Here is a 56,762-nt window from a genome sequence, read left to right on the forward strand (position 1 = left end):
TGAGAGGATCTGAGTCTTATTTTTGTTTTGTTGATTTTGTTTTGCTTTGTTTTGTTTGGTATAAAATAAGTAGTAGTCATTCAGATCCACACTCCATACCAGTTGGTGGCGGTAATGCACCATTTCGTTGTGTGCCAACCGCCAATAAAATTGCATAAAGAAGAAGAAGAAGAAGAAGAAGAAGAAGAAGAAAAAAACAGGAAGTTGCGCCTTACGTGGTCTTGCGTTGTGACGCAGTACGTAAATAAGTTGATCAAGCTCCTGCTGCTTAGTCGGAAGGTTGTTTGTCATCATTTAGCTCCCTCAGTATATTATTGACCACGCTACATACAAAGTCTTGGAGATAAAAAAAAAAACAGAATTGACAGTGTATATGACACGCAAGGATATGACATCTGACTTTGTAACGTAACTACAAAGTAATCCTCGTGTGGATAACAAACCGAGGCGTTAGTTAGCCAGCTAACAGAGGTTAGCGCCACAAATTTCCACACCGAGTGACGTCCAGTCTCACTTTCTCTTCCATTTCGTCTTCATCTGTGGTCGGCCTTTAGATTCTGTCACCAAGTTCAGTTCGTGGTCTCGCCAGGAGAGGATGAACTGGCTCTTCCCCCTGTCCAAAGGCTCTGGACCGATCCCTCCGCTAAACAGCCTACAGCAACAAAGACAGCGGCAGATCGAGTCACTCAAAGCCGCTCACCCCAGGTAACGTGAACGGCAACCGGTAAACCAGACCCTGGTGCTGCAGATTATCTTTTTAACATTAATGGGTTTTCAAACTCGGAGTATGGATAATGTTTCCTGGCAACCTTACTGAACATGTTGATTGAGTGCACACACTGCTCATGTTTACTTAGCATAGCTAGCCACCTGACTCACAATTGAGTCAAAAGAAGTAAAGTTACGTTAGGCTAACAACTAGCTTGTAGGCTTTTTAGCACATATTTATCCCCGTGATTCTGTAAGTATGTCGAAATGCCACACGAGTCACACGATTTTATGTGAATCCACAACTAGCTAGATGTGATTTGCCAGGGCGCTGTGTTAGCTGTCTAGCTAATCAAGTCAGCCAGTGTCTATTTTTAGGGACGATGACACAAGTTGTAGCTGGCCTCCCAGGTCCTGTGATCATTCCAGTGTTTGCCACGCCAACTTGTCACGCACGTCGTTTTAGGAGGAGGAGCTAGCTAATTAGATATGGAGATTAAAGTATTAGCGTAGTATTAAAGTACTTTACTTTATTGGAATTGCAGAGGCCCAGTGTCTAATGTGCTGTGGTGAACACTTTTCATGGCATGGCAGTGATGTTAAGGAGTAAGTGGATGGGAAAAGAAAATTCATACTTTTTGAAGATTGTGTAAAGGAGTGGATGTGAGGCATGGGCTTCTTGACATCCAGCATGATTTATTGTAAGGCCTGTTGTGCAAGGTACAGATTGTTTCAATACCTGATGTTCATTTTGGGACCAGTGTCAACATTGCTAGCAATTGATTTTCTTTGCAATTGAAACAAACTCTTTGAAGTGATGACTGCAGTAAACAGTATAGCAGTACAGTTATTGTATACAGTAATAGTAGCGGAATACATTACATATATATCATTATGTAGTATATGTAACATTCAACATATACATTACCTATATATATACTGGAATCGATGAACCTGTTGTTCAGCTATCAACTGCCTAGAAATCTGTTCTGTTTCATAACACTATACAGCATGTTTAATCACTAACCCACAAAAAGGGACAGTTCATTTGCTGTTCCTCTTTATGTTGTTTGAAGTTAAGTTTTTTGGTGAAAATATGCATTAAAGTCCTCTCTTTATCAATTTTCTCTCTTTTTTCAAACTAGCTGAATTTTCATAAACATTGATAGATGACATATAATATGTTTTCTAAATGTGCTGGCTATACTACGTATGCAAGATTTCAGATCATGACAATCCTGTGCTACTGTTTTCCAACAGCCTCGCAGAGATCCAGAAGGATGTGGAATACAGAATACCATTCACAGTCAACAACTCCACCATTAATGTTAACATGTGAGTACATCTTTGTACATACAGTCACAGTAGCAGAGTATCAAAAGCAGGCAGTGGGCTGGCTTCATTGTCACTCTGTTACCTCAGCCACTTACGTGGTTGGAAAACTAATTAACCACATGACACGCTTGTCAGTGAATTTGTTCTTTTTTTATAGCTTACATAATCATACATGTAGTTGAAATTACAAAAACATGGAATGGTAAATTCACGAGGTTGAACTACTATTGTTTTACTCATTTTTATTTATTTTTAACAAATATATAGACATGCAATAATCACATCTAATGCGCAAAAGAGCATAAGGATTTGAAAGTGTTGTGCTAACTACTCACAAATCACAATGGCAGCGCAGAATGTTAAAAGAGGAGGCGACCGTGGCACTCCACTGATGAAACTAAACCTAAAGAAATACTAGCATTACACAAGAAACCAGAGAAAGGCAGTAACAAATGCAAGAGAAGGCACTTGGCAACTAAAACAACTTATTCTTTAGTCCCCACAGCATAAACTGGTGAAATGTATTTGCTCACAAGAGGTGTTAGTGAACACCTTTACCATATTCCCTCCAATGGTGTTACGGCCTCCAATTGTAACACTTGTGAAGCCTCAGAGAAAATAGGGCTCTGGGTTATTTAGGGACAAACAAATAAATCTTGCAATACCACAATTACATTATTCATGTAAATTGCAATATGTCAGATTATGTTATATATCCTGTTCCTGGGATTCCTGAAAGCTGAATGTACTTTTTCTTCTCTTTCCTCTAGTCTGCTGCCTCCTCAGTTCCCCCAGGAGAACCCGGTGGTTAGTGTCTACCCCCCTGTTGGTCATCATTTAGTCGATGGCAATAATGGTACCATGATCACTAGCCCCCTCATCACTAATGTAAGTAGTTGTCCAAGTCTTTTGATTTTGGTTGATGTAAGCTAGGGGGTTACCAATTTGGTTCCTTGAAGGGGTTCAAGGAAATCAAGGGGTGTTTTCCCATGATCTGTGAACATTCAATAAAAGCAACCATCTGCCAGTTGGCTAGCCGGGTAGATGGCTGTGTTGCATGCTAATGTGCACACTAAAACTGATGTCTGTTTCTTTTGTCATGTTGAGAAATTGTCAATAGTACTGCTGACAGTGACATGATCTGTCTTGTTGTGAGTTTACCGCATCGTTAACAATAACCTTATTTCCTGGTGTCCTTACTTGTTGATAGAAACCCAGTAGATAAAACACAGCACAGGGACAGTAGCACTGTGGAAGCTGTAGGACAGGCTGAAAGGAAAGACCATTACTCAAAGCTGGATCCAAAATGATTAAATCTCACATCTGACTCAAATGGAAACTGAAAGTCAGAGTAAGGTGGTTTCACCAGACAAAAGTAGGTCTTTTTTAGGTCTGTCTAATTTCCCCGCACCTGACTAATACTTTTGTACAGTACTGTAGACAGTATACTCAAAAAAACTTGATCGTAACAGAGATACTAGTGTGCATGGAAACATATTCATAAAATATGCCAGCCTTAGTTCAAAACATATGTGGGGGGGGTTTCACAGTAATCAAACAAATGCCTTCTCCTGATTTTTCCCAAAAGCCTGGTTTCTTGTGTGCATGCAAATATAGTGTTGCTCAGCTGTATTAACACCCACTTGTCAGTATCGTTTTCTTTTTTCTTTCCATGCCCCTTTCTTCTCCATTAAGATTAAAATTCACTTATTTAATTAAACTTTTGTTATCTGATGCTTAATTCTATAAGTCAAATTATTCTCTCTTTCCTTTAAGTATTTGTCTTGTTGTGTATGTTGTAGTTTGGGATGCACTCAGATCTGGGGAAGGTAATTCAGAGTCTGCTAGATGAGTTCTGGAAGAGTCCTCCTGCCTTGATGTCAGCTGGCACTACTGGATTTCCATAGTGAGTGTCCTCTTACTTTCATGGACACTAGTCTTGCAGTACTTTGTCATTACAACAGAAAATGAAGGTGTTCTACAACCTGCATCTAATTTAATGAAATAATCTTGTGTGTTTAACAGCAGTATGTACAAGCCATCAGGCATCGCTCCTTACCCCACTCAGGCTTTCCACTATGGTCCTCGCCATGTGGGCTCCAGTCACACAGCGCCTGCTGGTCCAGGCCCAGGGGTCGATAGTGCCCATGGGCCCCCCCGAGCTCCAGCCCCATATGGACTGATTTCTGACCTACCGCTGCCTGTTCCTACTGGAGACTCACAGGTACACAGAAAATGATTATAACACACAGAGGACCTTGATATGAGCTGTTTTTGTTTTTAAGAAGTGAAATAAATATGAAGTGTTACCCTGTAAATGCTTTTCATGAGACTAGCTTTTACTCTAACAGGGCTCAAGGTTAAACCTTTTTGCAACTGGCCCCACTGGGCCAGTGGGTTTGAAACCTACTGGCCTGAAGGCAAATTTTTACTGTCCCTCCTTCCAAAAGTTATTTATCAGTTTCACAACAAAACCAAAGACTTATAAAAACTGTTAACATGTTTAATCGGTTATTAAATACATCCTGAATTTTAAAAAAATTAACTAAAATGTTATCACAGTTAAAATTATAAAAAATTAAAAAGGTTAACAAAACAATTTACTTTTAAAACAAAACACACTAACAGACTCAAACATGACGTGCTGTCTCACCTGCTTACAGCCATTTAATAAAAAACTTTATGCAGCACAGCGGATACAAGTCGCCTCTACCCTGATTGACAGGTTGCCATGGTAGCGACATGTGAGTCACAAGGTAGTCCCGCCCAAAAGCATACGCTGCTATCTGGTCTATTTTCCCCCTAAACAGGACCATAATTTACTAAATGAACATCATGTTGTGTTGAAGACGACTTGAAACTAGCAACTTAGAACATAATCTCGTTAGGAAAGTGTTTACTGAGGTAATAAATCAGCTGAGAAGTAGGGTAATTTTACCATTATTTCAAATGGAACCAGACTCTTTTTTTGCAACCAGCGGACTCGCCCCCTGCTGGCCATTAGAGAGAATGCAGGTTTGAGTTCCATTTCACTTTTCAGACCCAGAGTTTGCCGCTTGATTAGATAAATAACATTTGACAACCACTCGTCACGTCACTAAAACTCTTGATTGGCCAACGGTGGTGCCATGAGCTGCAAAACAACTGCAGGATGGTGAGTTTCTAATGCAATTTTTTTGTTTTTGTTTTTTAACACTAATGTTTTTGGTGAGTTGCTAGTTCAACAGTCCCAATGTTACTTTTTTCTGGCCCCGGGCCATTGGACCATCGTTGTTGTGGAGCCCTGCTTTAAAATATCTTTCCCTGCAGCTGATTGGCCAGGTTTAGACAAATGTAGTTTTGACATAGAGATACATTCATTGAAGACTGTGACTCACGTATATTAACGCTGTCTGTTTCAGGCTGGACTGAACGGTCACATGTACAGGATGCCTGAGATTCCTGAGTCTTTTCCTGAACTCTGTGACATGAAGTAAAGTATTCCAAAATGTTGTCGACCTAAAATCTCATAATGTGTTTTTGGGTCAAACATTCTTTGTTCTCCTGCTCTCTGATCACCTTCTGCTCTACCCCATCCTAGTCTGACCCAGTTGTCAAACATGTCTGAAAACGAGGATGTGCTACTGGAGTTCTTTGTGAGTTTGCCTCAACTCAAACAGGTCACCAGTGATAAAGAAGAGCTGGTCACCAATATAGTGGACATTGCTAGTAAGTTCCTCTGAACCAAAAGTCATGATGGTCACTCATGAAAGAGAAGTTTAAATTTAGTTGAGCTTTATAAGTTTATATGTTTGTCATTTACAGAGAAAAACCTTCAGATGGAGCCACAGCTGGAAGACAAAAGACAAGAAATGCTCCACAAGGTTAGATGTTACATCCCATGTATTGTTCTCTCTCTCTCTCACTCACTCACTCACTCACTCACTCACTCACTCAAACAGACACACACAACAAGCACATTCATGCTATTGTCTAGCAGCTTTTGATGTGTGTTTTTGTCTGTTGACAGTATGAACAGCTGACTCAGATGAAGTTGGCCTTTGAGACAAGGATGCAGAGACAGCATGAACTCAGTGAGGTAGGAGGCTACACTCATCACACTTTGATAATAGGTTTTAAGTGCTGATGTACTTTTTTGGATTAAAGCTGCTGATAGACTGTTTTTAGTCCTGGTTTTTAGAACAGTTTTACCATTTTGATGACTCGAAACTGAACATTTTGGGTTGTTCCTTGAATTGTAGGAGCCCAAACAAATCTAGCTGTGTTTTGAGGATCCTTTTCTCTTGTGAGATGTGATTATGCTCCCCTCCACTGAAAATGTTTCTCTGTTTCTTACTTTTGTCTCTTATCCCCCCTCTAGAGTTGTAGTCTTAGTACTCTACAGGCTCGGTTAAAAGTTGCAGCCCACCAGGCTGAAGAGGAGTCGGAGGAGATAGCCGAAAACTTCCTGGAGGGACGCACAGACATTGACGAATTCCTGACCAGCTTCATGGAGAAGAGAACTGTGAGAAAGCCAGAAGTGCAGTATTTGTATAAAGACTGTGATATACTGTCTTGGCTGGATGTGCACTATATAACATCTTAAGATGAAAGGTGCATTGACTGGTTTTGTGGTGTTCCACAGCTTTGCCACAGCCGAAGGGCCAAAGAGGAAAAGCTCCAGTCCATCAACACACATGGACTGTATCCTACCAGCCACTAGAACACAAGGTACAAGACACATAAACAGATGACAAGTGTAAATACACAAGACTGTAACACTCGGACAATTCTTTGTGTCTATAGCCACATTTTTACCAATAGTACCCGGGACCTTTTAGTCCCCAGATCTCTTTTCAAGGAACTAAAAGGTTCCTTCAGCCCATTGTTGTGTGCGTTTCCAACATGCTTTAAAGACCTGTGAAGATTAGGCAAATTAACCAGCTGACATATACGCTGTACAAAGCGATGGACTGGCATCATAATTTAGTAACCACTATCCATGAGCAAAATATAAGTGAACATCAGATTTGATTGGAGTATTATGAAAAACTATAGGCTTTGCTTGACCATTAAAAACAGCTTTTCTTGTGTGGGAGTATAAGGGAGAGACACACAATAAAGATTGTTACAAACTGGTTAAAGCCATCAAGTTCTTAAAATAACTCAGCGCAGAGAAAGAAACGCAAGCAGTTTGGAAGGTTATTAAAATATTTCCAGCCGACAAGAGCTGCAGGTCAGCTGGCAGCTGACAGTCTGTGTCCGCCGAGCTTTATTACCTCCTGTAATCAGCTGTTCTGTTTGTTTTGGAGAAGAGGAGACCGATTTTGGCTCCGTGTAGAAACCTTGTGACTGAAAAACAGCTGACATGCTCGATTTAAATCCAGTAGCCTCTACTCGCCCATTCAGAAATTCACTGCAAGGCAACCCCCCAAAGTAACGATACATTCTGAAAGTACTACCTCCCAAGCAGGGACTATTTGAGGGGTAAAATAAAGACCCTAGAACTAAATTTAGACCCTCCGGTGGAAATGTAAGGTGCCTAGTTCTGGGGTATAGTTCCTTTGGTCGAAACGCGGCTTTTATGGAGGGAAGCTGGTGGTTCTCAGCTGACAGCTTTATAACAGGCTGTCCTCGTGTTTTTTTTTTGTTTACAGCTAAACCTCCCTCCATTTTTATCAGGGAAAAAAATTCATATAATCGTCTGTTCATTCTGCTTCTTACCTCTTATCTTACATTTGGTTCGCAGGTTTGGTGTTTTCTCAGCCAACTGCTGCCAACTAAAAGGATAAAGACATTTAAGGCGATGAAAGCACACTGAGTCAACAATGGGCACTTTGGAGAAATAGGAAGACAGTGATTTCAGTGATGGGCTAAAAAAAAGAATCCCACTGTGCCTATATCTGGGCTAGAAAAAACAGCTGTTGAAGTTGGATTGTGGGAGAGGAAGACGGAGAAGCTATTGAGTCGCCACAAGAGGCCACAACTAGAAGAATGAGTGACACATGTCTAACTTTTCCAACCACTTTACTAAGGATTGATCATATTGTGGATATTTTCTATTGCACATGCTGTTTATTCAGTTTTGACTTGGCAGTAACGACATTTCTTTCCAGAATTTATTTCACAACACCTGCACCTGATCAGAGTGGTTGGTGATGTGAACATATTTGGAAGAAAGTACAAAATGTTTAGGACAGTTTGCCCAATCTTACACTTTCCCCACACAGTGAGCAAGTAAATGTCACTATGAAATAGTAGTTAAAATGCTAACGTTGGTGTCTGTGCTTTCAGATTGTTGTCAAGTCTTTACTTTGTAATCCCAGAAAGGTCCCAATTTTACTGGACAGACAGAGGAATAACATTTGCACTGCAAATCTCCTGTTTACATTGGAAAGACTGATCTAGACATTTACTTGAAACTCAGCACTGGCAGTGTCACTTCAGCAAGACAAGATAATCTCAAACATAAAAGAAGCGAGAACATGGCAGTGTTGTCAGGTGAGATTTAGCTTGGGCTGTTCAAATTTAAACTCACAGTTGTCAGTATTTTTTCTTTCATTAAGTTGGTGGGTCTTGAACGCAGCGTCAATATCAGTGTGTTTGCACAAACATTAATTCGATTAAACTTGCCATGGTAATACTCTGGCTCTCGTATTGTTGGATACACCATAACACAGTTATCAGCTGTATGTCAAAGTCAGAGTCAACATCCAAATAATAAACCTGGTTTCTGCTCTCATTTTATTTTTTTCATTGCTGTATTAGGTTGTATTAGGTTTGGGGGGGGGGGGGGGGCGCTACCACAATCTATTTGACTTTAACAAACAAGTTATGTAAGCTGAGGTTATCGGGGAAACAGAGCACCGTAAACCACATAAACGGTTTAATCACAATATTACCACAATTCTATGCTTTTATTATTAATTGAGTTATTTGTGTACATGTAAACATGCTGATGAGGACCGTTATGATAACCCAGCTATTTTCTGACCCCATTTGAACTTTATATGTTTGATATGAAAAGCCTCAGAAGATTTGGGATAATGTTGAGGAACATTAGGTTAAATGCTGCAGTAAAACTCTGACATTGGATACTGTATTTAATGTTAATAGGCTATATTGTAATCAAAGGCTCAAGACACCTTGTATTATATGTTCTTATTTAATTTGTTAGAGTAATAAAGCATTTAGAATGAATCTCGTTTGCTGTTCTTGATGTTTGACAATCACCATTCTGACCATTTAATATTATAGCACAGAGACTGTAACACTGGATGCTTGATTATAACTATAATTCATTAAGTTCAGTATAAATACTGATAATGTCTTTACAAGCCAAATACCATGAACACTTTTATACTAGGTCCTCACCTGTGGAACAGCCTGCCACAGGAGCTGAGTGCATCACAATCTGTTAACACCCTCAAAATAAATTTAAAGATTTAGCCTTTAGCCCTTAATCCATGATATTTTAATCTACCCTCATCCACTGTGCTACACTGGCCTCTCTGTTCTACCATGTTTATTGTTTACTACATTATCATTTTACCATTTATTGTCTCTGTCTTATTGTGTTGTGCAACTTGTATTGCAATTTTGCACAAACGGTGCAATATAAATAAAGTTTGATTTGATTTTCACACTATTGCACATCAGCTTCAACCTTCACACTTAAGTTTCTCATTGTATCCCACAATATACCCCTGCTGAAAAATATCTGCAATGTGTCTTATGGTGACATTTAGCTGTAATTTAACAAAGATGAACGGTGATATCAAAAAAGTAATCACTACCTTAGAGGATGTAATTGTTTTAATATGGAAAAGCAGTTGCTGTCTTGTGTGTCCCTCTACCAAAGGGACATGTTCACACACCTTTAGAAGTCAAAGCACAGGTGCATTCCAGTTAATGGTGTTAACAGACATTGTCCAGCTTGAACACACAATGTCATCATATTCCCTTAACATGTAAAGCATATCTACTGCTGAGGATAGAGCTGAGAAAAAAACATGAACGTACATAAACTGTATTCACTGAACTGAAAATGTAACAGTTTTTAAAACAGACAAGAAGGTTTTACAGCGTTAATGTACCATTGTTACAACTTGTTCGAAAGTGTAACACTGGCACAAATGCAATAAGAGGAAACCAATTAGTAATAATTGACAGAATGAAGTTGGATTCATATTTTAATGACAAAGAGCAGCCCCTGACGTTGTCCTTAATCCATGACATTTTCTTTAAAAGACAAATACTCTTTTATACAGTCTATGGACATACTGTGGCCTGTAATTAAATTCAAATCCGCTTTATTGGCATTAATGTATAACAACAATATTGCTAAAGCTATAAATAAATAAATAAATTTAATAATATTCTCAGTTTCTCTGCCAACTTAAGTCTGGTTAAAAGGCTGAACATACAGTATAAACAGATTAAATAAACCACCACAACTACTGTCTCTGCTCCAATAAATCTGCTCAACACACACCTCTGTATAAGGCTGAACACAGACGATTTGCTGAAGCACACATGCACACAGGGCTGATAGGAAAATAATCATACTCAGCAGGTTTTATTGTTGTATGGAAAATTAAGCAAACACAAAAGAAGCCACTAAGCCTATACTCAGCAACAAAAGTCACAGCATTTCTGCAAGCCACTGAGTAAAACATGATTACGGATTACAAAGATGTTACTGGTCAAAGTTGCCGTTAATATATGTTTTGGGGTAATTCTTTATCAAGAGCCCCACCATTCACAACATGATTCCTCATTTCATCCCTCCATTTTTTTGGTGCAAATAGAAAAACAGCGTCTTACAAAATGATGGGATAAAAAAATGGGTTAATTATGATGTAATATTTCGAAACTGGAAGCTTCAAAAGTTTAATTTTATTGTTGAAAGTTTGAAGTCAAATAAATAAGATTTTTTAAGATTGAAAGCCAGTTTTGAAGGCTTGCATAATGTTTTGATAGGCTGAAAAAGAATTTGAAATTCATTTTGCATTTGAGCAGCAGTCTTTGTTTTTTTCAAGTGTTTCTCTGTTCTCCTGGTGTAAAAGTAAAGTTATTCTAATGTCTTTTTTAAATTTTCCATTTGAGTTTACATATGCAAATGGGTGGTAGATTTACTTCTCTCACCAGCCAAAAAAAACACAATGATAATCTATTGAGTGGCTGGTACACTTTGAGCAATCACCAGCTATTTGGCTGGTGGACAAAAAAAGTAACCTTTGCACCCTGCTGACAGAGAAAAAAGGATCACAAATTAGCACTGAAAAATGCTAAACAGATGCAGGGTCTTGATAGAGTAATGTGCTGTTTGACTTCGTTTATAAAAATGGCAAAGGAAGGTTTATGAATGTTGCTCAGTCTTGGCAGCTCATGGTTCGTGTTATGTGACATGGTGCCCACGATCGTTCCTCCGGAGCAGCAGGTGGCAGTAATTCACCAAACATGCCAGTTACCGGAAATGTGCCGCAAACTGAGGAGGAGGAGGAGGAGGAGGTGAAACAACCACAGGAGGCGCGCATTGCCGGAGAGGATCTGGTGAACCTGTTCTAATATTTATCAAAGAAGCTCGTCTTTACTAAGTCTTCAGACAACCGAGATCAACCGGTCACCGACAGAGTCTAACGTTACCCGTTGCAGCAGGTTAGCAAACAGTTAGCGGTTAGCTGACGTTGGGGTCGTTCAAACGTTAATTTTAAAGTAAGTTAGGTTTCCAACACAACGTTAACTAAAAGGTAAAAAAAGACAATTATCGCTGTAACGTTAATTGATTAAGTAGATTGATTAAGTCGATACGAAGTTACAGTCCATCGCTGATTTGCACCTTCAACACCGTTAACACATCAGTTAGCCACTAATGTATTGGTCCATCTTCATAATATCATGGACATGGAAAAACTGTTTGTTACATTAACGCTCACTTGATGGGGTCACTTCTCCTTCTGTAGGAGTTTGTTGTAAGCAATAAGAAGACTGCATAAGTATAAGTAAGAAGACTGAATAAGCGTCTGTGTTCTGCGTGTCCAGGTCAGTCCAGACTCCAGAGACATGACACGACAGATGGGGGACAGCCACAGGAGGTTCCTGCAGACCATGATGGCCAATGGCATCGTTGATGAGCAAGGGGCCAAGACACACTATCAGTATTGTTGTGAAACTTACAACAGTGAGTCATTTATATACATGCAGTCAGTCAGTGAAGTTGTTAATCCAGAGTAAGTCAAGAGTTTATCTCAGTGTCAGGAGACAGGATTCATAGCAGGTCAAGGCCTTGTGCAAATTCTTCATTGACAAGAAGAGCTTTAATGCTGGTGATATGTACACTTTAGGGATAATAATTTGTCCTTCAATTATTCCTGAAAATGTTAAATGAAAGCAGAAATTGAAACCTCCATAATAAAGATCTTTAAATGCTGAGTTGGAGCGCACAATAAAACAAATAGCATGCAGGAGATTTAGACAATTTCTTCTTTACTTACAATCTTACTGCCCATACTTCCTGTGTCATTTAACCCAATGAAATGAAAAAGACATATATTTTATTTTCCTATAAGAGAAATAACCTCTCTACCAAAATAACTTTATTTACACCTTGAACCAAAGTTGCCAGGTTGTTGGGTTTACTGGTCTTTATTGGGACAGGTATGCTTTGAAAGTCCTTCCAATATAACTGTCACCACCTTATTTTAGGAGGCAGAAGTGCAAATATTCACACACAAGTCCTAACAAACTGCCTTCCTTCCTTTGCCTTTTTTTTTTGTTTTTTTTCTGTTTTTTTTGCAGCACAGCACGCCCCTGACAAACTGGATGATTTCATTGAAACCATCAACTCAAAGCTACAGCCCATGTTCATGCAGATTAGAAAAGGGATGTCTGAAGACAATGGTCAGCAGTACTATGCCTTGGTTAGTGGGTATAAGTCCTTTACTTTCCTAACTAGTGGCTTTTTAAAGAAGTTTGATTGAGTCAAGGTAGTGAGTGCCACAGGACAAAAACCTGTGTGGTGACTATACACAGATCTCTGGGTATGAAACACATCTAGTTTCCTTTTGCCTGCAAGTTCCTGCAGAGTAGCTTCTCCTGTGTGCGTGGATCTGGAGGGGTGAACGGTCACTGGTGTGATTCATGTGGTGTCAGAATAATCAGAATCTTTTTTTACATTTTTAGTGCAAAAAGAGAAATAACGTGTACATGGGACATAAAGAAGTAAACAGAACTTTGATTTGTGCAAAATCACATATTGCATATACATATTTTGCTAACATGTAATCTGTAATATGATTATAACGTATGCTGTCCATGTTGGGTGAACTAGACGTCTGCGTATGCTCTGATAATCCAACACATATGTGTAGTAGTGTCCATGTTGATTCCACATTTCGAGTTAAGATCACATGAACATAGTCAGAAGAACAACTTCACAACTCGGGAAATGGGACCATCTGGGCAACACATGAATGCACTGTGAACTGCTGATTGCAATTTGCAACCCTCACCACTAGATGCCACTAAAACGTGCACACTGAACCTTTAATTTACCCTAAAGTAACAATGAATATCTGTTGTTATAAGATGATTATTTATGTACAAGCAGCCGCTGTATTTGGCTGCGAGACCTGTTTGGGAATCACGTGATGTTATGATCAGATATTGTTAACGGTAGTTCACTTAATCGAGGCCACTGAATCAAATGACAAGAAAACAAATTTATATGTATCAGTTTGATTAGTTTAATAGTTGCAAATTGATTAACCAATTTATAAACCTATAATGTCAGAAGATAGTTGTCTGCATTAAAAGTGTGTTGAGCCACCAGGAGACACTGTTAACCACAGTTTCACTTTAATCCTGTCCAGGTAAACATGGCCGAGACAGACGTCACCAGGATGTCTTCAGATTACGCTGACAATGAGCTGGAGCTGTTTGGGAAAACAGTGAGTTTATTTCACAGAAGGAAGCATCATTTTGTAGAGACTTTTCATTCAGTGCCTTTTAAACAACAGCTGTCAATTCGTTCTTCTTTTTTTTAGGTGAGGCAATAACAGAAATCTGCTGACTCCGGTCTTGCCCAGTAGTAGTACTGCTGTTTACACTAAGTGAGCGGAAACATAGAAACCCCTGTAAATTGTAATGCAATAAGTAAAAGTAGTGTGCAGACAGGGCTGAGTGGCAGCAGGTGCTAGGAAAATCTTTGGTCAAAGCACCGGGGAGAGTAGAACTTAAACTATTTTCTATTATTTTATTTTAGTTCTAAAAACCCATATTTATGGCAATGAGACACGTGTCAGCAACAATCAGTGTTGAGCCTCTCGCCTGTTTTTCCCCACTAGAAAGTGTGTCAACTAACTCAAGCTGTTCTGATTCAGATGGACCTGATTGTGGGCTCTGAGAATGGCAAGGCATCCTCTACTGACATCCTGAACAGCGCCGACACCCTGACCACTAAAAAGCTGAAGAAGAGCGAGACAGAACACCTCCTGAACAGACTCGTGCATGACAAGTGGCTGAATGAGGTAAAACACAGTATCTCAATCAAAATCTCAAAGTCAACTTTCACTTGGCTCGATTTTTTTTCCTAAGCTGCAAGAGCTTTTTGGGTTGGCAGAAAGGTACACTTTTGAGAGCGACTGAAGCACTTTCATGAAGCAAGTTCAAATTAATCAGGTTATTTTCGCTACACTAAGCTAATCAGCTGCTGACTGTAGCTTCATTTTTAACGTACAGATACAAGAGTCAATGTTGTCATCTAACTCAGCAAGATAATTATTAACAAAAAAAAGGCAATTTCCAAAATGTCCAACTATTCCTTGAGCACTGATGATGACGATTATCAAATCACAGAAAAGTAATAGTTAAAACAGTTTAACACTAATAATCATATTGCATTTGTAATGTAGCAGATTAAATCACATTCACTACAAAGTCTACCAGCCAGACGATATGTGACCGGTCTCTTTGCTGTTGTACCTAACTACTTCTTCCTCCTTCTTTGTCGCTCTATTTTGTGTGTAATTTTTTGTGTGATTTCTGTTTATTGATTTAGAAACGGGGTGAATACACTTTGTCAACCAGATGTATCATAGAGATGGAGCCATACATCCGCACAATGTATCAGGACCAGGTCAAAGTGTGCCACATCTGTCACAACATCGCTTTCCAGGTAAATGTTTCCTCTGTTTCGCTGTTGTGCATAAACTTTGCCACCCTTACACCCATGTGACAGCCTGGGAACCAGATGAATCTGCAGAGGTCACGTTTCATTTTCTATGGCGTGAGGTCTGGTCCCCTTCCCATTCAGACAGATTTCCACCCAAAGTGGATCCGTTGGGGCTAATCACAACCGTTTATCTAATACGGGTTTGATACCATAACTGACAGAGGAGCATCACTGGTCTATTCTGCTGGTCCGTCTAGCGCAGTGCACCAAGCTCACGAAACTCAGATCAAACTACCAAACTAGGCAGTGCTGATTAAATATGAATCATGTTCAGACGTTTTCAGAAACACATTTTAGTGTACTGTTGAGCTGTAATTTGAGAAAGTTTTTTTCCCTGCTTGGAACTAAGTTGAAATGCTGTACCTTACTGGCGAGGACAATTATTTTTTTTTTTTGAAGGTAAGCTACTGCAGTTGCATTATTACATTTATAATTGTTACTGAGAAAAGTATCCGTACCAGCAATTTTGTAATTGAAAGGCAATGACATTTGGTTGTGACGGTTTTAATTAAATGAATTGAATAAACTAGTTGTACTATTTGAAGCCGTCTGGATATCAGCAAATTAGGCTGAAGGTGATTTATTTTTTTCTGTCAGTTCTATTAAGTTTTTTCTTCCTCTGTTGTGTTGAGTTGTTTGAACTGCATTGGTTACTTTTGTAAACGGTGAATATAATTTTTAATTTGGTTCACAGGCCTTATCTATTCTAAGTGAGGTTTTCACAGTATCAATCTGATCTGATTGCTACTTTTTTTTTTCCTTTCAGTGCCAAATTTGTGAGAATCCTACTTGTGGCATAAAAATACACAACCCATGTGTGGCCAGATACTTCAAAGGAAGAGCAGAGCCGCGGTGTCCAGCTTGTGATGACTTCTGGCCGCATGAAATCCCTGGTATTTATTGTTCACTTGTAGATGTTTGCACGTAAATTAGACCTAAAATAATTATATAGATGCATGCTTTTTACCACGTACAGTACTTAAATAAACCTGCCTCCTTCATACCCATTCTCAGGATATATTGCTTTTCAAGAAAAATATTTGGAATTCTGTGGTACAATATAATGACCGAATGCTTGACTTGTTTCTATAAGATGTATTCATGAAAAAAGACTACACACGACCATTACAAATATGTTGCCCTTTGTGTTGTCTGTTTTTTGTTTTGTGTTTTTTTTAAACCACACAGTAAATTAGGATTGCTTTAGTTTAGATGAATGAATACAGTAATAAAGTGTGAGTATGCTTGTATGTTTGACGTATTATTTGTTGTGTTCATTACAGAAGTCAGACGGCCCCACTCTCAGTCCAGAAGATGAGGACTTCAGCATCAAATGTGTTTTTTATTTGCTAAAACTGTTTAATATTTTTATTGTAACTTTATAATAAACCAAACTGTTGATATGCTCTCAATATTTCACTAGGGTTATTTTTACAAAATAAATGAGAATGTGTTTCACTGAAATGTCTTTATTATATTTATTTACATACAATCGTCATCAAAAAACAAAACCAATGCACCTTCTAATCATGCTAAATCTACATCTACAATATAATAAAGCTTCTGAAAATGTTCTATAAAAATATTTTTGTTGACAGTTTTTGTTTTATATCTGCAGAAATACATCGTGATTCATTTAATTATCTCTGCCTAGATTCTTGATCTGACTAATCAGGTCTTGTCAACACAACATTAATAGATTTACCAGTCTAGAGGAAACAACATATTATGAAGTCTGCTATGAAAACACATTTTCTCATAAAGTCGAAAGTTAGCTTTGCATGCTGTATAATTCATAGGTTACTTTAATAGTCCTGTGTTTAAATGTAATTGTGCACATTACAATGGAAACACATTTCCACCCATCTTAAGACAAGACATTCTTCACATTTTCTGGGCCATAGTATGTTTAATTTCATAATACCTCAACTATCCAAATATACATAACTTTGAGTCTTTGTTGCTGAATTCCAAATTGTGTCTTCTATAATCTTGTAATGACAATATTTACCACAAAGTCCCTGTGCAGTAACAACACTGTCACCTGAGCATACACCAAACCCAGAGCACTTTGGACAATGTCACGTGTTGGCAGCCCGTCTGTTAAGATCCCTCAAGTTCAGAATTAAAGGTATACAACATGCTGTGTTAGATGTTTTTTTACAAAGTGTCTGTATGCAAAAACTCAACTTGTTTAGTTAAAACTATTATTACACCTTGCCTTTGTTCAAACCGTTCAAAACCCAATGATATTCAGTTTACTATAATGTAAGTCAAAGAAAGGCAGAACATTCTTATATTTAAGAAGCTGAAACTATCATATAGCAAAAGAAACATATAAACAAAGTAAAAAAAAAAAAACAAAGTGCAGTGTAAAAGACAATTAAGCAAGGCAACTCTCATTGTAAGTGTGTCAACAGTTTCATTTCTGATTTACACCTCTGCTGAGTCCTAATTCTGCCAGACCAAAACGCTGGTTAGAGAGAGAAAGCTGAACAAATGTCAGTGAAACCAAACACCCAAACATATCAGACATACATTAATGGCATTGTTTACATACTCTGCCGTTGTATGTGACCAACAACAGTTAGATTTTTGTTACATTCTCCCTTGAAAAAAAAAAGTGCAGTGACTTTAAAGTATGTTTGCCTGCGAGGAGTCCTGCTCTATTATCCTCAGGCTGACGATGAACTTGATAGCTCTTCTAAACCACGGATAGAAAAAAGCATATATGAGTGGGTTCAAACAAGAATTTAAATACAACAGCCAGGATACAATGGCCCAAGATGAAGCACTGTTTGAGGTGTCTTGTCCTGTGAGGGAGGGGTAGTAATACGGACAGAAAGTCATCAAAAACACCAGTATGACAAGACCCAGAGTCCTGGCTGCTTTTTTCTCTGATTTCTTTGCAGTGACTTTACCTCTACCGTCTGCAATAGCTGTAATATGAGACTGCATGGCCCGAGCCTGAGACACTGCCTCAATAAACACTCTTATGTACAGAATGATGATGACAGAGCAGGGGCCCATAAACGTGAACACAAGGTCGACAGTCCCCGAGATGTAGTTAATCACCACCAAACACTCCCCATAGCAGGAGTTGTGTCTGTCTGGCTGCCTGAGATGCTCCTTTAAGATAAGCCCGTTGTAGAGAAATGAGCAGGCCCAGCAAAGACACACCAACACCTCCACCCTGCTGCGGGTGATTTTGTTGGGATACTGCAGAGGATAACAAATAGCTACATAGCGATCGATCGATATGAGCACCATGTTGCCCACAGAGGTTGAGGTGAGAGTGAAGCCGATAATGTAAGACAGAGCGCACATGAGGTCGCCCAGCAGCCAGCAGGTTTCGATGAACCGCACCGTCTCCACCGGCATCACCAGCAGCCCAACAAGGAGGTCTGAGATGGCCAGGGAGAGCAGGAGCACGTTGGTGGGGGTATGGAGCTGTCTGAAGTGGGAGATGGAGATGATAACCAGCAGGTTGAGAGCTACGGTGAGCACGGTGACGGAGGAGAGCAGCGCGTAGAGGAGGACGGCCTCAGAGCGAGGACGCAGCACACCCCTGCAGGACGAGTTCGGGAACTGAGGGTAGCAGAGTTCGGCTCCCTGCAGGCCGTCCATCACCGAGGACGGAGGGGAGACGACAACCTGAACCTGCTGAGCACCAGCAGCTGTCGTATGAGACACAGGGAAGCTCACTTATCTCTGACCGCACTCCTCTAATAGGCTAATAGGTTGTTATTGTCATTATATACCTCAATTCTTTCATTTCTCCTCATATCTCCTTTTCCTCACCTCTCCCTTGCTTATTCCACCCTCCCTCCTCCCCTTTAATCCCAGTGTTACATGATGCAACATATTAGTTAATATGTTGCATCATGTATTAAACTTTTCTCCAAACTTACAACAAACCTCCACATGTACAAGGATGAGCTCAAAGCCCCTGTGCTGAACTGCAGGCTATTCTGACTGACTTGGTGTGGCGATGCTTACTTCTGCAGTTCTGTGTGGGTTTCAGTAGTGCTGGAACAATTAGTTAATTTGTCCAATGACAGAAAAATAAAAATAATCAGCAACAATTGTTATGATACTGTAAAGCTTTAATTAAAAGCAGAGTCTCTATTAAAGGCCTCTCCCTTTTACTGGCCGGGTGTGGCAACATGCTTTAATAAATAAACGCAGCTTTCAATCAGACGCCTGGTCTGATTTTTATAGAAGTTCTTTGGATGGGTAAAACCTCTTAAAGCCCACTGGGTCACGTACTAGTTCTAAGCTGCTTAGACATATACACAAATATAAATGTTAAAATGTTTGCCAATATGAACATGCTACACATCATCAGATCACTTAGATTGTCCACAATTCAACTGTATACTTCATTTTTCGGAACTTTCAGATTTACCGGCACAGAAATGAATTAAAGGCCTGTCCCAAATATAGGCAGGGAGTTCAGTGATTTAAGCAATTTAAAGCCTGGGCTATTAATTGAAGTTTTACTGTAATTTTTTTATGTCATTAATTGACTAACAGGATTTGCTGCTTTTTTTGTGTTTTCTGTCGTCATTCTTTGAAAATGTTTGGCTTTTAGACCTTCTGTCAGACAAAATTTACAAACTGAAGATGTCAACTTGCCCACACAATTACAGTGGGCTTTGTTTTACAACTTAATTACATTTTATAGACTAAACAAGCAGTAAGTCCAAAAGATAATTGACAATGAAAGTAAGTGTTAGTTTAGGCCCTGGATGCCCCTGCTGGATGGGTTTTAACGCATCCAAGACCTCTTGGACACTGGCTAGGCTTTTTTACATTGGATTTGACAAAGGGCCACAGGCAGATTCCCCAATTTCTAGCACCTCATTGAGTGGGCCCTGTATCCTCATTCTGTGTATGCTGCTGCCTACTTGGATCTCATTATCATTGTGGTCACAGTCCTGAAGCCAACTTCTCTCCAGTGAACCATTCTGTCCTACATCAGTGGTAGTCTACATCATGTGGTCTTCTTCTCAGCAGCAGAGTCACAATACTGTAGTGAAGGACTGCTAGGGCGCTTTTTCGGTATTTTTGTTTGGAACAACCGACTGACTTCAAGATGGTCCACTTCAGTTTGCCTGACAGTGCCTTACTTAAGTTGTTGATTGGGGAAGAATTTGTGCAGTTTATGTATCTATCTGGGGCAGCAGAGGCAGTCCAACCACAGCTGCAAGTAATTAGTAATCAGGACAATTATCTGTTTATCTGTTACAGAGCCACCGCAGCCTCAGGATGTGGAAAGAAACAGTTTACTGCCCCACTGTTAGTTTGGTTTTCCATCATCCCGTGTGTTTGCCTCTGCAGCTGTGTATGTAGGCCTTTCTCAGAGATGACATTTTCATATGTCACAGTAGGAAAAGCTCAAGTGTAAATTATACAGTTAATCATTCAGCAATGATTAATGCAGATTGCCATTTTGCTTCAGATCAGGGTCCTGCTATTGTGTATACTGGCTCACTGTCCCACTACTGCTCTCAGCTCCACAACAGTTAAATAAATCTGTTTATAATGTATCACTTACCTTTAAACCGTACTTTGGGTCAGAAGGGCTCTTCCTCTCCCAAAAAAACAAATGCCATCAAAATACATTTCACTTTATATTTGTGCCTTTGAGCTGGTTAGCAGCAGTGTTAATCTAAGTTGTAGTGGGTCATCCTGTACTTAGCACTGGTATGGCAGTTTCATGAATTAATGTCCTGTTATGAGTTGATATCAGCGTTATTTTGTGAAATGTGTCACCTCTCTTTCAGTGTGTTTCGGGGGCCCTTTTCGTATTTGTGCCTGTATGTTCAGCTTTCCAACAAGTTACAATCATGCTGTTAGATAGCAGGAAGTAGCATCTGCTCCTTTTCTACCTATCTAATGCACCTAATGTAGTTTTTCTTGAATTGAACTTGACATTTGTCCCATCTTCAGCTCAGCTGTTCACAAACTATTGCATTCATGTTGTCTGCCCCAGCTTTGGTCATGGCTTGCGTGTGTAAAGGGGGTATGGTTGCATCATATGTTGATGTTAAAATGTGTTTATTAACACCTTTGATTGAAACTCACCCGTGGTTTAATGTGTTAACAGACAGTATTACAACAACACGTCCCTCTGGTACACGACACACGGCTATCAACTATCGTGTCTGTTGTTTTTATGTTGAAACTAATGTATCCCCTGAGGTCCTGATGAGTTTAGTGAGTTCATGTTTGTCGGTCCTAAATAATCTCTATTTAAAAAACAATAAATTATCCTACACAGTGTATCATACATTAATTTAACAATTTATTTTAACCACTTAATTTAGCTTGGTTAACGTCAAATGATGTGGTTATTCTGAGATCCAGTCAGTAGTTTCTCTCCAGTCTCTTTTTAAAGAGTTTTTTTGTCAAAGACACGGGCAATGGACAGTTGCATAAAAGGAGGTTTTGTATTAAATTTTTTCTGTGAATGCCAGGAGATTCTGTGATGTTACAAAAATGTCAGAATGAAGTTTTACTCCACCGCGTATCAGAAGTCAAGCCTGCACCGACAAAATCGGGAACCAGAAAGTCAGTCTCTGCTGGAGCGGCCATGTTGCTAATCAGACACTAGATGGCCCTGTTGGTAAAGCAGTTGACATTGAATACTACAATAGTTTTGACAGCTTTTGCACTTTTCTCCTTGAAATACATGTGCATAAACATGGAATGCATGAAAAGGAATTTTTGCAATATGAACATTGGTATTTATGTTTGAATACTGTTACTTTAGGTTTTTTACAACATTTCCAGCTGCAAGGTACCCATGCCCATAGCAATACATTCTACAAGTCAGTAACTGCTGCTTACATTGTACTATTAGACAGAAAGTAGAGAGATAATCAATCAGAAAGATAAATTTTATTATGTCAAAATATATTGTTATTCAAGATGTGAAAATTAAGATGGATTAAAAAAAACATCGAATGAATGCACACAATAAAGCATAATTTTGTACTTTATTTGTTAAGAAAATAAAGATAATAATCAATAATATTGTAATGATGGTTACTGTGGTAAAAGACTATCCACATTACTTAGCACTTTACATAACACATTGCTTTATTACCATACCTCTTCAATTTCACTGATGTTCTTACTGATGTTTATAATTTTGAGTGCTGCAAAATAAACAATATCAAATAGTCAAAAATAGGAGAAGGAACTGCCAGCATGGACTCGGTTTCCTTTTAATATTGGTGTGAGCAATAAGGAGTGAGTGGTGAGAAGGAAACAGAATTAAATGGAGAGAGAGACGGATTTTTAGAGATCATGGATAGGTTACATTCTTCAGTGGGAAGAGGGCGATGTTGTTTAGAAGACGGGAGGGAGGACATGGACAGTTGGCTCTGTTGAGCCAGAGAAGAGGTGAATGTAGGTAGGATGGCAGAGGAGAGCTGAGCAAATGAAATGTTGCTGCTAATTAATATACTAACTTAATTAATTAGCTTAACTAATAACTTAATATTGGTTTTGTTTTCTTTGAAAAAAAAAGTCTTTGAGCTTTTCCTGTTATATGAAGAGTTACACAGTGTCTTCAGTGGGCATGAGCACTGAGATTACAATAAATAAATCAAAATACTCAGCGTGCTCTCACAGTAAATCTGTAATTATTTGTAGAAAATAAACAGAATGTTTAACATCAGATGTGTATGGAGTTGAGCAGACATAAGTCGAATACAGTAATGACCAGATAAAACTACACCAATGTCACTTACTCAAACAACATCAAACTGAACTAAAACATTAAAAGATGTGTATTATTTAGACAAAAATATAAATTTATCATAAATTTGGTTGTCACTTTTGATTTATATGAAAATGTGTGGTCTTCAATATTTATCAACCAAAGTTAATGTGAGAAAACAAAGCACTGTGCTTATATTGTTTATGGTGAACGCCAACATTAAAGTGTTGGGATATTGTTAGGGTTAGTGTTTCTGAGCGAAAGGGAAGTGCAGTAGCAAGTGGAGTCCTACATCAGGTGTTTTATAAATTTGACTGGAGGACTGAAAATTCAAAAACTTTTAGTAAGAGCTGTCTGTTTCTGTTGGTGGTATTATTAAATGAGATTTTCTGATCAGATCTGTTTCAGTAATTTATACCAGTTGCAAAAAATGAATGGAAACATTTTAATTTATTTCATCTTTAAAGATATAACTGTTGTTTGAATTTGATATTTTGGTCTCTCCCTTGAGCTTCTAATGTGAAAACTCACTTTGCCAATTGGAAACAATTTACCGCAAAATAGTTTTGGTGCTTCTGGGTAACTGGTAACTGTAGGAGCGGGGACTTTTCTCTTATAGTACATCCTTTTTAGACTTCTAAAACTAAGAAGTTACTAAAAAGCCATAAATGACAAAAAATTACAGTCTCATTTGGTTTTCGATTTTAGGTTGATTTGTTTGTTAATGCTTTTAATGGGACAACTATGGCCAGTGATTTCAGTTTTTCAGTTCAAAATATAAACAAGAATAATATCATCATTAATATTGCACAAACAGAATATTTTAATGTAAGACAAATAAATTAAAACACATATTACCACAGGTTTCACAAGCTGTGTCAACATACACATACTCTGATATATAAATATAATATAAAGAATAATATATATTTAAAATAACAAATTTGAATCATCTGAATGTCTCAAAAGTTTATAAAGTCACAGATGTGCGCACACACACATATATACAGACACAAACAAACATGGCCACACATTAGCACGCCTGGTTTCACCCAGTTTTTCTTTCATAAACCGCGGCCTAATTGATTCTCATTTTAATTATGTTGACCCAGACTCCGTCTCTCTTCTTCGCTGACAACAAAAACCCAGCGCAGGCCGGCAGTCTGCCTCTCACGCTGTGAGGATGACACCTCCGTCTTCTTACAGAGGATCCACTTTGATGTCACTCCCCCGCAAAGGAAAGGTCAAAATAATAAATGTAGGCCCAATTGATGGGTTGGCAGGGGGGCGTGGGGGGGTTTCAGTGCTGATTTTTGGACGAGTGCTCCCCTAAAGACATAATGAATTCATACAGTCAGGCACCGCCAAAGAGGAAAACAGCATGGGTCCACTTTCCATGAAAAGGTTGATCTAAATCTGCAGATGAGCCTGGCTCCTTCTTCCCACTCATTCTCCAACACATCACTCTCTTCTCTCACTGCTTGTCTCTCTCTCTCTCACACACACACACACACACACACACCATCTATGACTAAATACACAAAAGTAACTCACTTTCACTTCTCTTTGACACACACCTCTGCATATGCATCACCTTCACTGAGAGAGGTGAACTGCATCACTATGGATCAAAATCCCCTCAGTAAACTGCTCCACCTAACTCTTCCTCACAGCAAGACGCCTTTGATTGAAGAGTCAATAACCCAGAAATACACAAATGCTTGAATATGTCTTTGAAGATTCCTCAGGTCATCCAGGTCACGGGATATCTGTTAGTAGGTCAAAGGCATCCGAGCTACACAGTGTCTGCTGCCCTTTGACCTTCTGTCAATCATTACAAACTCTGCAGCTGAAGAACTTTATTTTAAATTGTAGTAACTACTAACTACTAACCTTTACTTTAAATGCTAAATAGGTCAGGCTGAAATACAGGTAAATGTGTATAAAATAATACACAAAACATCAACAATGTTTACATTGGATTTGTAGGGATCACCATTAGAAACTCACGGCAGCTTGTGTGTGAAATTTTTGAAAATAGTTATCCCTCAGTGTAATACTACTCCATTACAAGTGAAAGTACTCAATTCAAAATGCTAGAAAGTACAGATGTATAGCCTGCAAAATTAACTTAAAAGTATTATGCAGAATGGCCCCTTTTACACAATTATATTATATTATTGACTCATGAATATCAATAATCATAATTTTAATGTTAATGTTAACTAATTTATATACTGTGGCAAGTTCAAATGTATTTATATATTAATTATATGTTCTGTAGCTATACATTCTTAATCTGTACAAGACTTTCCTCCCCCTATAAGCAGCATTTATGCAGTAATTAATTTTTCATAACACACTATAATGGAATTGTGAGCAAATATGGGTTCATAAATGTATTTATCAACAACTAGAACTCCACCTGTGGGCACCCCTAAGTGGAGGCTGTTGTGAAGTGCCAATAGTGAATAATAAACACAGCTGTGATTATAAAAAATAAGTCTTTGTATGAGAAGTTACAATTATTGACAAGTACTGCACATTAATAAACACTGTAAAATGTCCTCATATCTGCAACAACATTATAGTGTGTTATATAGGCTAACCCCTTTATTACATGTTTATATATTGATTATAAATGTTAAACAGGGGGACTAGCTGTCAAATACATTAATAGTGTAGTGCAACGCACAAAAATTGTAGTGGAGAATTAGTAAGAGTAAGTGAAAACACTAAGTCAAGTAGAAGTAGGCCTACTCAAAACTGCACTTAAGTCACACTTACACACACGTGTGAAACTGTCCTCCAGTGTTGAAAAATGTTCTAACTGGAATTTAAGGAACAGAGAAATGTAGAGGGTTCAAAGGGTTAGCTCAGTTTGAACTTTACACCTAATATAAGTAAGAAAATAGTATACATATCCCCAAATAGCCTAAATCTAAGGAGCCTACAGAATAAGTGGTTGCATGTGTTGCAAGTGTCAGTGTTAGTTATGGCGGACCCTGCACGAGCCATTTACATAATAGCATCCTACTTGTTGATTTGTAAAATATTCTAATTGCGGTCTTGGTTTGCATAAGTCATGTGTTTCCATTTGAAAGCGCGCTTTAAAATCACTTGCAGCTATCAGGCTACTACAATTCAGACTCTTTGTATGTTTTCCGCTCAAAGACAAAGCCAGCCCTTTAGGCCCATGTCTTACCGCACTGGCGACAAACACTCAGATAAACCAAGATATGACGAAACGCAATTTCCTGATCAGTCACCACAATCCCCGCGAGCCGCGCGGGGATGCGCATTCACGCCGCGCTGCCAGTTTCGTCCGGTGGACTGAGCAACTCCAGGCTGAATTACATGCGCAGTGCTGCCGTGAATCACACATCACCACGGAAACCGGCGTTCACACCAAGTCCCCGACAGCATCAGCGGGGTCCGATCCCATCCACAGGCGGCAGAGGAGCACAGAAACCCACAGTAAGTTTATCTTCTCTTCTCCACATTCACGTTTCTGAGGGTTCAGCTGTTCTACGTATGTATCTACGTATGATGTGTTTGCGGTTGAAGCGAGGCTGTGCCGCTGCGGAACATCTCGCTATTTCTTCACATGAGGTGAAGTGATTCTAGTGCAGGTAATTCATTAACTCATTAATGTGCTTTAGGGAATTAATCGACACACATCGCATATATATACGGGTGTTATATGGGAGTGTATGACAGGCTGAATTGCGTTGTAATTTTGCGCCACATTACACGAAAGGCTACAATTAAATACGCATCTACTGATTGTCCTTATGGCTTTAGGCTACATTAAATAAATCAGCAACTCATTAAAACAAGTCTGATCATGTAGAACATGCAGTGTGAGATTTAGTATGCAAACACGCTCTTCTTAATACTTAATGCAGATCTATCATTAGATTATAATTGTTTTTATCATCCTTCTATCTAGCCTACTTCATGTGCGGCTGTCATATCTCTGTTCTCTGAGTCCTGGTTACACAGTCAGTATATCTTGTCGCAGCAGTCTTCAATGCAGCAAGTTCGGATATGCATGACCAGTGAACCCTGAAGAACTTGAGAGCGGCACAAGCATAAACAGCCCACTCATACCTATTCATAACACAGCACGTCTTCACCTTTAGAAAGCTGAATCCTCCCTGTCCTGTAGGCAGATAAATGTCCAATTGTGATGATGAATTATAATCATGCCATAAGTCTGATATTAACATTATTTTACAGTGGATAAAAATGTGCATTTAAAAGATGTCATTTTGCTGGATGGCTTCCTGTTAGAGTGTGGGAACACAGAGTGTTTGACAGCAACACCACAGCTCATTTGTGAATCACAGATCCAGGATGATTCATAGTACCCACACTTCACTCCAACTGTGGGGAGGGAAAATGGTGGTGAGCACAGATGACCACATAGCCACCCACTCACCAGGGACCCCAAGGACTACGTACAGTAGTCTTGAGTAATATACAAATTCAAGGTCCTGTTTTTTTCACTTGACAAAAGCTGCTCTTTAGCTGCTTGAAATGAGAATAATAGGAAAAGATTCTGCATCAGAAGACATGTCTTCACTGGTACCCTTGATTTGTTGGGTTGGTCTGCTGGAAATCTAATTCCATTATCCAGACTGAATTTGGTTTTTGGTTTTAATATAAAAATCATCATATTATTAATGACAGTGTATAGGCTACTTCTTACAGATCATGTATTCACAATGGATGTGTCGGCAGCCTTAGTTATTGAGCCTGTATTTATTTATCAAAAACGCATTTACTGTGCATCAGGGATTTGTCCTGCAGCATACAAACTGTAGCTCTTTGCCTCCTGCTGTGTGTATCATCATTGTGAGTCACTGGCATCAGTGGGGCTTGTGGGGTCCTTGGCTGAGGAAGGAGTTGTGTTGCACTGTGTGAACGAGACAAGTGGCTTCCCACCTTTTCCCTCCACATTTAGATGATCATTTGATCAAGGAGAGAAAATAGAATCATTTTCAGAGCAGAGAGGTGTTCAGCGCCGCGTTAGATTCACACATTGATTGTAAACATTAAAGATAAGAGTTTGGAGGGAGAGATGGAGCTGAGATGTACGAGATTAATCACACGCAGTGGTTATGAAACATGTTTACTCTAGATGGTTGGACTGAGTAAACAGGAGGAAGGCAGGCTTCTCTGTGAGGATAGTTGCAAATGCAGATCTGACGTCATTTAAATATGCCCACACTTTAAGCCACATAATAATTCCATTTAGTCTACCATAACCTCATTAAATGAATCAGTTTGACATTTTGGTAATATACTTATTTGCTTTCTTTCTGAGAGTGAGATGAAGATTGATATAATTCTCATATCTGTAGGTACAGTATGAAGCTGCGAGCAGCTGGTTAGCTTAGCTTAGCATAAAGACTGAAAGCAGGAGGAAACAGCTAGCCTATAGCTCTATCAAAACAATATTGTCCTACTTTAAGCTCACTAGATAACACGTTATATTTGTTTAATCATACCATACAATAATCATAAGTGTAAAAACCACATGTTGTGGTTTTTACTGGATGTGCTGGACTATGTCTTTCCTCCGAGCAGTTGCCAGGCCACCAGCAGAGGCTTTAGGAAGTCACTGCTCCCAGCCAAGAAATTATCTGGCACATAACCTTCTGTTAAACAGTACAATTGTTCCACTTCAGTTTTTATAAGGATATGGATACACTGACAATTTATGTTGTCCTTTTATGTATTTATAGTGTTTTATTTGATTTAACACGCTAACAAGACTAAGAGCCTACAGCCATACTTGCAGCTCTGTGAGGCTGTAGCCTGCTTAAGCACAGCAGTGCTTGAACTAAATGCTAACTTTGGCATGCTAACATGCTCACAATGACAACGCTAACATGCGGATGTTCAGTAAGTATAATTTTTACCATGTTCATCATCTTAGTTTAGTGTATTAGCATGCTAACATTTGTTAATTAACACTAAACACATCTAAGACTGCTGAGACTGATGGGAATGTCATTAGTTTTGCAGGTAGTTGGTCATAAACCAGTGTTAGGCAAATAACAATTATGACATGATATAGTGACCTAGTTGTTACGACATTAAAACAAGAGAAATGTTAACCTCATGGTGTTGCTAGAAGAACAGTTGTTAAGATATTTCAGTGGTGGACCAACAGACGTTGCATCTCAACTTATTTTTTGCAGTATCAGAAATATTTCTTCATTTTGTTCTTCTTTCTTGTAGACTTTATAACTCTTACCCTGTCCTGTTTTTCCTTTTTCATCACTTTCGTCATCTTTTCCACTTTCTTTCGTGTCCTGGCAGGAACTTCAATTTGAGCAGCCCTGTCACATTTAGTTACAAAGCACACAGTCTGAGTCACTCTGACCGGAGCTGTCTCTCTCTGCTCTCCAGATCTGTCCAGGCATTTTCAGGCAGCCGAACAGCCATGGTGAAGCTGGGCAGCAATCTGTCTGATAAGCTAGAGAAGCAGCCGTCTGCGGACGACGGCTTTGATAACATCCCCCTGATCACACCCCTGGAGGTCAACCAGCTCCAGCAGCCATTCGCAGACAAGGTAAGTACGGTCTATTAGGTCTGTGTTTGTGAGTTTTTCTTCTGCACACAGAACACAACAAACCATGCATTATAGCATTACAGAAATAGCCAGCAGATTACGACTCACTGCAAAACATGCCTGGAAAAATACCATTAATACACTTACCTTGCAAGAATAAGCCCCTACATTGAGACTGCTGTATTTACCTTCCCTTACCTACTGTCCCAGGTTAAACCCTTGGCTTCAGCCCACGCACTGAAAGCACTTTTTTGAATGCATAATGCAGGAAGAAAGCCCACAAAGTCATATTTTGGTTGGATGAGCAGCAGCACAGGATGTTCCACAAGCTGATTAGATGTTGCTCAAACATAAAAAGCACTCTGTAACTCCCAAATGTGTTTTAAGGCCTCGATTAAAACTGGCGGCTTTTGCAAATGATGCATGTGTATTCTTAGACGTGCAAAATAGTATTTTCAGTGCATACAGCATCACTGAATCTGTGCTGAAAACTGGGGACAACATCATCCATCAACCATAATGTAAAACAAATAACAGCTAATTAGGAGTTTTCTGTTTTTTCCCGAAGAGTCACAGTGGCGGTGCATTATTTCTGCTGCAGGTCATTGTGAAGACGTCAACACAATATCAGCTGCAGCAGACGAAGAAGAACAAGCTGTTTGGGCCCAATATCAAGAAGCTGAATATCAACTTCTACAGGGATGTGTCAGATAAAGCCAAGGTACAGCAACAACCTGATGTCTGGAATCTGCTCAAGTTTTGATTAAAAGATAAGTCTGGAGATATAGTATCGTTTTCTTATTGTCAATAAATCTTGTGAAAAGACCAAAACCAACAATGGATTGATCACACTTGCCAGTATGGACTGTATATCCAAAGTCTAATACAGTTTATTCCTCTGTGCTGCAGAGGTCCATTGTTGTCCAAAAACTATGAAATTCCAACTAAAATCACATTTAGTTATCCCTTGTTGTAGTCTAAAATAATCACACACAAAAAATAAATAACTGAAATTATCACAGCATATTTTAAATGTATTGTTAATAACTTTGGATTATTTAAAGGAAGAAAAATGGTATTTGGGGAAATATCAGAAAGTTTCTTTTTGTCTCAGCGGATTAGAGGGGCGTGTTTGATTGACAGCAGCAGGCAGGCTGCCAGAGTGTCAGCGTTAGACCCATAGACTGTATAAAACAGTTCGACTGTAGTGAACAAGAGACAAAGTAAACAAAATTACCTGTAGCCTACGGCTCATGGGCAGATAGCATATTGTTAGTGGTTGCTTGTGCAAGTTAAGGTGCAGGACAAGATGAGTGTTCATGTTTGCAAGTTAGATAAGAATGAGACTTTAGCAGAATGCTAACGTGGTTGTTGTCCAGAGTCTGTGGTTCTTGTCGTGTTGTGTAGCAGGCTGCTGTCTGGCTCACTGTCACCATATGCTGATGGTGGTGCTTTGTGCAAGATTTGATAGGCTGTATCAAAATAAGTTCTCACCCCGGAATAGTTTTCCTCACAATCAAGAAACCGCAAAATATAAAATATTAAAAATTTTCACTTTTGGTTTCAGATTTGTTTTCTAAGGAGAACGCAGGACGCAAGTGATTTACAGAGCAGATATGTGCTGTAGCAGACACAATTTCAGTTGAACACAACAATGAGCCAAACCAGTGCACTCGATGATATGTTCCTGCATTACCATGATAACTGTAGTTTATCTTGCATAAATCCCACGCACTGTACATCGTCCTGTTTGAGTAACACTCAGGCAGTGGCCTGCTGTTTTAAGAAATACTTTAGCCTTTTTTTAAATGAAATTTCCACCCTTGTCCTTAAAGTACTGATAACACTTGTTTGTGTGTGTGTGTGTTGATGCTCAGATCACAGGTCTGATCCTCATCAGTTTGGCCTTCCTGACCAGCCTGCTCCTTCTGCTTATGTACAAAGCCATGTGGTATGACCAACTTACCTGCCCAGAGGGTTTCATCCTGAAGGTAAGCAGCGTATACACATGTGCACACATAGCTCACCTACACAGTCCATGCAAAAGAAACGCTGCTTAGCATATGTTAAGCCATTATGTCATTTAGCAGTCTTTTTATTTCATGTTCACTGTCCGTGCAAAAAACTAAAAGTGTGCATTAACACACGTCGTCTCTCGTGCACATGTCCCCACACACACACACACACACACACACACACACACACACACACACACACACACACACACACACACACACACACACACACACACACAGAAAGAAAGAAAGAAAGAAGAAAGAAAGAAAGAAAGAAAGAAAGAAAGAAAGACATCTAAATATCTTAGCCATCACTTTCCTGCAGTGCAGCAGAGAACAACAGAAGCAGCATGTTAGAGTTTAGTCTGGATATCACAGACTTCTTATTGCATTCTTCCGACCAAAGTAGTCCAGTGACACCCACCTGAAATGTACTTACACATCCTACAATGCAACTGGTGATTTGTTTCCCGGCACACCCTCACATCAGTCACTTCAGGAGGATTCTCTGAAAACTTGAGCTGGAAACCAAACTCATTATCTCCTGACGACACCTTGGAGGCATCGTGTAGCAAGCCGGCGCTGTCACGCCTGTTAGTTAAAGAGCCTGTTTCGCAGAAGAACATGAGAGAGTGGGAGAGTCAGAGAGAGTGGGAAAAGGAGGGTGAGGGAGCGATAGAGCTTTCTGGTCAGGCAGAGACTGGGATGCCCGCCTGTGTATCGAAGGGGTCTTTAATTAGGGCTGAGCGTGACTAAACTGTGATTAAAGGCTTAACAGTGAGGGGGGAAGCAAGGAAGGGAAGGGGGGAGGTGGGAAGGGGATGGCTTCCGGCAAGGCTTTTGAAGTTTTTGCTGGTTACAGTTGCGTTCAGCATTTTTTCCTGCTAACACGTTGTTGGAGACATTAAAAGAGGAGTAAGAATGGAGGGAGGCGTAGTCACTGCTGTGCTTTTGAGAGGTTTGACTGTGAGGGAAGGTCAGGTAGTGGATCCTCCGAAGGGAAACACCCGCGAGGTCAACACAACTTAGTGTGCTCTTTCTAAAACTTAACATTAACAGGATGGACATTTGTTTGATTTAATTCTCCCACAGCGTCACTCTCCTCAAAAGCAAGTAAATGTGGGCTCCTAAATGGACTTCTCTGGTCACAGCTGAGAATGGTAGCTGTGGTGTATTAGTACTGTAAACTTTAACTATGTCTGCGCACTAGGATAAACAAAAGACACTTTTGGAGGAACTTAAATGTCTGTGACCTGAAACGTTCTATAACATTAACCTTCAAGAGTTCTTCTTTGCATTTGAATTGCACTGAAAAAACAGGAATGCTTCTGGAAATACAAGCCAGTCAGTGGGCCGAAACTGCGTCCATTGCATCAGATTGCCTTGTTGTTTATACTTTGCTGTGGTTTGTGGTCCTTGATTTTCTACAATCTTGTTCAATCTTGTACAAAATTGTCTTTCACTGTGATGCATCCCAAAGCTTTCCAACCCTTGCATTATCCTCTGATACAACTTTTTACATTTGAGCCCGGAAGTTCATTCTTGGCCTTTGAAAATGGTATATGACAATGAGCCAATTCCAACCACTGATGAATGCTGTGAGGTATTGTTGAACAGAAAAAAACTAGTAGGTGGACTATTTTGTCTAATTTATTTGTTGTAACTGATTCTACTTCCCTTTTTCTGAGCTTGAACATCAGCTTCCAACATATTAATAATTCCAGTGATTTGTCAGTTAAAGTAACAGTTGCTGTTGTTGCTAACACAGTAGTACATTGTGGTTATTATTTTGTATTTGTTGTAAAAGTCCTTGTTGTGACTAGCACCACCTGAAGTACTTGAACGTAATATCTGTACATGAGCGGGGCTAAAATTTATTTTTAGGAACTTCTTCCCAGAGTGCGCTAAAACAAGCCGAACCTGCGACAATCTCTACTTGTTACATTACATTTCAGTAAGTCCCTATCATGAAAAAGTGACACCAGAAAGCCACACAGCAGCAAATAATATCAAGGTGAAATGTACAGAAGAAGAATCTAATTTATGGAATAATTTTAAATCACTTTGACATTTATACTCCAAGACTCTGTTAAGTGTTTACCAGAATACAATATAGCATTACTGTATGCAGATAACTCTATGAAAGCTATTAATATGCATCATTAACATACCTCTCTCTTCTCTAGAGCTTCAATTAAGCTATGTCAAAATATTTGATGGAAGGTCCAAATTAATATAAATATATTATAATTAAAGAAATAACTGAATGCATTCTGCTCGATGGCTTGTACTTCCATACTGTGTCCCAGACAAATTTGTTAATCATAATCAATAATAAAGTTCATAAATACGTTTAAAGAACATGTCTGCTGTGAACCACGTAGATGGCCTCTCTTCTTTGTTGTTAATGTCGTAGCAGTTTGTCACCTAAATTGAAACAAACTAATGTATTTTTGTCTTCCTGTTGTAACAGCAGAAGCACTGCACCCCGGCAGCACTGGAGATGTACTACACAGAGCAGCAGCACCAGGAGCGAGATGTGCACAGTGGCACGGAAAGCTTCGTGACTGAGCTGCCACCGCCATGGTTACAAGTCATCAGCGCTTTGAAGGAGGCAGAGGAGGCCAAACAAGGCAGCGAGCCACTGAAAGGAGTGCTGGAGGGAGGGGAGTGAAGGTGCTGATGGAAGCGCAGGTGTTAGAGGAGGAAATGATAATCGGAGGGTAGCGTAGGTTATTTTTGGACTTTGTGTGTGTGTTCAGGAATTGTTTTTTCTTCCCTCGTGCAGTCCATTGAATCACTTGTTAAACTGGTGCTCTTAAACCTTAAAGGTGTCTATCTACTGAAAATTGAAATCAGCAATGTAAACTACAACCTTTACTCATCTTCAATACAGTTATATTCTGTTCATAGTTAATACAAACTAAAACCCAGCTGTGGCAGTGTGTGAGTAAGGATGTGTTGTTTGTGTGTGTGTGGTGAGTTGTTGTGGTTGGAAGCAGGAATGTTATTAAAGTGTTGGAGAATGTGCCTGACTTTTACAGTGTTACTGAGTCGTGACTAAACTCATCTGCATTTTGTGTGTGTGTAAACTCTAAGGTAAGTGCTGTACGCTGTCAATGCTCATGTACTGGATGCATCTTAGCATTCATGTGCTCTGTGCGTGTGTGTGTGTGCATATGTGTGTTGGAAAGTTGGAGGTGAGAAAAAGAAGCAAGATCTCCGAGTGAGAAGTGAAGATAACAAGTTTTATTTAATGAGATTAGAGTTTCTCCTCATCACTCTCTCTTGTTATCTTGCCATCTATTCATTTTATTTCAGACAGGAATGTACGAAATCATCAGTGAATGGGCTCACAGTTTAACCATTACGGCAAGAAACTGTGATTGACCATGTTAAGTATGAAGCCGAAATGAGTTGATTCCACATCTTATTATCTCGCGTGTGTTTTTTATGTCAAGTATTACACAACCACAAGCACGCTGGCTGTTTAAAAACGGACTCACGCAGCAGCTTTGTAAAGTATCACACTACAAAAACTACAGTCTCTGAAAATGAGTTTTTGTCTCTCTCGTTGTGGGCTATATAATTAATATACACAATAAACCCAGTTTAAATTAAATCTATAACACAATAAGGTGTGCAACAACAAGTAAATGGGCCTGAAAATGTTCCGAAGCCACAGGACAACTCCTCCTTTGAACTCTTGTTATGTTATAACAATATAAACTGTTTACTGTAATTATGGATACAACTTGAGAGCTCTTATTACTACAAAACATTTACATTTTAATAATGGTGTGTGTTCATGTATGTCAGCTTACTGTAAAACTGATGCTCTGAGTTTTGTTACTAAATGTTGTTTTTGATTCATGTAGCTGTATTATGTAAATGACCGTGTACAGTATAACCGCAGGGTTAACTCATCATGATCCCTATATGAATGTATGCAGTAGCTGCTCTAATCATGCAGTAGATATAATTAGTGCTTATAATGTACTACCTAAAAGCTTCTATTGTCTTTTCTATTTATTTAATTAACAGACTATTTATGTGTATATTATTATTTAGTGTCTTTTCAATGGTACTGTTGTTTGCAAATCTTGCTATGTTACATGTGAAGAGTTCTTTTCCAATTCATTCTACATCCCTTTTTAAAGAAAAACTATATTATTTGAAGCAAATATTGTTTTTCTTCAACCATCATCAGAAGTCATTAACCACAATTCTTTGACAAATCTTGTAATTTGTCCCAATCGTCTGCCATTAATGATTTAAAACATACTTTTTTCTCTTTCTTTCTTTCTCTAAACCGTCACTTTTTGTCAAATGGCGGATATCTTAATTCGGAACAAAACTCTTCATGCGAGTAGGACGAGTGTGAGATCACAGCACAGCTTGTTCCTTTGGGTTCAAGTGCCAAATGTTTACATCAGGCCCATCTGCGCTGATGTCACTGACTGAACAGAAATAAATGACTCAAGCATTGAGTTCTCTCATTCACAGCCGGCCCTGTTGATTTAGATTCATTGCCTCAAATGACCTGAATTAATGATTCGCTAAGATTGGTGAATTATTGATGTTTGGATTTAACAGGAACCATTCATTAGGTGGGTTTTAGCCTACAGGAACCAAACTAACTGACCTTTGTAGCACCTTCAGTGGTTGAAAGTCACTAAGTACAGGCTGTAAGCTCACCAAATGTTTATTTAATGTAAAATACATAAAAAACATGTAAAGTGACTGTAATATTTTAGATAAATCAAAAATAAGTTAAAAATTAAGTACTGCTCTTACTTTATTTTACTTACTTTATTTGTACATGAGTTCTTCTATTATGTGCTACTTTATGTGTTTCAGAAGCAAATTGACACTATACGTTTTAGTTCACAACATTTATCCAGTGGTGGAGGGATCACTCAGATCCTGTGCTTCAGTAAAAGTAGCAGAACCGCACTTTGAAATTAGTCCATTACAAGTTGAAGTCACATTTTACATAAACATGAAAGTATTGTATTGCCCAAAATTAAAAAATGACTTTACAAAGGGTAATGGCTGTTTATATTATTATATACAAATATATTTTTTGGATTTATGTTGGACATAATCTTTTATGATGATGAAGTTTTTAATGGACATTTTTAGTCTGTACTGTAACTAGCAGTGTTGTAATAATACTTTTCTCAGTTACTAAGTAGTGTAACTAATTACTTTTCTAAAACGGTAATATTATTACTAGTTACAACTAATAACGCTGCTTTACTCGTTACTGAACGCACCATCTTTGACGTAAATCCACGACTGCGGACTTTGTTGTTTATGTCAACTGAGAGCCAAACACTAAAGGAAGAAAGGAGAACGAGGGAGAGAGAGTTCTTTCCGCAGCTGTAAGTAGCTGCTGCCATTATTGTGTCACAGTCTTAGATGCAAAGAACATTGTCGTCTATTGTAAACTCTGTGCGACCAGCAAAAACCGCAAACAATTCTACATCTGATTTATTGAAGCATCTGCTGAAGCAGCACAGCGACATGAAACTTACAGAAAGAAACTCCAGCAGCTGCTGTCACTGATGCTTGGACACTAGAAAGTAATATAGTAAGGTAACTAGTAATGTAACTAGTTACTTTTATCACCCAGTAATAAGTAAAGTAATAATAGGCTATTACTTTTTTAAGGAGTAATAAGTAACTAGTAATATATTACAATTTCTGAGTAACTTGCCCAACACCAGTAACTATTAACTGTAGTGGTCAAATAAATGTAGTGGAGTAGAAGGTACTTGCTCTTAAATGCAGTGGTGAAACATAAATTACCTTAAATGGAAACACTCCACTAATGGACAAGCACCTCCTAATATTTCTTAAGGGCAGTACTTGAGTAAATGTACTTACTTACTTACTTACTTTCCACCACTATAGCTGTAGTTGCTAGTTAAAGTACTACAGCTTCAGATACAGATATTACAACGTAAATAATATTTATTGTTGTAGATTCAATGACTCTGTGAAATTATTTCCACTTCAACCAGGATTTTCATCATACACTGTGAACAACTGCAGATGAATTATACTTCATGCACGGACCAACCAGCTACAACAGTAAGCTGCTGCGTACACATTACAGCATCAATAATAATAATCAAATAATATAATTTACCAACAAACATTAGTAATTCATCCTTAGTAGTTCCTCACCTAAGTATTTCCTGGCTCAAGCATGAACTGAATCAGGGTCAGTATATATCAAATACTATGTTAGTGAAAAGAGTATTAGTTTATAGGTATTTGTGCATTGGGTTGGCTTCAAAAAATGTTTTTCATATGTCATTCTTAATTAACTGCAAATCATCTACAGAGATTCACAAAACAGCTTATTACTCATTCACCGCTTATTAGCCTGACTAAATAGGTTACTTTTTTTTGCCTCTTCAAGTAAAGGGATGCATCCTACTGAGAAGTTACAAGTTACCCTTGTGAAGTATTTGTGATTCAGTCAGGTCCCTAAATTACCAGCAGAAACAAAATGTAAAGCTTTTACACTCAAAGATGATCAGTATGCATAGAATTCAAAATATGACTCCGTCCTCCTCAAACTTTAGTTTAGCAATTCAAAGCCAAGCCACATCTCTCTCTCTCTCTCTCTCTCTCTCTCTCTCTCTCTCTGTTGGGTTCACTGCTGAGCCTGTCTGCATCTCATTTACACTCACATATTTTCACACCATCGGGATGTGTGGCTTGAAGTTTCTGTGTAGCCTTGTAAGAAATGTGCGTGTGTATGAAATCATTAACCAACAGTTATGTGTGTGTGTCTTACTGTTTCAAGCATGCATCTTTGTGCTTCTGTGTCTGTTTGTGTGTGTGCTTATGCCTTGAAGTGTTAGTGTGTGTGTGTGTGTGTGTGAGCCCATGCTTAGCTTGTTAATTAAATCTACATTACGCCCTATGTAGCCTTTATGTTTTTTTCCCCTCACTGTTACTGAGTGATATACTTTAGACGCTGTTGGCCCAGGGCATGGAACTAAATAAAGTGCTAAAAAATATTTATTAGGGCATTTACAGATCCCATGCTTGGTCAAGGCATAGCATGTTGTGCCAAAAAGGCTTACATTCAGGGCCGGGGGAAAATCACGTAAAAATCGAGTAGTCATGTAAAGGCCGCCAATCTCCATTTTCCTTCTTTATAGCATCAACTGATCTGAACAGTAAAATAGCAGGTTGGCTTTTTAATTTGTCCTGACCATTGGGAGCCCCCCCCCTCCGCCCTCCCTCCGCCAGGAGTCATTTAGCCGTTAACATCCCACTAGAATCAAATTCCTCCATGTCCTGATGTTACTCACATGTTGGAGAAAAGGAAGGAAGCTTTGCTGTGATGTTTCCTTGTTTTCCCCTTTCCTGTGTATCTGAAGCTGATCAGACAGAAGGCATGGTGATCCAGCTCCATCTTAAGCAGTGTCAGCATTTCAACAAAATGGAATACAGAATAAAAAGATGGGTAGATGTAGAGGTGAAAACAAAGAGGAGGTGTGATAGAGAGCACATTTATTAATCTTCTAAAAGTGAATTTATTTAATTTATCCCGCACTTTTACTCCTGCTCACTACCTTAAAGGAATAGTTTGACATTTTGGGAAACATTCTTATTCATGGTGTAGCGTTAGATGAGAAGATTTATACCACTCTCATGTTTGTATGTTAAATATGAACCTGTCGCCAGCAGCTGGTTAGCGTAGCTTAGCATAAAGGCTGGCCAGACTACTGGCCCCCATAAAATGGCAAATTGTTGTTTTTATACTTTTTATACTACGGATTGTGGAGCTTCGTAATTACAGAAGAGATAGGAGAGTGGTGTCCGTTTTCTCATCTAACTCTATGAAAGAAAGCGAACAAGCCGATTTCCTAAAATGTGGAGCTTTTGCTTTAAGAATAAAAGCTATTGATCAAATTATTTACATCTTAAAAATATTCTATCATGTAGGAGAGCTCCAGAGGTTTCTAAAGTTGTTAAGAGAGAAGACACCTTCTGAGTCATATTGTGGCGTGACTGGACAAAAAAACCCATTTTAATAATAATATGTTAGCTTGAGCAGTATGTGAATTGTGGTAGTTTTAATCTATTATTTGAGAGGATACACCACGTCTGCATTTATCAGGGGTGCAAACAACAAGAATAAAGCTTATATTGATTTAGTTTGTAATTGCTTTCAATACGTTTTAATTTTCTGCACTTGATTTTTCCTTAATATTTTCTTCAGTGTACCTTGCATGTATTGTACCTGTCTTTCCTGCTCCAGTTTGGTTTTCTTTGTATTTGACTTTAAGCCAATTTAATCCTTATTTATATATTTATAGATTATTAGATTGTTGTTCATAGAAATAAAATGAAATGAAAAGAAACACAGTTTGACAGAAACTGAGTAAAATGAAAAGGATTATTTTAAAAGCATGAACAATATAGAAGATGTAGGGTAAATCCTTGTCTCTGATGGTTCTGTTCCTGCACAGAGTAGACATTAATCAGGTGATTACTTGCTGCTAAATGTTACCCCTACACTTAACTGTGAGTGTATTGACAAATGTGATTTATTCAACCTTTCTTACTCCTAAATTATCTCTTTTGAGCATTTTAATGTGTGTTTAAAAAAGAGAGAAAGTGAGGAAGAGAAAAGGAGACAGCAGAGAGATGGAAGGGAAAGCAGAAGAAAAGATGAACAAGAGAGAAAGAGCAGATGAGAGGCGGCGAGGCCTGGGAAGGGAAGGCGGGGGGTATGGGTTTGGGGTAGAAGAAGAGGAGGCCAAGAGCCATGGAGGTGGTGGTGGAGGAGGAGGAGGAGGGTGAATCCAGGCTGACCCCTGTGTCTGTGTGTGTTGTTGTGTGTCTCAGTGGGTTTCCTCTGCCCTGGCGCCAGCTGGAAATGCCTCCACTAAGCAGAGGCAGTACACACATCATCCTCCATTCACCCCCATTCAGTCCCCTTTGATGAGAGTAACACTATACATGCCCAGTGCGCCTCACAGATCCTATCAAGCTGCTGTTTAAAGGGCGGGAGCGAGAGCCGGGGCAGCTGATCATAACTTATCGAGTGTTTCAGGCGCACTGTCATCTAGTTTCATTGCCTTGCGGAGCAAATAAAGGCGAGGACAATTGAGAAGGTTTTGTAATTAGAGTGATGTTGTTGTTACAGTGGTAGAGGTTTCATGAAGTACGCTGCCACCTAGGGGTCATCTCCCATGGTTGCAGAGAGGAATGTGGTTTCCTCCCTGCATATTTTGAACCACTAGTTTGATAAACAATATTTAAGTGGATTATGTTTTCTTAAAGGCCTTTAAAGTCACTATAAAGCTCATGTGGAGACATCTTAATACCCTTTTTTCCCTTTACAAGGGAATTATACCTTGTTGATTATACCTTGAATACCTGCTGTCGGATTAGTCACAGTCGCTCCTAAAAGTTGATCCTCATGATGGTCTTTTTAAAATGACTCAATAGCCATGAAATTAGTCATTAGTTTGTTATCCTGCCGTGATGTTGCCCTCATGCAACAAAAACTTTGCCAGTAAACAATTATCCGACCGACACGGCGAGGTAAAAGGCCCAAATCTGCAGCCCAGACATGCCGTGAGTAAGAAAAACAACCGGCTTTGCTTAGCTTAGCTTTAGTTTGCTTTGTTCTGGCCATTACGGAGCCAAAATATTGTCATTACTCATAGACCAAATCATTTACGACATCCTGCAATTAAACTTTAAGCTAATAGGTTAATAGACAAATGGAGTTTGAACACTAGAAGTTGGTTTCTATTAGGGATGGCAATGCACTGTTGCATGCTCAGCACACACACACTCACTCGCAATGTGTTTTTTCCCTTTTCTCGCACACACACACACACACACACACACACACACACACACACACACACACACACACACACACATATACACAAACACAAACACAGAGAACAGACTGGTTTGATTTAGGTTTTGCGGTCCCCTCTCGTTGTAGCCTCAGACAGGCAGAGAGGACCAGAGCGCAGTGAACTCCAGTTCAGCCTGAGCCCGGCTGTCTCTGCAAAGCTTCAAGTTGAAACCCTCCAAATTGGGTTTAATCTGTGTTTTGCTTTGCCAATTATCGACCCGCAGAGCTGCATGGCAAATGGGGATGAATGAGCTTTAGATGGGCCTGGTTGAGAGGAAGGTCACGGTGTGATTAATGGTGATCTGTTGAATCCATGACTCGGCAGGCTAAGACGTAGCACGGGATAAGTTATCAGAAAATGAGCATCTGTCGGTAAAAATGCAGAGTATGATGCAGTAGAAATGCAAATGTTTGAAACTCTCAGTATGAAAATTAATGTCAAACTGTTACTAAAACCAAAAGTGGGTTTACCATGCAGTGCATTTGTTTTTCAATTAACATGGTTAAATGTATCCAGACAAGAGATCTGGTTTCTGTGTCATGTAATAGCAGCGCTGTGGTATCACTAGTTTTATGAAGATTAATCTTTGTCTGTGAGCCTAGTATTCATTATAATCACTGCTAATTATACTGTGTTCACTTCATACGGAGCACTCAGAAAAACAGAATGACATCTAATTTCTAGAAGCTTTTTGTGTTTACATGCTTAAGTTGTTGGGAAGGTCACATTCTGAGTTTGGTTTCCTAAGATTCACAGGAACTCTACTGATTTTACACATGGTAATCAGTTTACTTATCATGAGGAATTCTACTTAGCCTAGAAAACTGCTCTCTTCTCCTCTCTTCTCTTCTCTCCTTGATGTGAGCTTTCCAAAGTCTGAAAAAAATAACCATAATGATGTTGTCAAGGTTATCTTAATTTGGTCTTAAGAATTACAGTTGATCAGAAAATAGGCCCTAAAGTGGCATGATGGTGGAGAACCTGATTATGTATGGGCACAAACGGCTGCGCTGCCACGGTTATGTTCCTGCCTCTCCTCTCCTCTCAGTCAGACTGAACCCAACTTTATCCACACAGATATCCTGATGGGGCCTTCCAATGGAAGCCAATTCAAATACTCTCTATACATAAAAAAGATAAGTAGGAGTTATGTAAGTGCAGAAAGACAGACCTATGCTGTAGAGTACATTTGTATGCATTCTTGATTTACATAAGTACAGTATAGTGCTGTTTGACAGTAGTAGTATAGAATTGTACTGTGAGCATCAGCGCTGAAAGTGTTTGAGTGCATGCTTACATGCACATGCTCAAGTCATTCATCTTTGACTCTTTCTGAGTTGTGCTCAAATGATACTCTGTAGACTGAAAAATGAAAAGTTTTTTTCGTGTGAGCCGAACTAGTCAAAATGTTTAGATGTTTTTCAACATGGCAGTCAACCCTGGGAATGTTTCTTATACAAATCTCTGTTTTGTTTTACTTTTTTTCTTCACACTGGCTGCTTACCCTACTATACAAGAATGGCATTTTCTTTAGCTGAACAATCTTTTTCGATTCACTTTTCAACAGCAGGTAAATGTTTACTGGAAAAAGTCACTGTACAATAATGTAGTTCACAGAAAAAGGATTTTCACATTTGTATGTACACAGTAAATGTATTTGTGTAGCATGTGTTACATGAACAGTAAACAGAAAAATCACTGTTGCTTTCAGGTTACAGTAAGTCATCTACAGTGAACAGAAATTTGCCACAATGACATCCATGCAAAAACAAAACAAACTGCAACACAGATTGGTTGATTGTGATTCCTAGTTCATTATAGTCACCTGGCAGGTAATTTGCCAATTTAGCAGACATCAGAAACATTCCATGTCATAGGTATTTATGGACTATACATAGGCCTGTGTCTGACAGATTTTGATAATTTAATGGATTATTGTGCATGTGAGGGCTCAAACGATGAAAGGATGTTTAGAAGTTGTGAAGAGTACAACAGTTTCACTGAGAATCAACTCATCAATTTTGCTCATCAGCAAGCCATGTGCAAGTTATTATAGTGTAAATTGTAGACAACTGTACTCACTCTTTTGCACATATGTGCCGAAACACGTGCAATTTGCTTAAATAATGAGAAACTCCAATCTGTTGTGTGGAACAAACTAACTGTTTACAGATCTGATTGTTTTGAGGAAAAAAACCCCTTCATTTAAGAATTGAGCCTAAGCGAATGAGAAAAACAATAATCACATCATTGCAAAGAAGTGTGAACAAAAAAAAACGTGTGTAAACGACTGCATCAAATTGTTTTGGTAAGTGAGAATGAGTTTAGAGTTTTGCAAAAAGAGTCAAGGGGATCTGCTAACCAGTCTAACAGCATGAACATTGCTTAAAGGTGCAATGTGTAAGAATTTAAGAGTTTAAAACATTGAAAAAATGAACTAACATTATCAACAGAATGTAAAGAAGTAACAGTTTTGTCAAAAACATCTGTGTATTGTGTTGAAGAGATATCTACTGAAGTTAGCATGCTAACGAGCTAGCCCCGGTACTTCCTGGCTCGTAATACCACTGTGTACCTCAAGAGGATAGAATCTGACAGTATAGCTCAGGCCTTCCCCCGTAGTTTCAGCTGGGAGATGTGTGTGAGCAGAAGGTTCTCTATGTTATGCTCTCTTAGCTTCTTTAGTCTAATAAATACAAATACTAAACTCAAAAAGATGCCACCTATTTTCCTTATTAAACAGAAAAGGCTTGACACATACCACAGATGAAAAGTCAGGATATCTCAGCTTCTGTTGGACAACTCTTTTTAATATATGACTCTTTTGAGTTCTTCAACTTTTTGGAAGTACTAAACCGCAGGAGTGTCACTTGAAATCAAGAAGACTTTACTAGTTTTTTGTAACTTGTATGACTGAATAATACGGGCTGCAACTAATGATAATCTTCATTATTTTGGTCTACAAAATGTCAGATCATAGTAACAAACCCCATCACAATTTCCTGTGCCCAAGGTGATACTACCAAATTCTTTGACTAATCTAAAACAGTGATACATTGTGCTTCATCATCATCATATTTTAAAATCCACTCGATTGCCAAACTCTTCATCACGGCAACAACCTACTGTTGCTACAATAACTGACTTGTAATCACACAAACATATGATGAAAGGAAGCACAGTTCATCTGTATCTTTCCCACAATCTCTCTTCACTAAGGTGCTTTATGTGCATGTTCCTCCACATTAGTTACCTGTAACTGACAATACACAATAATCAGGTGACTATAACGTCCCATGTTAAATAATAATGATACATTTGTCTTACTCACAATATTCATTCAAACATTGAGCTACTGAGCTAACCATTGTCTATGCTAAATGCACCAGGCTCTAGCCCAGTGGTTCCCAACCTTTTTTCAATGGAGCCCCCCCCTACTTTTATCTAAGAAAAGCTGAGCCCTCCCCCCAACAGCTGACAGAACACGCACACAGAAAAATATTATGTAATTACTTACTAATAGCGAACAAATGGAGTCAAATGACACCTCCATGGCTCTGTGTAAATCAATGCCAGCTCTTGGTTGGCCTTCACCAACAGTCCTGGTGTTTTGTTTCTTGGTATTGTTTAATACCAAGAAAAGGGGTTTATAAGGTGGAATATTTACATAGCTTGCACTAACTTCAGTGCTTTCAACATAGGCCAATACTTTACTTGGGCGGCCGGACAGTAGTTGCACCTGCCAAAGTATATTTTGTTAAACCACTTTTGCATTTTGCAGAGAAACGGTGAGGGAGAGTCATCTGGTATTACATTAATAGACAAGCAGGAAATGTTACATTACGGAGCGACAGTGAACGCACCACTGCAGATGTCACTCACTAACTTTAAGTTTCAGTTTTGATGCACATGCGGCGCACTTGAAAACTGAATCACAGGTGAATTTATTAAACAGGGAGAAATGAAATGAAATAATGAAATGTACTGCTGATAGAGAAAGTCAGCTGAGACACATACAGGGAGAGAGAGAGACAGAAAGAGGCGGAGCCAGCCGGCGTGTTTGCCGTGAAAGACCAGAGGTGCAGGCTAGGTGTGTGAGAGTGTGGGAAGAAGAGCAGAAGAGCAGATTCAAGCAAATAAACACTAAACTATAAGGTGGAAAATGACCTACAATAACCTACTGTTAATACAAATAGCCTACAATATACACCGCTACCGAGCCAACCCCCACCAGCTGCCGTCGCCACAGTTGCTCTGTCTTAATGAGAGCTCAACAGTCCAATGAGCGGGTGTGTCGCGTTCTGTCTCTCGGATCTGCGACACCAGATCATGGACTTTTGTGTTGCGAGTTTGGTCTGTGTTTCAATACCATTACAGCCATACTACTAAGTAGTCTGCCTACTATTTTAAGTGAGGAAAAAAATTATACAGACGTTTGTATAAATTATCTAGTGTGTTATCATAATTTTTAAAAAATGTGCAAATCAAAGTTTTTTTGACAACTTCAAAACAGATAAACCTTTGGGAACCCCCTGTCATCTCTGACGCCCCCTTTGGGGGGCGCGGACCCCAGGTTGGGAACCACTGCTCTAGCCTCACACTCAGATTGTGTTAGCCAACCATTCATGAAAAAAACGACTTAGGAATCGTCAACATAATCTTTCATATTAATCAAATCAAATTCCCTTTTTTCGTCATGACTGTATATCCAAGGACAATTTTGAAGGATATGACAAGTCTGCCAGGTCCAGACCAGCAAACAGGGGTGTGGCTAGAAATTCTGGGACCCCTGACAACATCTCAAGAGCTTCTAATCCATGACCCCATGTTCCAGGGACCCCATCCAGCATGTGGCCTTCCCGAAAAAGGCGTCACAGCCCAAAAATCATATGCTCCAAAACCAAATGGCCATTTGTTTATTTAACATTTTTGCGTGTCACTAGTAATGCTGTTGCAGCCACTAAGTGACATCTCTGCTCTGCAGTAAATCTCAAACATTTTAAGACGCTAAGGGAATAAAATGCATGGTTTCAAGCTGTGCAGGGTAACCATAGTTAAGGGTGTTCGGTTGCTAGTTGCAACTGCTACTGACATCCGCCATTTGGTCAGATCTGCAAAGCAAATATTGACAGAAATATTTTATCAACTCCCCGAAGGCCCTACTTGGAGCATTATGTGGAGGTACACCTTTTATTACAGCAGTTTTTCTACAATCAGCTTAATGCTAATGAAGCTAGCCTAGACTAGCTGTCTACAGCTAATGTGTTGCTATTGTAACATTCTAAGTAACAGACCCCACCCCTGGGTAGAACCAACTGTGTGTAAGCTCTCCTAAATTAGGGCGTAAAGCCAGCACTAGAAGGTTAGTAACAGTGAGTTAGATTGTAACTAAATCAACTACTAAAATGTGTTGCACCGCTATTATTTGGGTCAGAACTAGTTTGGAAATAAAGTCATAACTAAGGCAAGTGGCCATTCAACAAGTTCCTTTCTCGTGCGTACCACACCGAGGACATGTCCCCACCACATTTTGTCCCCATCACTTTTTGAAAGTAAATTTCTTAAAAATGTTCTGAAAAATAGCACCAAGAAATGTAAACTAACAAATGAAAATGTTTTGAGAAAGGTTTATTTGCACAATAGAAAGCATGCAATGCATTTTGGAATATACATGAATAAAAACATTACAACTTAATTCTGCTCTCCTTGCCTTCACTTCTAATATTTCCACACAAGCAAAGAACATACACCTCTGCTGCAAACACAGCGGCTTGCCCTACCTCTTTCTTTTTCTCTCTCCCTGTATTTGTCAGCGTTTTTGTTGGCTTTTGTAAAGTGGCCGAAATGACACAGCACTCGCGATTTTCACCCGTGATACCGTTTTCGCCCGCGGGGGAGGCTTGTTAATGAGGAAGCCAATCGAAACCAAAACCAACATTGTACTCAGTTGCACCTGCACCGGTGTTCACTGTTGCGTTAGGCAACCTCGTCCGTGCTTGTGAAATATTCACCATCTGAGTCTCATAACGTAATGTAGGATCATTTCTCTGTGTTTCGCCAAATATTTTGAGCGGCCCTAAATGTACCTCAACGGCCGCCCAAGTAAAGCTGATTACATTTAGCTGACGCTTTTATCCAAAGCGACTTACAATTACTATACATGTCAGAGGTCGCACACCTCTGGAGAAACTAGGGGTTAAGTGTCTTGCTCAGGGATACAATGGTGGATGGGTCACAGTGGGAGGTTGAACCTGGGTCTCTCACACCAAAGGCAGGCATCTTATCCATTGCACCATCACCAGCCGATGTGTGGGAAACACTGATATTAATATCAATCTGACAGGCCCACTCCGAAACAAATAGTCCAGCCCTTCTGGCATATGCCAGAATTGCTAGGTGGCCAATCAGCTGCCTTCAGTTAAAAACCTCAATGGCAAAGTCGTCCACCTTTATTAGAAGTGGGTTTAGCTCGCTGCGTAGCTGTGCCCCTACACACACACACACACACACACACACACAGTGAGGGCAGAAGATAAAGTCTGCAGAAAATCCTTGACTATTCTGTAAGTCTTTACCACAGCTCTGCTCTACAGTGTCATTATCATGTGGGACCTCAGTTAACAGGCAGCTAAAGCACAGATTTGTGCAGGATTAACACTGATTGCCACTGCTGACAGGTTCTCCAAAATCCCTGAGTGGGGTGACTCAGGACCACTTACACACTGAGCTGACTGTCAGCAGACCCCACTGAGATTCAGTTAAAGCTGACACAGAGCAGCTCAGCAGCAGCACTCACTCACTGCACAGGACAATCCTGGCTGTCCGTTAATAGGCAACTTGAATATCACCACTGGATCTTCTTGCTGCCCATAGATGATTTATCATTCAAGTGATTCTCCTTTATTAAGGAAATGAAAATGTCACTGTCAGTTTGAGGTGGTATTCCAGGTCTCTGGGTCTGATTACATGATTGAAGCCAAATGTGAGACAAGAAGGTCTTGTAAAAGGTTTATTGCTATTTATGAGGGTATCTCCAACACACAAGGATGGTTATTCTGAGGACCCACCCTTAACCTCAATATTAAAAAAAAGATGTCATGTCATGTGCTCATTGCTCACAGTGGCCTAATTCTTGACATGTTTTCACCCCTCACTTCATTTGACAGTGGTCATAACTGCAGAGAAAACAAAGAAATACTTTCAAGAAAACACAATAAATTTGGTAACGATGATGAACTGTCAACAAATAATGACAGTCACTATTAAAAGCTGAAGCGACCCTCTTGCCACAAGCCTCTCTCGAGGGGCATGAGGGAAGCCAAAAATAAATTGCCTGTCTGTAGTCATTTGAATGCAACATTTAGCTGTGATTTATGTGAAGGCAGAAAAGCATTATGAGAAAACATTTTCCAAGTGCAACAGCTTGCAGCAATTTACATTATATGGGGGGAAAACCACTGAAACAAATATTTGACTGGCCTCCATAATGAAATGGATATATTTATACACAATGAATTGAGTCAAAGGCTCTGCAACGAATGCATGGCTTCACAAAAGGACCTCTCTGCGTTCTTGTAGTAAACATTTAAGTGATGCTACAGGGGCTTCGAATGAAAGTTATTAGAGTCGTAATTCTCCCAGCGGGCCAAGAGATACAAAGATAATCCACAGAAGACAGAAGATACGCTAGAGGGAAAACAGTGCTGTGGCATCAGTGATAGAGAGAGAGATTCTGAGATTTACTAATTCAATTTCAATTAGTTTTAAGTTGAAATAGATGTCCCTTTTCTCTTCCTTTTAGTGTGCCAACTCTATTACCCTTTAACCTCCCACGTTTTTCTTTTCTGCACAAATGTCGCTGAGGAAAAGGTAATGTGTGCCACAAATTTCCCTAGAGTTACCCCGATAACAGAACTCAACTTTGCAACCTATAGAATCCAACCTTCTAGCAACAAATAACAAGTTCACATACAAATATGCTCATGTCCTTTTTTCTGTTGTTTTTTTTTGTGAATTTGGGTGTTTTATCAACAATTTAAAACTTGCACATGATGGGTTTTTAGAACCAGTTTTTACAGTATTTTTACACCCTATGTTTTAAGCTTCACTAATCAATATTTTAATTTTACCAAATGACTATGTGAAAGGGTCGCTTGTAGTGTTGAACCAACAGAGAATTATCGAGAATTTAGCGTCTTTCAGCACATTGTTTTCTGTTTTGATTCACTCTCACTGCTTTCGCCAACAGCAGCAGGCAGCAAAGTCAATGAACACTACCTGCTCGGCACAAAACAACAGACAGACAGTTACGACTGGCTGTTGAACATAGTGAAGCATTTAGCTGCTAAAGAGAGTATTTCCTTCAGGGGTTGGTCGAGAACAAAACAGGGCTTCACTAACAAGGACCACGCCAATGTTAGATTTTATAGTAGTTTATTAGAATGAATAGTTATGAAAGGAGGGGTCGGGATGAAGGGGTGTAGGATGAAGGGATGAAGGGGTCAGGAGAAGAGGGATGAAGGGGTGTAGGATGGAGGGATGAAGGGGTCGAGAGAAGAGGGATGAAGGGGTCGAGGAGGTTGTATAGGGTTTGGTGGCCAGAGTGGCTAGGAACCCGAGGGGTCGAGATTCAGAGTGGGGGCTCGTCTCGATAAGCAGCTTGGTCTTATGAACTCCCAAAAGAATGACAGATTGAACGGAAATTGGTTCGAAGAACGTCTGTGTGGTTGTTGCGGACGTAGCTTTGGTAGGCATGGAAAGAGAGATTGGTGAGAATTCGGCAGTGTGGTCTAGTGCCTGATGCGGAATGAGTGACCGGAGTACGGGTCCGAAGAATCTTGAATTATGGGATAGGCAGAGATGGCAACCAGGAGTGTGAGACGGCTCTACCTGATTCGGTGATGAAAGTGGGCATTGCAGAGCGGTCTGGTAATGTAGTGTGTGGTTATCTGTGTGTGCCAGGATGGGTGGGCCTCGTGCCCCCAAAGAATGGCAGCGGTTCGAAAGGGTGGAGGAAAGAGGAGGGTGATGACTGTTCTGGTGGCTGCTCGGATGTGGGCATCGCCTCGGTGAGGGTTCTGCCTCTGTGTAGTGTGATGTCTTCGGGTTGGGCTGAGTGGTTTTCGTAAAGAAAGGGGTGCCTTCCAAGAAGAAGGAAGTTGCGTCGCGATCGTTTGTTTAACCAGTGCCGTTGCGTACCGTGTGATCCTGTGGCGGATAGTAGCGGTAAGTGGGAAAGAACGGATCGGCCTTGTGGGATGATACGGATGTGAGAGTTTAGTTATCCAATGGAGAGAGAGAAATAGGTGCTTGGTATAACAGTGCGACAGGGGAGATAGTTTGGGATGTACGGAGAAATGTGAGCTTGGGAAGGAGGCTTGAAAGGGAGTGGATTAACCTCTTGGTACTGGACCTGCCCGTAATTGATTTTCGTTGTTCAAGCTGTTTTCCGTCCAAAAACAGCGGTCCTTTGTGTCAGCGGAGACCATCTGGCGGGCCCCCATCTGGTGGGTTGGCTTAGCTGATAGGTTTCGTTTCTGTTGTCAGATTGAAGTAGAGAAGAAGAGTTGCTTTGGCATAGGCTACACATGGGATCATTCGTCTCTACAATGTGAAGAGAAAGAGCCTACTTAGATCTCTGTAAGATGTTCTGTTCTCAAGCTGTGGCCTGTAAGCATGGGAGTGCTTTTGGTCGTAGGGATATTGACTGTTTTTAATCAATACTCCAATGTTTTGGAAGCTTTATGTTATTGGAACGTGGTTGTATGGAGAGAAATAATGTTTGAAGACTGAGTAAAATAGATCATTCTGAGAATGCTCAAAGAATGAAATACGGGAAGTGCTGGTAATGACGGATTGGCCAAACGAGAGTTGGCCGGCAAGAAGGCAGAGGTTGGTGTCATGTGGGTAGGTTGCATGGTGCTTGGAATATGCGACTGAGGATGGGGCTATTGGTGCTTGGCATAGTGGTGCCAGGGGGAAGAGAGATGAGTCTATGCTGTAGTAGTGGTGGTGATGCTGATGGCTGGTGCGGTGGATTGGGAAAGGGAGGGAAAGTGTTGTTTATTCCGCATGTATATATCTCTACAGATTTTTATGTCAGCTGTAAGGTTGCCTACACGTAGCACCTTATCGCCAAAGTGATCCTAGTATGTTTAAAACACTACTAGGCAATAAAGCTCCTTCTGATTCTGATCTGGGATAGCCTCGATGTCTGGCTGGAACCAGGACTGAAGGTGAACGAACTAGCGGTTTAACTGTCTTCAGCGTATTTAAGGCGTTGATAAGACGTAGTCTGGGGTATCTGTGCGGCCATAACCATGCTGGGTGGGATCATGGGGGTGGCAGGTTCTGGTGTTGACTATGCAGGGCCCTCACGTGAGAGGGGGCAGCGGAGATACTGGCATGACGGCTGGTGGAGGGGAGGTGCGTGGAGAATGCCTATACACGTGGTCCGGAGTTGTCACTACAGCCCTGGGTGCCCCTCGGTGCCCTGATTAATTGCTGGAGGTAGAAGGCAGAATGCAGTCGGGGAAGCAAGATGGACGTTATATGTAAAGAACCCGGTGCCGCCGGACCGCAAGCTGAGTCCGAGATGATTGAAAGACAGTCGTCCGCCCTACGATGGGGGAAAACTGAACAATTGTCTCATGACAGAGGGAAAAAGCAATTGCAAACTCGATGGCTGTAAGTTCTCTGGAGCGAGAAGAAGCTGTACGAGTTGAGCGGAACCTAGTGGTAAAGAGAGCTCCCTCGGCCCGGCGGCAGGACCTGTGGAGGCAGGAAAAGAGAGCGAGGTCAATGAAAGCACCTGATAGAATCAACTGCCTGAGAGAAGGCGAGACCGGTGAGAGGCGCCTGGCGAGGGAGGGTAAAATGGGGGGTTAGCGGATGCTAGCGTGAAGTTAAGGTGGGCAGTATGAGGGAGCCTGGATTAGCTGTGGAAACAGAAAACACATGGGGAACGGGAGAAAGTATGGGGGAAGGGATGGAGGAAGGGAAGAAAAGGAGAAAACTGGGTTGGTCCATGTGGCGCAGTGCCTTGGCTAGCTGTAGCCGCGGCTGAATGGACAGCAACACCGGTGGCAGTAGCTGCACGAGAAAGACACTGAGCTGCCTGTTCGGGCTATGTTGGTAACAGCCGAAGGAAGTGAAGAAGAAAGGATGTCAGGATGAGGGGATGTGCGTTTAGGGGAAGGGAGTGCAGCCTGCTGAGACGTGCAGTGGGTGTCGTTGTGACGTCATCATCGTGTCGGGTACCGTAGCACTGCATCGGGAATGCGGAAGTGGGCTGGGTAAACTGGAAAACCTTTTGGTGGATAGGTATCTTTCCTTGAGTGCATGCTGGAGGCAGATGACTGTCTGGTCAAAAATGGTTCTGGCGTTGGACGGAGCCGTAATTCTTCAGCGAACTTCAGTGTGTGCCTGAGTCTGAACTGGCGGTCGTGAGAATTGAGAAACGGGAGAGAAAACGTGTTAAACAGCTTATATACGTGAGTGCATGTGACAGGATTTGAGAAGCACAGGTGGATGGAATGACTGAAGTACGGGTGGTTGATTGGAGGAATTGAATGAATCACTGGTGGCAGAATAAGTGAGAGGCGTGGTCCTGTTCCTGAACCTCAGTTTACACAACTCCATTAAAAGAAGAGAGAATATTGGCCTTACATTCATGAGGTGGACACCAGAGTTGTGTTCCTTTTCTGCTGGATGTGTAGATAAGCAACTGTTTGCTAACTCATTTGCCAGACCAACATATAGGGGGATAGTGTGTTAATGTGTTAACAGTCTGTTTCGCTGTCCTGAATTTGCCAAAAACTAAATTAATACAGGTTTAAGTTGGACTACTTTTGGGCCAACAAAATTAAGTTTTCAACGTGAGAATTGTATTCCTGGTAGTACGGAGAACACTGTGAAGAAGCATTTAGACCTTCAAGTTGGAGAATGAAATGTACAGAAAGTATATTTAAACAGTGAACTAAATAAACAAAATATTTAAAATTCTAAATTATCAAAACTTTTTGGTTTGTGGTCAACATTTTCTGCGGATTTGTTGGGAATGCATCATGGCCTCAGCATCTCTGAAATCCTGGCTACTGCCCCCGTTTGCTAGTTGCAAAGTTAAGCATAGTGCGTGGAATAGTTAAACTTCCAGTATTTAGTGAACTTAAGACATCTGTCTTAAATGATGACCCGATGAGTTACAGATGGGTGAAAAGTGTGTACCGCTATCTTGTCCCTGTTATGTACATAATGTACACGCACACAAACACACTCACAAGCAAGCATGCAGCACTTCTGCACTCTTCATGCGCAGGCGAGAAGACACAAACACAACTCTCTAATTAATATGTCACAGAGAAAATATTTTAATGACTTACAAATGGGGGTGACTACACACTGCCCTGTGCCATTTATTTACAGCGAGGCTGAGACTTACTGGCATGAGGCAGCACATACAGCAAATTCTTAGACATCTAAATTAGAGGGGGCCTGGAGTGTCGCGGCTTCAGATACATGTGTGTAACCCCTGTGGTCTCCAAGCTCCTCCCCTTCAAATTTGCGTCTTCCCTAATCAGTGCCAAATGGAGGTTTTTTTCCCCCTCTTCCCCAGCTTGGGCGATATAGGCAGTGAGAGAGAGGAAGGAAGTCATTGTATTCAATGAGAGCCTTCCATTTTTATTTTTTACGGCCGCGTCACAGTCAGCCCCCCCTCACATAAACGCAGCAACTCTTACAATTACCAGCGCTTTCATGTGTCCCAGTCAGCGGTTGGTGGGGAAGGAGGTCCAATTGTTTATAATTAAGAGGTATTTGTTTTGGAGCTGCGGGGTGCTAAATTCTTCATACACATGGCACTTTTTTGCCATATTAGCAACACTGTAGGACAAAATCTCCAGTGCAAACGCAGTACAAAAACACAGCTGAAGACTTAACCAAAGATACTGTAAGGTCTATGTTTTCTCAGAGACATTAATGTAATTAACAGTTCTAAATGTGATTTTAAATAAAACACAATATGTTATTTTTTTGCCTATTTTAAGGAACAAAAACAAGCTGTCAGAGGTGTTGTTTACAGTGAACATGTCTGAACAGTCATTACTGCACTTTTAATCTCATTTGCACCTAATGCCACACTTCACCCAGCATATGCTAGTGATTATTAATTAGTGTTTTGCCTGCATTTTAGGTAATAAGCGAGAGAACCAGTAAAACTTTGAGTCCTCATACCCAAGGCAAATGCCTGCAATTAAACTTTACTATGTGTTTGTTTTTCAATAGGTTTTTAATGTTCGGCTGATGCAACAACTTGGCAGATGCGGATCGGTGCAGCTACAGCTCCTCCTGCGAGATAAACATTGCCGCAGCGAGTCTGAAAGAGGGGGAATGAAGTCACAATATCACTGTAAACGTCCTTCTCCCTATATGTATGTCAATATGAGCAGGGCGAGGGAACAATGGTGACAGAAATACCAGTTTATTGGTGAAAATATTGTCTTAACTCAAAACTAAAAACAAATGTTCAACTGGAAAAAGAAGCTTAATATGTGAAATATTTTTAATTCAATTCAGAGAAAAAAAATGAAAGACATAAAAGCAAATTAAAGTTGTCTGGGATATTACAAAGTTAAAGCTATACCCCACAGCAATATAAATATTTTACACTGTATTTTCTGGTATATATGTATAAATATATATATTAAGCATTGGATAGTTTAATTAATGTATGTCTGGTTGCACTATGAAGTCACCAAGGAAAGTTCCTGCAACCATTTCAGTAAAGTTACAGCAACTCAACTCAAAATACAAAATAATGTACTTTTAAACAGAGGATGAATAAATGATATACTAGGCTGACTGATGATGTATGATCATTTCAAAGGGTGAATTCTGCATTTTGTATCATGTTTTTCTATATAGCCAATTGCATTTAAGTATAAGCCTTCAAATGGAAATTATTTATATATTGACGCCCATAAAGTAAAATTGTTTCATGGAAGTTCAAGGATAAGTCTGGTGATATTATATTTTGCTTGGTATTGCCTACAAATCCCATGAAAAGACAAAACGCAAAAACAGATTCTGTGTAGCTAAAGCGTCATGTATCTTACTCCTCCTCAATTGTTGTCCAAACTCTTTTTTTTATTTTATTATTAACATGATAACACATGGTAGTTTATTTAGATTCAATCATCATGCTGCTGTAAATACTTGAGTATATTAGCTTATGTGTATGCGTATTCATTATTTGGCGTGTAAATGTATAATTCTGATCTTCAAGAATGACTGGGATTGGGACTGAGAGTCACAGACAGGCTGGAGAAGAGATGGAAAGCTTTAAAAGTTGGACTCTTGCTGGAATTTGTTGACAATAAGGAAAATGTGGAATATCGCCAGCCTCATGATTTAAAGACAGTTTTGATCAAATCTAAAACTCTAAATCTTCACATGCTACTTTTTTCTGCTTTTGAGAAGTGCCCTCCTGCAAACACTAAACCTAATGCTGCTGCTGTCTCCACCCGCTCAATGGTACAAGCAGGGTCACTTTTTCTCTGCTCGTCTCCTGGGGCAACGCAGTCATTCAGCTGATTGACAGAGAAGACGTCTAATTCTCCACAGCAACACTCTGCTCAGCACTATTGTGTGTGTGTGTGTGTGTGTGTGTGTGTGTGAGTGTGAATGTGTGGGGGTATTACTACCATAGCACTGTCATTTGGGCCTGCTGACATTGCAGAAAACCGTCTGGGTCACAGAGTCAGCTGGCACCAGAGCTAATGGGCCTGTGTGTGTGTAAATGTGGACACACTAATGGTTTTGTTGCATGCGTGTCAATTCAAATTAATCTGTTTATGTGCATGCAGATAGACATTAAAGGTGTGTGTGTGTGTGTGTGTGTGTGTGTGTGTGTGTGTGTGTGTGTGTGTGTGTGCGTGTGTTTGTCTCTCCCCGGCCCCCCAGCTCTGCTCTCTGTCCACAATGAGCCGCACTCTGAAATATGGAGCCGCATGATGACAGGTCGATCGGAGGGGGACAATGCGCTGTAATTTGTGAGGGGCCTTGCCGCGAGAGGAATGATGGGTAATTAAGAGGAAGACACTGAGAGACACGGCGGGGGCTCGGTGACAGGCGACAGGCCATTGGCTGTGTGTACGGACAAGCCAACAAACCCTCCTCTGGTTCTCCAATAACAGGCTGGTCCCCTGCTCTGTTTCACACACACACACACACACACACTTGCCCTACTGTCCCAACTACATACCAC

At 39.9% G+C, this 56,762-nt stretch overlaps 3 protein-coding genes and 1 pseudogene across 6 annotated transcripts; 3 read left to right on the forward strand and 1 right to left on the reverse strand.

The window, feature by feature from the left end:
• The first annotated feature begins 232 nt into the window (after nt 1-232).
• Nucleotides 233-9,222, forward strand: vps37a (VPS37A subunit of ESCRT-I). 2 transcript variants are annotated; one of them, XM_038713934.1, is made up of 12 exons: nt 233-705; nt 1,969-2,043; nt 2,814-2,931; nt 3,846-3,949; nt 4,072-4,267; nt 5,445-5,515; nt 5,624-5,751; nt 5,848-5,906; nt 6,053-6,121; nt 6,404-6,547; nt 6,668-6,753; nt 7,772-9,222. In XM_038713934.1, the coding sequence occupies exons 1-11, from the start codon at nt 596-598 to the stop codon at nt 6,743-6,745; spliced, it is 1,152 nt and encodes a 383-aa protein (XP_038569862.1). In that variant the 5' UTR covers nt 233-595; the 3' UTR covers nt 6,746-6,753; nt 7,772-9,222. The 2 variants fall into 2 exon arrangements, with proteins under 2 accessions (XP_038569862.1, XP_038569861.1); XM_038713933.1 differs by having other exon boundaries at nt 235-705; nt 4,069-4,267.
• A 2,300-nt stretch (nt 9,223-11,522) lies between these two features.
• On the forward strand, nt 11,523-16,720 carry nsmce1 (NSE1 homolog, SMC5-SMC6 complex component). Of its 3 annotated transcripts, none has more exons than XM_038713935.1 (8): nt 11,523-11,682; nt 12,067-12,205; nt 12,823-12,944; nt 13,896-13,973; nt 14,406-14,552; nt 15,083-15,199; nt 16,023-16,149; nt 16,540-16,720. In XM_038713935.1, exons 2-8 carry the CDS (start codon nt 12,088-12,090, stop codon nt 16,572-16,574), a joined length of 744 nt encoding a protein of 247 aa, XP_038569863.1. In that variant the 5' UTR covers nt 11,523-11,682; nt 12,067-12,087; the 3' UTR covers nt 16,575-16,720. The 3 variants fall into 3 exon arrangements, with proteins under 3 accessions (XP_038569863.1, XP_038569864.1, XP_038569865.1); XM_038713936.1 differs by having other exon boundaries at nt 11,529-11,774; XM_038713937.1 differs by having other exon boundaries at nt 11,529-11,739.
• A 995-nt stretch (nt 16,721-17,715) lies between these two features.
• Nucleotides 17,716-18,883, reverse strand: LOC119899390 (trace amine-associated receptor 13c-like). The gene has a single exon (XM_038713938.1). It carries the CDS (start codon nt 18,881-18,883, stop codon nt 17,891-17,893), a length of 993 nt encoding a protein of 330 aa, XP_038569866.1. The 3' UTR covers nt 17,716-17,890.
• A 7,381-nt stretch (nt 18,884-26,264) lies between these two features.
• Nucleotides 26,265-34,455, forward strand: LOC119899391 (annotated as a pseudogene).
• The last annotated feature ends 22,307 nt before the right edge of the window (nt 34,456-56,762 follow it).

This window comes from Micropterus salmoides, unplaced genomic scaffold (genome assembly GCF_014851395.1).
Source record: "Micropterus salmoides isolate LMB-PRFRI ecotype aquatic unplaced genomic scaffold, ASM1485139v1 Ms_hic_scaffold_12, whole genome shotgun sequence".
In the NCBI taxonomy this organism is placed as follows: Eukaryota; Metazoa; Chordata; class Actinopteri; order Centrarchiformes; family Centrarchidae; genus Micropterus; species Micropterus salmoides.

What these genes read in the sequence shown, in the direction of transcription:
- vps37a (XM_038713933.1), top strand. Translation starts at nt 596, where the DNA reads ATGAACTGGCTCTTCCCCCTGTCCAAAGGCTCTGGACCGATCCCTCCG. An exon ending in CCTGAACTCTGTGACATGAA is followed by an intron (nt 5,516 to 5,623) that starts GTAAAGTATTCC and finishes ACCCCATCCTAG; the next exon opens with TCTGACCCAGTTGTCAAACA. An exon ending in GACAAGAAATGCTCCACAAG is followed by an intron (nt 5,907 to 6,052) that starts GTTAGATGTTAC and finishes GTCTGTTGACAG; the next exon opens with TATGAACAGCTGACTCAGAT.
- nsmce1 (XM_038713935.1), top strand. Translation starts at nt 12,088, where the DNA reads ATGACACGACAGATGGGGGACAGCCACAGGAGGTTCCTGCAGACCATG. An exon ending in TTGTTGTGAAACTTACAACA is followed by an intron (nt 12,206 to 12,822) that starts GTGAGTCATTTA and finishes TTTTTTTTGCAG; the next exon opens with CACAGCACGCCCCTGACAAA. An exon ending in ATGACAAGTGGCTGAATGAG is followed by an intron (nt 14,553 to 15,082) that starts GTAAAACACAGT and finishes TTATTGATTTAG; the next exon opens with AAACGGGGTGAATACACTTT.
- LOC119899390 (XM_038713938.1), bottom strand. Translation starts at nt 18,883, where the DNA reads ATGGACGGCCTGCAGGGAGCCGAACTCTGCTACCCTCAGTTCCCGAAC.